The following is a 60,521-nucleotide window of genomic DNA, read 5'->3' as shown; positions in this document are numbered from 1 at the left end:
AACAATTACAAAAATACAAAGAATAGTAAATGTGGAATGTGTAGAAGTTTGGGAAGAATAAATAACATTTGTGTTTATAGTTATTGAGCTCTGCACTGGTAGCATAATCCATTTCTCCATGGAATCACTCTATGTTTATACCATTTTTACTCGGGAAATGTTGATCCATAAAAATCTTCGACTGAACCAAGTAGATGGAATTTGATAAAATATATATATATATATATATATATATATATATATATATATATATATATATATATATATATATATATATATATATATATATATATATATATATATATATATATATATATAAACAGCGTGAGTTTTTTGTTGGGTAATTTGAACAAAAGTCACTATATTTTTAATTTTTTTTTTTTTTTGTTTGACACTTTATTTTATGTTGCAATTTAAACACTGCTTTTTTTATTTTTACAATCTATATCATGATAACTTGGTTGTCACTGTTGATATGGCATGAGAAACTCACATGGCATGTTGATATATATATATATATATATATATATATATATATATATATATATATATATATATATATATATATATATATATATATATATATATATATATATATATTCTTTTTTGGAAGCAGCAAATAACTTATATAAAACCATAAACCAGCATTAGCAAGATGCTAAGCCATATGGTACAGAGTACAACAAAAAACAAAACAGAAAATAAAATCCATGTTACCAAAATGTGTAAAAATTACATAGGAGAACGACTCCATTCTGCCCAACTTATAGAGCTCAAACCCATGTGTTTGCACCATTCATAAGTTTTTGTTGGAGACATCGTAATTTTCTTGAAAATTTTATCATTCCTCACTAGCCAAATGTTCCATAGTATCGCATAGAATATCATTATCAATGTTTGTTTTTTCTTGGGACAGTTCCTCCAAGAGTCGGCAAAATCCAAGAGCTCCTGTACTGTTTTGAATTGGATAAATTATATTCCACACCACCTAAAAATCCAGTAATATACGTTTTTGGAAAACTCACAGTCCACCGGTACATGATTAGTAGATTCCACATGTATCCCACAAAGCTGACAATTGGAGGATTGGACGATAATACCCCTGTGCCTTAGATTTTCTGTGACCGGTAATCTTTCCATTGCAGCCCTCCAAACAAAGCATTTAACTTTCAGTGGGATAAGTTTTGACCAGCATATCTTGTATCCATGCACTTGATTTTGCTTAGAATCCACCAACCTTCTCATGATACTCAACCAAGTAAGTTTCATTTGGGTTAAGATTGAACCAAAAACCAATATTTAAGGGAGAACGAAATTCAATTGAACCAAATAAAAGGTAGAAATTGTGTAGCTCAATCACCGACACATCATCCGTTGGCAAGTATTTCCATTGTTTCCCAGTCTCTCCATGAGCGTACACCTTTTGACTTTTTCCAGCTTATATAATTGGGGAAACCGATTTTGCAAAGTGATATTCCCACACCAAGTATCCTTCCAAAATAGAATGTTACAATTTGAGCTGGGAATAAGAGAAAACAACCTATTTGTGTCAATGTCAAGCTTGCTTAGATTTTTTATTGCCTTGGAGATGTTGCCCCATACCCCTCTTGCGTCTTTTCTTACTAGGTAATTGGATGCTTGTTTTTTCAGATTATGTATGTTTTCTATGATATCAGTCCATAAACACCCAGCTTCATTTTTCAGTCTCCACCACCACTTTGTTAGTAATGCCAAGTTTTGAGCTTTTAATGTCCCGACACCAAGACCTCCTTCCCTTTTGTCTACCACCACTTTAGACCATTCAACCCAATGTATTTTACATTTCTCACCAGTGCCACCCCATAAGAATCTACGTCTTAATTTTTCAAGATAATCCAGTATACCTTGTGGAGCCTTGAATAGGGATAGGTAGTAAGTTGGTAAACTTCCAAGAACTGATTTTACGAGTGTCAGCCTACCCCCAAAAGACAAAGCATTTGCTTTCCAAGATGAGAGTTTTGACTGAAATTTCTCAACTATAGGCTTCCAGTTTTTTTTAAGTAACATGTTGGCACCGACAAGTACTCCGAGATATGTGAAGGGAAGAGAACTCTTTAAGCAACCAAGAATTCGGGCCATGTTTTGTAATTCAGTGTCTGAGGTGCTTATACCAAACAAGCGAGACTTATGGAAGTTTACTTTTAGACCAGATGATATTTGGAAACACTTGAGAATGTGAGACAAATTTTGTATGCTGCCACGATCCCAATTACCTACAAATATCGCATCGTCTGCATAGAATAGATGGGAAGTTTGACACCCTTAATCAAAGACTTGTCACATGCACCCTTTATGGCAACGTGTAGACCCTCCATGGCTAGTATGAAAAGAAATGGTGAAAGTGGGTCTCCTTGTCTCACCCCCTCGTGATTGGGAATTCGTGTGGGTGCACCGTTTACTAAGATTGACGCTCTTGAACTGGGTAGGCACCCATGAATCCAATTTCGCCATTTACTCCCAAATGACATTTATTAATTTTGTTGGCGGCCCAACATAAGTACACAGCCATGGATATGAATATGAATGACTCTTATAGAAAAAATCTACCAAATCTACAACATCAAACATAGATGAAAAAATAGTGTTTAATTTGGAATAAAAAAAATAATAGAATGTTGTGAAAAAAAATTAAAAAGTTGGTGTTTTTATGTCATTTTTTTCAAGTCTGACATATCAACATCATATAACCGAATAATGTCACATTCGCAGTGGCAATCGAATGAATAGTCAGCATTGCAAAAATCATAAAATAACATGTTTAAATTGCAACAAAAAACGGAGTATCAAAATCAAACAAAAAATAAAAACATAATGCTTTTTGTACAATTTACAATTTTTTGTTTGAAATTATTAGATAAAAATGACGGGCTTTTAAAAAATTCCATTAAGTTTTTCTTAACACGAACTGTCCGTATTACGATTTTAGTCTTTGTAATAAATGGATAACTCTAATGCCTTTATTTTTTTCTATTTTTTATTTATTGTTTTATATTATAAGTTTAAAACACAAAAATATAGCCCACCTACACTGGTGGTTTTATATGGCGTCCTGTAGTAACACCAAAGAGAGCTGGCAAAAATCGACCCAACCTAAATCCAACTTAAAATTAACGAGTTGGGTTGAGATTTTCAACTCACTTAAATAAAATAGGTCAACCCATCTAACTCATTTAGTTAAATAGGTTGGGTTAGATAAATATTATTAACCTATTTTCAACATATCAATCTATTTAACTTTATTATATATTTAATATAATAATTATTTAAATATTATCATGTAGTACTCTAAGTATTGATTTAAAAATCATGTTTTAGAAAAATGAAATTATAATTCTCATCTTTGTTCTTTGTGCAGACAACACTAGTTACTCTCCAAAATCATTTCGAAATTAAACATTTTGATATTATTTGAAATTTATTATATTTGTGAATAACGATTATGCTTTTCGTCATATATTGAAATTTTATTTAAGTTTGGAACTAGTTTGACCGGTGTAATCTTTAGTTAGTTTATTTATTTTTATGATTTCAAATGAATTAACTCAAGTTTAACCCATTTATTTAATATATTGGGTTAAGAAATACATAAAAATGTCAATCCTAGAGTTGGAAAAAAAATCGATCCAACCTGCCAATCTAACCCGAACCCAACCCAACCCAAAAGTAACGGGTTGGGTTGATCAGATTTTCAAGCCGTTTAAGTTAAATGAGTCAACCTGAATAACTCATAACTCATTTAATTAAATAGGTTGGGTTGTGTAAAAATTGTCAATTCGTTTTCAACCTATCAACCCATTTAACTTTAATATATGTTTAATTTAATATTTATTTGAATATTATTATGTATTAATCGAAGTATTAATTTATAAATTAAAATGTTGTATTATTATTTTTGTTTTAAAAAAATGTAATCTTAATTCTCATCTTTTTTCTTATCGCCGAAAATACTAGCCACTCTCCAAAATCCCTTTGAAATTAAATATTTTTTTATATTTTTGATCAATAAATTTGTAAATTGTGATTATGCTTTCGTTATATTTTGAAAGCTTATTTATGTTTGAAACTTATTTATATATTATAACCTTTAGTTAATGTATTTAATTTTTTATTTTAAATAAGTTGATCAAGTTTAACTCATTTATTTAATACGTTGGATCGAGAACTACATAAATGGGTCAACCCAATGACAACTCATTTATCTATAAGGTTGGGTTGGGTTGAAAATATCAACCCATTTAAATAAACAGGTTTGGTTGGGTTGATATTTTCAATCCAATTAATAAATGGGTTGAACCTGAATCCAACTAAGGTCGACCCATTGTCAGCTCTAGTCAACTCGATGACAACCCATTTATTTGAAAGGTTGGGTTGTGTTGAAAATATCAACTCATTTAAATAAATATGTTGGATTGGGTTGAAATCTTCAACCCAATTAATAAATTGGTTGAACCCGAACCCAATCCAAATTCACTCATTCGGTTATACCAGCGAGTATAACTTCCATGTACGCTGTAGACGTACTATTTCATTGTCTCCCTTACTCCCTCCCGCCCCTCTCTTTATGGTCTCTCAATGCTCTTCAATGACACATCACATCTCATTAAACTCACCAGTTAAACTCTCCGATGCTCTTGATTTACTTACGTTCTTATTGGATTTTTGTATCAGCCGTGACCACTAACAATCCTCTCGGCATTCCATCAGATATTAATTAGGTCTCTTACATCTAATCCAACACTTGATATCATGATTCCTTTTACAATAAGCATGAGTTTCTGTTGATTTTTTAACTCTACACCTTATGACATGTAAGTTTATTATAATCTCATTTATAACAAAAGCAAAAGTAATACACTTAGCACATTATTTAACAATAACAAGACACAACAATCCAAATGCACATATCATCCATCAAAATAATCCGGATCCTTGGGCTTGGGTACCGGGGTCCGAATACAATCATGAGTTTCAGATCCCATTCTTTTATTCCTCCTTTGTTCACTACCAACACCATTCTCATAATTATAATTCTCCTTCACCTTCAACATACCAATCAACTTTCTCCTTCTATACCTTTTCCAAGCCGACTGTATAAAACAAGCTGCCCAAGTCCTCCACTGATGCGAATGAACCCTAAACGTATGCCTCAGCTTCTTATTATGCATCTTCCGAAACCGCTTCGCGACAAATTTCAAATCCTTAGAGGAAAGCGCGTACGCTTCAACCTCAGCTACTGACGTGACTGTACGCGTGGACAACGGAAGCGCGCCCATTGTCCGCGGGTCCAACGCCCACGTCAGCAGCTCCTCACCACAAAAATCCCCCGGCCCAATCCGGCACTCATTCCAAAAACCCGCCCGCCCGCCATCCGTAGTATAGGAATCAAGATTCCCATGCATGATGAATAGCATTTCGTTTGTGGGGTCGCCTTCGCGTAACAAACAAGTGCCAGGTGTGCATGTGACAGGTGTCAACCGTTCGCAGATTGCATCCACCGTGCGCTCGTCCATTTGGTCAAAGAGTGGAACGCGTCTGACTAATTCGATACAGATGTGTTGTTTGATGTCTCGTTTGATGTCTAATGGAAGTTCGTCTAGAATCGCTTCTTCATCGACTTTCCCGTGTTTGATCCATTTGTGAAGATCGTGCTTTCGGATACGCTCACGCATCGCGTGTGGTAATTGTCTGTGGTTCATCCATAACTCTGTGTCCATTTGTTGGATTCTGTATTCTTCTAATCTTTCAGTTCTTGATTCAAGATATGTCTCCATGGTGCCAATAACCATGGCAAGAAGTAGTAATCCTGTGAGGGATATGAGTATGCAAAAGTGTGTTTCTGCCAGAAATGTACTTGCCTGAACTTCTTCAGCTCGAGAGCTGAAGAACAAACATGAGAGAGAAAGTTAACGCTTCAGATAGAGAAAACTAGGGTTTGTATTTTGTAAATTGTAATTACCTTAGTGCTCGGAGGCCCCACCAGAGACAATAAGAGTATTTTGTGAAGAAATCTAGTGATGCAACTCCGTAATTTACAGCATCGAAGATCATTCCGTATTCGTATGACTCTGTGTCGCGTCCACATATATTTGAGATGTTGCTTGATTGATACCATGATGCTCGACCTGGATCATCAAGGTAACGACAGTTGAAAAACTTCTCCCCGCATCCTGGTTCTTCAAGATCACACACCTCTTTCCAGCATATTCCTTGTCTTTCGATTGATAGAAGGTAATAACAGGCTCCGAACACCTTCAAAATGTCACAAGATTTTCATCAAACACTTGGTGTGCATGGTGTTATTGTTCAGTTCTGAAGAAAAGGAGAAGGATATATACATGAGCTGCCAACATGAAGAGGATGATATTGTAAACAGCTCCAGCGACTGTCGATTCAGCAACAACGCCGGTTACTTGTTGTATATGAGATGAAAGTTTGAATACAAGATAGAGTCTGATAAAGAATTGGAACATGATGAAGTATAATACGCTGGTCTTCGTGCTCAGCATTTCAGAATTATCAAAAATCGGGAGCCATGTCAGGACCTGAAACAGTTTTTAATTAACTCCGATAAGCGTGAAGTGAAAAAGTAATGTGATGATGGATAAGAACGACAAGTGTCACCTGTGGAATAGGAAGAGATGCCAGGAAATCAAGAGTGAAATCTCTCTTGAGATACCTCTGAGAGATTTTGAAAGGGTCGAGAACAAGCTCTCCTCTTCCAAGTAAACGAGTTGAAGGTGCATCGTAAGCTGTTCTGAATCGAACGTAAATCTGAATCAAGTAGAAAACGTCTACAATCGATCGAATGATTGTGAGAGTTAGTTTCAGAGAAGTATCTTCGCCCATGCACATCTCGTCGTCGTTCACTTCAGGCAAGTAGAAGAAAAGAGGATCAATAGCGATCGAAATTAGGGCTGCAACTAAGAAATATCTGTTCCATTGCTTCACATGATCTCCTCGAGGATCAAATATACGTCCTTCGATTTTTTTGTAGTCCTCTGAGAACACTCTGGTAAGTCTTCCACTTATAACACGCCGGTTTTTCGTCGCCGGTGGAGATTGTTCAATCTCAAATCTGTGAAATTGAACAACGATCAATCACATTAACAAATAAAACATTAAACAAACAGGCATTCACAAACCTTGAAGGTTTTGTTGACTCGTTTTCCATTTTGCTCCGGGCGACTAAACGACTGATCGATTCTGCTAACTAAACTTTATCTGCGACGTTAACTATATTTTCACATGAGTAAATGAAACTCCAACTTGATCATTCATAGCTTAATTTCATGATTAAGCAGAAATTAGAGGTAAAGGATGCATAAATTACATCGTTGAGATTTTTAAAAGACGAGTGTCAGCATTTTATAGAAGACCATTTTGGAAGATAGTGAACTTATGAAGATCCATAACGTTGTCTTCTAATTGCATTTATTATTTATAAACCTCCTGCAAATCTTTATTCTTTTCTTTATCGTTTTCCTTTTTCTAAGACTAGAAGTACTTAACAATTCTTTATGTTTTGGCGCCATTATATAACATAAAATTCTTAAAAACAAGCTACAAACTACAAATAGAAGCAAATTGATTGAAAAAAACACCACAAACAAAATTCAATATCCCTACTTCATCTCCATTGATTACAAAAATCGAAAAACTTTCTAAAACCATACTCTCAAACATCAAAATGCAAGAAAGAAATTGCAACAAGATTAAATTAGTACTGAGGTCTCTGTTTAGCTTCAGCAACAGTCACTCGGATATTTCTACCATCAACACTCTGCACAACAAAATCAAAACAAGATTCAGAACAAACAAAATTTTAACCAAAATCAAAGATTATGAAAAAACAATACTTACAGCACCATCCAATGATTCAATAGCACTATTAACCTCATCAGCAGAACCGAAAGTCACAAAACCAAAACCCTTTGATCTTCCGCTATCCCTATCATAAACAACCCTAGCTTCCATAACATTTCCTTGTTCTTGAAACAAAGTTTCAAGAGCCAAATTGTCCACACTCCATGCAAGATTTCCAACATAAACTTTATTTGTGTTGTCCAGATTTCTCCCTCCACCATATCCACCACCACCACGGCCACCATCACGGCCTCCATCTCTTGACCCTCTGAAAGGAGACTCGTCTCTACTTGGTGGTGGCCCTGAGTTTACCCTAAGTTGTCTCCCCTCAAGTTCCTGAAATTTCAATACATTCTTACTATGATTACAGGAAAAAACAGGTTGCAAATTGTCTAAATTCATAGAAGAATGTGAATCTATGGAACTTACATAACCATTGAACTGTCGAGTAGCTGCCTCAACTTCTTTAACGGAGGACATGGTCACAAACCCGAAACCCCTGCTTCTTCCGGTGATTTTGTCATATACAACCTATATACATTAATCAGATTTAGAGAAAAAAAAAAACGAACAGATCTGAAGTTTCGAATTAGGTTTAAAGGAGTAGATTATACCTCAACCATTTCAACATTCCCAGCTCGTTGAAACAGTCCAGCGAGAGCTGCACTATCAACATTCCACGGCAAGTTTCCGACATAAACTTTAAGGTCGGGGGAATAATTCGTCCGCTGGTCTTCATCTCCGTCACTTGATAAATCCTCATCCAGACCGTAGGGTGAGGCTACAGCAAAATTTCGGACGAATTTGGACGATGGAGTGGCTTCAAAGAGCTTAATCGAAGTAGGTATGGAGAAAAGCTTGGGAAAAGGATTAATGGAGGATGGAAAGTTGCAGAGAGCAGAAGGAGAACTGGTTTTAGAGATTGAGGATAAGGTTGTTAGCGAGAGAAGTTGAAAGGAAAGAGTAGAGGAAGCCATTGTTAACTTACCTGTAAGGTTTAACGGAGGTTTTAGGAAATTCGAAGGGGATAAGAAGGAGGAGGAGAAGGAGATAAGAGATATTTTCAGTAGCAAGGTGACGATTTATATAGGTTAGTTTGGTTACGGCCTTACGGGTGTATCATGTATGTGCATGGGTTGACCCGACCCGAGAATATCTTATCTCAATATCTCATCGATCTATGATTGGCTATTTGGTTTGCCAATTGACTCAATTCACGAGCATCATCACGCAATGCCAACAGTTCTAGATTCTGGACATGATCTTCAACCTCCTGTAATACATTCCTCTGAGTTTCAGACATTTTTTCAGCTTCAAAATCATCTTTCAATCGAGATAAACACGAATAAACATCGACGTTTTTCCCAAATCTTTTCCGTTTCATCTCTTTAACCAAATTCAACCCATCGTCTATTCTGTTGACTGTAACATACCCTTTAATCATGGTGACATAGGTAACCAAATCCGGCTCGATGTTTCTTCCAGTCATCTCTACAACAAGCTTCTGTATATCCTCCATTTTTCCAACCACAGTGTACCCATTAATCATCGTGTTATAAGTAATCAAGCTAGGTTCAACATTTCGTGCCTTCATCTCCTTCAAAAGCTTCTCTGAATCCTCCATTTTCCCAACTTTAGCATACCCGTTGATCACTGAATTATAAGTAACCAATGAGGGCTCCATCTTTCGTTCCTTCATCTCCATTAAGAGCTTCTCTACCTCTTCCATTTTCTTCGCCTGAACATACCCATTAATCATCGTGTTATAAACAGCAATATCAGGCAAATAATTTTGACTTTTCATATCTTCGAAGAAACAATTTGCAGTCTCCATTCTTGATGAACGACAGAAACCCGATATCATGAGTGTGTAAGTGTGTTTAGATGGAACTACACCTTCGGACAACATTTTATCGAAAAACTTCTCAGCCATGGTGTACTTCTTTTCACTTATGATCACCTCTAACATAGAATTATACGACTTGATCGTCCTGGGCACACCCAAATCTTCCATTTTCGAGAATATTTTCACACAATTCTTTACGATGTCCCATTTTCGATTAACTTTTGAGTAACCATGAATTAGAAGAACAAACGGATCTTCATCATAATCAATGCCCTTTTTAGACATACCCAGCAGAATCCGCTTAGCGTCCTCAAGCCTTCGATCTGTACACAAAATCTCAATCATTTTGTAATGTGTTTCTCTGTCGTGCTTAAACCCAGATCCCTCCACCCACTGGAAAAATTCCAAAGCACGACTAGGGTACCGATTCAGCACACTGGAAACGAGATTATGATCAAGCAGGGGAACTAGATTCCGAATCGAGGTCTGTAAACGGGTCGACCATTCGTCATCTTCCATCATTATGCAAATTGCATCCCTAACCTTGTCTGGGTTGGGACTGTGCTCACCTGGGATTCGTAATTTTCCATTTTCGATTGCCCCGACTTGTGATCCAGAGGTTGCAATGTACGTTTTCGGGTTTGGGGTTTCTTCATATGGGGGTTTATCTACAGCAGATGAATAGAAACGATGGAGGGGTTTGGAGATTCTATGGAAGTAGTATTTTAGGAGTTGTGGTTTTGACAGAGGGATACAGAGAGAAGCCATTTTCGGTGATTTTGCTCAAGACAGTGGGACTGGGAAGGTTTAGGGTTTTTGTACCGAGTTCCAACTATGTAACGAGTTTACTCAACCACGAGAGTGTTGACTCCCTTACATGGGTTTTTTTTAAAGAGATTTATCTTTTGAAAATTAAGTTTTTTTAAATAAATATTTTAGGGCTGTTTGGTAAGAAAAGTGAAAGAGTTTTGTTGTTTGATAACTTTTCCAAAAAAATAATTGAATATGGAAATTGATAATTATTGTTTTACACACTATTTCATTTCCAAAAGTTTTCTAAAATATATAAACACACATCGTACAAAAAAGCTTGCTTACGAAGAAGAATTAAAAAACACCATTGATGACGAAATTCCAAACAACAAACGATTAATAAATGGCCTCTAATATCACGTCATCAACTCTGTTGACGACGATGCCTAATTTCAATTAAAAAATGTTTTGTTTTCTGTTTCTAGACTTAAACATGCATTGTAAAAAAAATCCAAATTTAAATTACAAAATACTATATGTAAAACTCGTGAATCTTCACAACTACTTGTCCAAGGATAACTTGGATCTTCGCAATCTCTTCTCATGATCGTTAGCTCGGCAGGACAACAACATGACCTGGAGCCTTGAACCCTCGGGGATATATATTGTGGCCTCTCTTAGGAGATTCATTGATGAAACAATATTGCCAAAAACACCAGCTGGTGCTTGGCAATGGAATAACCTGGTCCCTGGAAAAGTGAATATCCTAGCATGGCGAGTTTGTTATAGACGGCTACCTACCAGAGTGAATCTAAACAACATTGGTATCAGATCTTTGACTAACTGCCCATTATGTAACATTGATGAGGAATCAGAATCACATCTATTAACTGAATGCTCAATCTCACAAGAAGTTTGGCGTATGGTGCAGAAATGGTGGTATATGTTCCTACTATCTTTCGGTTCACTTAATGAAATGCTTCAGTGCAGGAACTTAGCACCGGGCAGTGATAACCTCGATCAAATTCAGGAAGCAGTTGTGTTGATATACATTTGGGTGATCTGGAAGTTCATAAATGATAGAATCCACTCGAACACATTCAAATCATTTAAAATTCTAGCAAATGAAGTACAAATACTAAGCAATTTGTGGATCAACTCAAGAAGCAAACATAAAAATTTTAGATGGGCAGAGTGGTGTTGTGATCCGATAACTGAATGCAAAAGGTGAGAAAAAAAAAAAGGGGGGGGGGGAGGTTTGGGTGTGAGTTCATTGGTTTCTTATTGGTGAATTTGGGGTCCTTGGTGATGTGCCTAATTACAACCAGCGTGCGTTTGGTGTGAGTCTCTTTCATAGGGTAGACATACGTTAGGAATCAGTTGTGAGTAGGTTCTTTTCGTTGTGTTTCCTTTCGTGTGAAAATTGGGACGTGGGATGGGGGACATCATAATAAACTCTTGGTGTGCGTTTTTCTCCTTTTTTTCTGGTGTTGCATCTTTATTTTGCAGGTGTTGAAGAATATTGGAGCTTGAAGTCAATTAAAGTTAACACACGCGTCGCTGATTGAAGCCTCCCAAAGTCGGCATTGATCTTGCTTTTATTACAGACACAAGCTAAGCTGGAATTTATGGTTTCTGGATATTATGGACGAATTTACCCCTGTCTAAAAATGGCTAATTTGGAGAGCTCTACACTACATTGTGACTGCGAAATTGATGAAGCTGATGGTCTAATCTGAATTGGTGGAGTTGTTTTATCAATCAATCAATATATTACCCCAGATGGGCAAAGATGTAGAATGAAGATTGAAATGGATTGACTATGAGGAAGTACAAAGTTACTATTGACATTTGGAGCTATAATCGTAAAAAAAAGATATTAGTCTTTAGGTTCTTCAGCCTTACAATCTGATGTGTTTCCCATTTGGTTTGGTGCCTTGGACTGATGCCTTACAATTGTTTAGTTTATCTTGGACCTTATAACTATTTTATTCTCACCTCATTTTGTACTACTTCCAGCTATGCGTTGGATTCTAATTTATATCTATATATATTGGCGTTTCAAAAAAAAAAAAAAAAAAAAAAAAAAAACTCGAATTGATTATATATATATATATATATATATATATATATATATATATATATATATATATATATATATATATATATATATTAAAATGTAAATAATATGTATTTTTTTAAGAAATAAGGAATGAAAATTTGAAATAAGAAACATATTAATTGCAATTTAGTATATTATTTATTATATTTGATAGCTTACATATATAAGTATAAATATTAGTATTATGTGGCTTTTGAATTTTAAAAATTAAAAAAAAAAAAAACAGAAATTGACATTTGATATTATTTATTTAAAAAATATCACAAAATGACAAATGTCAAAACTCATTAGTAATTAACATGTAAAATTATCTTCTTTGATTATAGTAATAAATAGATAAAATAAAATTCAATGTTTTTAGGTTTCAAACAAATCCTAACCAATTTCTATATGTTTGGATTACTTTATTATCAAACCGGTTTGGATCCGATCCAGTTTTGACTTTATGCAACCAATCCAATCCGGTTTTAAAACTGATCAGGATCTGGAAATTATCATGTGTGTGCACTCTAGCGAGAGGTGAAGAAGCATTTGCATCTCATGCGCATGGGCTTAAAATGATATCGAACGTCGGATTATGGCATTTGTATCTCATGCGTATGAGACAATAATGGCCGGGCTCTAGGACTGTTGCATTTGCATCTCATGGTTATGGTCTAAAAGGCCCAAGAAGAGATTTGTTGGTTGATAATATTCGCAAACTCGCCATTATTAGGTTGTGGATTAATAAATTAAAATGTTTTTGACATTTTAAGATCATTATATAATCTTTCTTCATTATTTGATCAAGTTAAGAAATTAAATAAATTTTCAAAAGATAATAAAATGGTTCAAGCGTCTTTTGATTAAAGTTTTGCTTAAAAATGCAATTTTTAATTTCTTTAGGTTTTTTTAATAAAGTCTTATAGAATAATATTTTAGATATTTGTTAGTTATGGAATTTATTTAGTGTAATGGTTTGAATTGATTGTAGTTTTCATAAAATTAAATATTACCCTCATTAAATTTCATAGAGTTCACTGGATTTTAATATTATTTTTGTACATTCTATACAAATTTGACCATCCTCATTAATTCGGTACAATGACATAAAATGGGTAAATACGTAAAACAAGAAAAATGATTCTTTGTTAGGGAATCAAGATACATGATAGAAGATTTAGACTATTTGAATGAGTAGCGAGGTAAGGGTTAGTCAGTACGAGTGTGATCCAGACGGTGCACGATATAGTTAACAATCCAAGATTGATCGTTCCAAAGAACCTAAAAATTTTATGGGCTATGCAATATTAATGTAGTCATTAGTCTATTTTTAAACAAAATAAGAAAAATTACAGGAAATTAGAATGAGCCAAATTTAAAGGTCCAAATTTGATACATTACTAGAAGCATGAAGAAGCAATATCATATGTATATAATAAGCGGTGTTCATAAAGAAGGTTGAAAGTCCAACCAAAATGGAAGAAATCGAATCAATGAATTGTAAAATAACGACCTATGAAGCAATCAAAATGATAAACAGATTAGTCGATTATGTCATCTTAGTTCCTAAATCTTAACGGTTAGAATCTCATTGCATATATAATCATATTAACCATTTTTGTCACTGAAACATCCCTAAAGAGAATTTTTTCAAAATTGAAATTTTCAAAGAAATAAGTCATTAATATCATCAGAAATATTGAATGATTTGACTAGTTTATGTATGAATAAAGATATATAAGACAATATTGATAGTGATACCATTTTTTTTCAAAACGGCAAAGAAAATCGGCCTCTTCAGATATGAACTCATGATCGACCGGATAGAAGGCAAGCGACAAACCAATGAATCAATTTTTTTATTTTGATAATATTATTAATAATTGTGTATCTGAAAAAGCCAAATATTTTTTTCTTTAAATTAATATATTTTTTGTAAATTGTTTCACTATACTTGTGTCTTTAAGGGTTCTTTTATTTTCTTTTGACCAAAGCCCAAAAATATGTATGGATCGACCATAAGTCTTATAGGCAACAAATTTTCAATATGCTAAGAATGTTGTATTAATTTAATGGGATCCGTAATTTATCTAATTGGTCAGTAGGACAGATCAAGAGGAATTGGTTTTTTTATATGGATTTACATGTGATTTACATGCAATTTGTTAAAAGAGATGTTATGCATGTTTTGTTAAAAGCAATGTTATGCATGTTTTAGAGAAGTTATGATTGTTACCGTATGACAAACAAAAATGTTGTAATGCTTCACAATCATGAAACATGTTGAATCGATTGCCGTCTTAATTTGTGAGAATATATGTACGCCGATCGGTTAATTCTTTGGGTTGTGATCCAACATTACTAAGCGAGCTAATAATGAGGGGCAAGGTTAACTATAAGGAAGGTGGGTCCTACTTCCTAGGACCCAACATTTTTTTTATTTATCAAAAATTTTATAGAAAGTTTTTAGGACCTATCTTAAAAAATAATAACCAGGACCTATCATACCTACAAAATATTTGAATTAGTATAGAAAAATTTTATGTACAAAAATATACTTGTCACTATCGACGATCAATAAGAAAATATATTTAAGACATTGTGTAGATAGTACTTTAGGTCATGATTCACACAGTATCTAGTTATGGGATTTCATTAAGTTTTTTATTTATGATTAGCTTTATATGATTTTCGGTTTATGAAAATATATGTTATATTTATATTTATTTATTATGAGTGGAAGATAATAAATTTATCACCTATAAATATATTATTTATTTATAACTTAGAAAGTGTTTTGTGTGAATTCATAAGTTGACATAGAATATTAATAATACAATAATTTTTTTGTTTCTTACATGCTAGATTCAACAAGATCAATTTGATAGATATTTTTCTACGCATTACTTTGTGAGATTGCTTAAATTTGAAATGTGTTCTTTAATATTCAAGTGTATAGTTTATATTCTACCTTTGAACTATTGTAATTTATTTATTTAGTTCAGATAATTTGTAACTATTCATATACTCGATTGAACCTATTTTACAGCTCTAACATCTAATTAATAGGGATGACCGGCTCGTCTTCAATCAGTAGATATGAAAAAGAACGATCTAAACGAATTGTTCTTAATGTGCACTTGTTTGTGTTGTGATACCATTTTCAACTATTTTGGTTTCTTGATTTCCGGATCACTATATTTCAAAAATATTCATTATAATCATAGAAAATGAAACAAAATCATTTGAGTTTTTGAAATACAACATTATTCTAAAGGTTTACAATAACAACTGTGTTTAAAAATTATAACCAATACATTTATCAAATATTATACTAATAAGTCAAACCAAATTTCACTCAAACTAAAATATATATAAAAAAGAAAAAAGAAAAAAAGAAAAAAAGAAAAGCTCCCAACGTTTGACCACATACATGCATATGAATGATTTTGCAGTCTTCCATGAAGTAAGGAAGAAACTACCAAATGTTTGGTGTCGGCTTAATAACAAATGATAGATTGTTTGTAGACACAACATGCAATGAACCAAACACTTGTTTACATTACCCCAAATATCACAATCTAGTAAATCGAATAAACCATTATGATTTAGAGATTTGAGCCAAAATATATATAAATATTATTGTTTTATCATAGCTATTAGTCTTATCCACATAGTTTACGAAAAGGTTTGATAATTTTATTAAGGACCCTTTTATTAAATAGGAAAGCTAAGAACAAGTTGTGATGCTAGATTTATAGAAAACGACCTTGTTTTTAGTGTTTGGTGTTGGGCATTGGGTTATTGTGGATGTAACCTACGGATCCACAGTAGCGGGAGGTATATAGAGGCTTTAGGGGGGTCATGGTCTAGCTTTTTCTCTGTGATTATTATTCACTATATATAAGCTTTGTTTGAAAGCGACACCACGATATATAAATGAAAAGTGAAAACTAAAGCTTTCTTTGGGGAGTTAAATGACAATAGTACCGTTTTCCTTCCATATCCATTTTAGTTATTTCCTTCTCCTTTTTAGATTTATAATAAAAAAAAATTACAGAGAATAATAGTTTATGTTATATCATTTTTCATTATTTATCTATCTTATTTATTTATTTTAAATTTAAATGTTATATTCTGATATTTTATATGGAGACCGTTACTTTAAAATAAAAGACCATATATATTATCCAAAACAAATAAGGTTGAAAGTGTTTTATCATTTTTAGATTCTAGATTTCATTATTCAAAAAGAGATAAGAGTAAAAATATTGCTATTATAGTGATGTTGGTTAAGTAACTAAAAAACTAGTTGATAACTAAAAACTTATTTGATAATCCATAAAAATAACATTTTGGTGTTGATAAGCTAATAGTTAGAATATATATATATATATATATATATATATATATATATATATATATATATATATATATATATATAGAGAGAGAGAGAGAGAGAGAGAGAGAGAGAGAGATTTAGATTCATTTGAGACAATGTTAATTTTGTGAGACCGTCTGACCGTAAGACGCAATCTAAAAATAAAAGAAAAAATCCGAAAATTGTTTTTTTAATTATTATTTTCATCATTTTATTTACTTAAAAAATTACCGTTTTTTTTTAAATATGTGAAATATTATAATAAAATATTACACTGTAAATATCCTAATGTTATTTTTAGAATGTTAAAATATTTTAATATTCTATTAGAATTTGTCAGATATGTAAAATATTCTAATATTTTTACTAAAATATTTTAATATTCTACTAGAATATTTCATAGATATTTCAAAAAAAATGGAAATTTTTTATTTTATTATTTTTTTAAAAAAATTGGAAAATATAAATGACGAAAATAATATTTAAAAATTTTTCGAAAATTTTCAATTATTTTGTATTTTAAAAATATTTTTTTTATCTACAAAATAAGTGGTTAGGACTTAGGATTGCGTCTTCCCGTCTTACAAAATATAATGGTCTCACATTAACCTAACTATATATATATATATATATATATATATATATATATATATATATATATATATATATATATATATATATATATATATATATGACCATGTAGTACAAGTTTCATTAAATTAAAATTGAAATAAGTCCAATCTTTTGTTTTAATTAACAAAATCAAAATTAACCACAATCTGTTTCTAACAGCCTTATTTATAAGGGTAAACTATATGGATTGGGTCAACCCACGCGTAGTGCCTACGTGGCAAGGCTACCTACGCGTGAACATCTCCCCAGGTGTGCGTAGGTGCCTTGTGGCGTGGGGCTGGCTACGGGTGAAGACGACGAACGTGATTGGTGCAGCATTTTCGACCATTCCTTTTTGCCTTTCTTTAACCGTTACAAACATCAAAAAAATCAAATCAAACTTGACACATATATAAATACATACACAACATATAAACAAACACACTTCCATTCACATCACAAACATATTTGTATTCCATTTTTCAAACACAATTTCAACCATAGATATGAATAACTTTGCGGATTCGATTTCTTCTTCTTCATCTGATGATGATGGTAGCTCTGATGAAGATGACTTGGTGTTGCACATGTTGTTGTCTGCGACACGCAAAAGGGTGCAACAAAGAGGCGAAAGTTCAAAAATCGAGAAGAGGCATACAATTTCCATAGTTTGGGATCGTATGGCGGCACACGAGTTTTTGGTATGTGATTACTTTGCCCCTGATAGTTTGTACGACCTATCAAAATTTGAAGACCGACTCCGTATTAGTAGAAATTTATATTTACGTATAGTTAGAGATTTGGAAAACAATTATGAGTTTTTCCAATTGAGATGGGATGCAAGAGGTAAACGTGGTTTTAGTACAATACAAAAATTCACAGCAGCCCTTAGACAATTGGCTTACGGCATAGCCGCAAACGCGTCAGATGAGTATCTGAAAATGTCTGAGAGGACTGGGCGAGAATGTACTTATCTTTTTTATGAGTATGTCATAGAGCTTTATGGTGACATATACTTGCGACATCCAACTAGAAATGATATCGAACAGTTGTATGTCGCTCATGAAGCTAAGCATGGCTTACCAGGTGTAACATCCCGAATTCCCAGGTATTATTTTATTCTTGTATTTTTGGTGATTTGTGAGGAGACTCGGCGAGTTGGAGCCCAAACTCGCCGAGTATGATCGCGGTTATGGACGCGGGTTCGCGTCTGGACTCGGCGAGTCCAAAAGTGGACTCGACGAGTCCACGTTATTTAATGAAACCCTAATTCCTCGGGTTTGGAGCCTATTTAAGGGCACTTATAGCCTCCCATTGCGGCTACCAGTCCCTTGAGAGAACCCTAAGAGAGCTAAATCGCTTTGAGAGAGAAGAAGTCACTTTTGGATCTTTGTATCCTTTGTTTAGCAAGAAGAGGGTGACAAGAGCAAGGAGGAGGTGAGATTCAAGCAGATCCAGAGTCCAGAGGCTTCATTTTGAGGTAATAGTTCGAACCTCCTTCAGTTTTAGGGTTGATCTTTAGAGTTAGGGTTTTCTAACCCCTTTGGAGATTGATTATGTGGAGCAAATGGTTCCTCTTCGAGTTTGTGCCTTGGATCTGGACTCAAAGAGGTCCAAAGACCTTAACCCTTGGAGCTTTTTGGGTTAGTATGGGGTTATTAGACTTAGGTTGTCATTTTTGGGACCAAATCTCCTTTTGATGCCTTGTTGTGGTTATACAAGCATCAAGTTTCAAACTTTACATGACATTCATGGTTGGGAAGGCCAGATCTATGGTTTGGGGAAACAGATCTGACCTCAGGAGGTCAATAGAGTTTGTGCATGGCATGAACTCGCCAAGTTGTTCTTGAGACTCAGCGAGTAGGGTTTGGGTTTCACATAAATTGTTCAGTGAGTAGACTCGTCGGGTTGGGGGATGACCCAGTGAGTCAGAGAGAGTCAGGGGGGCTGAGTCAAGCCGGAACTCGCCGAGTTGTTCTTGAGACTCGGCGAGTTGAGTCGTGGTGGCCCCGCGATTCATGCCAGGTGGAACTTGTCGAGTTAGGGAAGTACTCGACGTGTCAAGAGAGGATCCAAGGGAGTCAGTGAACACGTATAGACTCGTCGAGTCACTCTAGTGCACTCGCCGAGTCCGGTCAAAGTTGACCGTTGACCATTGACCAGAGTTGGCCAGTGTTGACTTGATAGGGTTAGTCAACCTTACTGGTGAAAGTGTTAATTAGAGTTATATTGTGTTATAGGAGGACTATAGCTTGGGGGATCGAGCACGAGTGATTTCAGGGATTTGCGAGTTATCGAGATACGCGAGGTGAGTCTTCTCACTATACTTTACCTTGAGTAGATAATCAGAATTATGTGACAGAGTATTTGTATGCTATATGTATGTTCTGTGTTGTACTGCATTATTTCTATGTGATTTATGTTGTGCATGTTTATAGAGTTGGAACCGGAAGGTTCACAGAGTTAGAACCAGAGGGTTCACAGAGTAGGGTCCAAGGACCCACAGAGTTATAGCCTCGAGTGGCTAATATGTGCTATGTGTGGTATTTTGGGGAACTCACTAAGCTTTGTGCTTACAGTGTTTGGTGTTATTTGTTTCAGGTACTAGTGATGACCGTGGGAAGGCGCCGGCTTGATCAGTACACACAAGGGATTTTTATGTTATGAGATCTTGGGATTTTTATATGTCATGGATTGAGTTTCAAACATTGATGTTTTTATGAATATTAAATGAATTATGCTTTTATAAAATGCGAAAAATTGTTTTGAAATTTACGGTGTTACAAGTTGGTATCAGAGCCTTGGTTTGAGGGATTCGAGTACACCTTCGGGCGTATTTGAACTCAAACTGAGGATTTGAGAAGTATTTTCAAAAGGAGTAAAAGAATTTTGGAAAAACACAGAGCAGAGTTGTGTGTACGATCAGTCCGCGCCCGAACGGTGATTTCCCAAGATACCCTCATGTTATGTGTTATGATATTGATATGATGTATTCTCATGCTAGAGTAGGCTAGGTATTCCTATTAGGACTAGAGTGGCTTGATTTGTGATGCCTTAGCCTAGGGAGAGGTGAGCTGTTATGAGATGTTTGAGAGTGAGTAAGTAGCAGCGAGGAGCTTATGAGAGATCTGTTAAAGAGTGGATTATGCATAATAGAGTACTTGGAACTTGGGATCCGAAGAGGAGGACTTGGGGTGTATTCTGATACGGTGCGGACAATACTATTGGGCCCGTACTACTGAAAGCACCGGGGCGGTGTACAGCCCAAGTAAGAATCTTTGGAATGCTAAGGATCAAGGAGGGATGAGTTGTCGAGTGTGGGTATGCTCGAATGGATTCTAATTTATCGTATGTTGTATTTCAGAGGTAGATCATGGTGAGGACACGTCTTATGCCTGAGAGCAGTGGGGCCAGTGATGAGGAGATCCGCCGGATCATCCATGAGGAGGTGGCTGCGGCCATCAGGACAGAGATACCAGAGATGTTCGGGTCTATTAAGACCACGTTGATTGAGACTTTTGACGAGCATTATGCTGCTCTTTCTGAGGCCGCTGTTGCAGCGGCCACCGCAGCTATTGCTGCCGCGAGGCCACAGGGTGGTGATGCGTTGCTGTTCCGAGAGTTCAGCAACACAAAACCGCCGGAGTTTGATGGGACCCAGGCCCCGGTGGTGGCTATGAGATGGATTTCAGACATAGAGGGGTGTTTCTTCACTTGCTCATCTCCAGAGCATTTGAGAGTTCGGTTCGCGCTGAACCAGCTTCGCTTGGGAGCGAAGGACTGGTGGAAGTTTGTGACGGCGCACCTTACGCCTGCTGCGCTTGCGGTAGTGACCTGGGAAAGGTTCACTGCCATGTTCCGAGGTGAGTACGTTCCCCAGGTGGAGAGGGAGCGTTTGGCCCAGGAGTTTCTGACCCTCAAGCAGGGTACTGAGTCTGTTACGGTGATTACCAGGATGTTCCACGAGAGGGCGATGTTCTGCCCTGAGCACGTGTCCACTGAGTAGGCACGCATGAGCCGATATTTGAGTATCTTGAGGCGAGACATTTGGGAGTTCGTGGCGAACTCCTCGTACCGGACATTTGTCGAGCTTCAGGCAAATGCCCGGAAGAGGGAGATTGAGCTAGAGACTCAGGCTAGGGAAGAGGCGGAGTCTCAGGGGAGGGATCGGCGACCGACACAGTCCCAGCCGGCAGCCAAGCGGGCCAAGCCCGCTGATCCCAAATCAGGGAGCCAGAAGGGCCGTACTTTTGGGAAGTACGACAAGGGTCATGATGGAGTTTGTAGAGATGGATCTTGCTACAAGTGTGGCAAGGAGGGGCATATGACCAAGGACTGCCCCAAGGGGTTTACAGTGTGTTTCCACTGCAACCAGACCGGACACCGGAAGGCAGAGTGTCCGCAGTTGCGGGGATCAGCTCAGGGAGCACCTCAGGGATCTGCCCCTACCGCCATCAGAGCTACCGAGAGTCGGCCAGTGAAGGCCGAGGCGCCGAGGGCACGAGGGAGAGCCTTTCAGTTGACCGCGGAGGAGGTCCGCACAGCGCCCGATGTCGTGGCTGTTATGTATTCTTTCGTGTATTTATTTTGATGTTGAGATATTATGCTTATATTATGTTATGCGTAGGTACTTTTCTTGTGAATTATGTACCTGCCTTGGTGTTATTTGAATCGGGTGCGAGTCGGTCTTTTGTATCTTTGGCTTTTAGTCAGCATATCAGTGTTAGTCATGAGGCGTTGAGTCGGCCTCTGAGAGTTTCCATAGCTGACGAGAGGGTGATATATGCCACGGAGGTTATCCGTGGGTGCGTATTCGAGATTTTCGGTGTTGAGTTCCCGATTGATTTGGTTCCTATTGCGATGGGTGATGTCTGTGTCATTGTGGGAATGGAATGGTTGAGCAGATTCGGTGCAGTTATCGACTGCGAGCGGCAGCTGGTAACCATACGAGATCCTAGTGGGGGAGTTCTTACGGTGTACGGCGAGGGTACACGTTCTGGGTCAACGTTTTGTTCGGCCGCTAGGGTGAGGCAGTGTCTACAGCAGGGCTGTAAGGGCTTTGTGGCGTATGTGATGGATACGCGGGTTGATTCAGAGAGTCCGAGGTCAGTTGAGGAAGTTTCGATAGTGCGTGAGTTCCCGGATGTATTTCCAGAGGAGTTACCGGGTGTGCCTCCCGTGAGGCAAATGGAGTTCAGTATCGATTTGGTTATGGGGGCCGCGCCTATCGCCAAGGTGTCTTATCGCCTTGCACCTCTAGAGATGCAAGAGTTATCCTCGCAGCTTCAAGAGCTGCTGGGAAAGAGGTTTATTCGGCCGAGCAGCTCATCGTGGGGAGCGCCTATCCTTTTTGTCAAGAAGAAGGATGGTTCACATCGGATGTGCATTGATTACCAGGAGTTGAACAAGCTGACGGTCAAGAACCGTTACCCGTTGCCGAGGATCGACGATTTGTTCGACCAGTTACAGGGAGCATCTTGGTTCTCCAAGATCGATTTGAGATCTGGATATCATCAGGTGAGGGTGCGAGATGAGGACATCCGGAAGACAACGTTCAGGACGTGTTATGGGCATTACGAGTTTGTGGTGATTCCTTTCGGGCTCACCAATGCCCCGGCAGTGTTCATGGATCTCATGAACCGAGTGTACAGGCCGATGTTGGATCGGTCGGTGATTGTATTCATCGACGACATTTTGTTATATTCGAGATCTAGAAAGCAGCATGAGGAGCATTTGAGGGAGATCCTCGGAGTTCTGAGATCGGAGAGGCTTTATGCCAAATTCTCCAAGTGTGATTTTTGGTTGCAAGAGGTCCAGTTCCTAGGGTATCTCGTTAATCAGAAAGGGATATTGGTCGACCTGGCCAAAGTTGAGGCAGTGATGAGTTGGGAGGTGCCGAGGTCACCCTCCGAGATCAGGAGTTTCTTAGGGTTGGCAGGTTATTATCGGAGATTTATCAAGGATTTCTCCAAGATCGCAGTGCCACTCACCAGGTTGACCCGAAAGGGTGTCGCTTTTTCATGGGGCCCCGAGCAGCAGGCCTCCTTTGAGACGCTTCGCCAAAGGTTATGCGAAGCCCCGGTGTTAGCCCTCCCGGAGGGGGTGGAGGACTTTGTGATATACTGTGATGCATCGATCTTGGGGTTGGGAGCGGTGCTGATGCAGAGAGGGCATGTGATTGCATACGCATCGAGGCAGCTGAAGCCTCATGAGAAGAGGTATCCCACCCATGATCTAGAGTTGGGGGCAGTGGTTTTCGCCCTCAAAATTTGGCATCACTATCTGTATGGGGTTCGGTGTACGATATACACGGACCATAAGAGCCTGAAGTATTTGATGGATCAGCCCAACCTAAATATGCGGTAGTGGAGGTGGTTGGATGTAGTCAAGGATTATGATTGTGAGATCCTGTACCATCCGGGCAAGGCGAATGTGGTAGCCGACGCCCTGAGTCGCAGGGCGGAGAGCGCCCCATTACGAGATGTATGTTTGCGATTAACCGTGATGTCTCCGGTGTTGGACACCATTCGTGGAGCACAGGCTGAGGCTGTGAGATCGGAGAACCAGAAGAGAGAGCGAGTTGTTGGGTTGGTATCGGAGTTCGTTACCGATGGTCGGGGGCTTATGACGTTTCAGGGGCGTATATGGGTACCGTTTGTGGGAGGGACGCGTACCATTTTGATGGAAGAGGCTCATCTGTCGAAATTCTCGATCCATCCTGGGGCCACTAAGATGTATTTGGACATGAGGAGAGAATATTGGTGGCCCTGTATAAAGAGAGATGTTGTGTGGTTTGTTGAGAGGTGCTTAACCTGCCGTGGGGTTAAGGTCGAGCACCAGAGACCGCATGCTAAGTTGCAGCCGTTGGAGGTTCTCGAATGGAAGTGGGAATAGATTACCATGGATTTTATCACCAAATTGCCAAGGACTGCTAGGGGAGTCGATGCAATTTGGGTGATTGTGGACAGGTTGACAAAGAGCGCCCACTTCCTTGCTATTAGTGAGAGCTCCAACGCAGAGAAGCTAGCAGAGATATACGTGAGGGAAGTGGTATCTCAGCATGGGGTGTCGATCTCGATTGTCTCAGACCGGGATGTACGTTTCACTTCCAGATTCTAGAAGAAGTTTCATGAGGAGGTGGGTACTAGACTGCATTTTAGTACCGCATATCACCCCCAGACAGACGAACAGAGTGAGCGGACGATTCAGACGCTCGAGGACATGCTCCGGGCATGTGTGTTGGATTTCGGGGGGGAGTTGGGATACATATTTTCCCTTGGCAGAGTTTTCCTACAACAACAGCCATCATTCGAGCATTGGTATGCCACCCTTTGAGATGTTGTATGGGAGGAGGTGTCGGACCCCTATTTGCTGGGGAAAGGTCGGACAGCGTGTTATGGGTAGTACAGAGATCGTGCTTCAGACGACAGAGCAGATCCAACAGGTCAGAAAAAGGTTGTTGACCGCTCAGAGTCGTCAGAAGAGTTATGTGGACAGACGCCGGTCCGAGCTTGAGTTTCAGGTCGGCGACTTTGTGCTCCTGAGGGTCTCCCCTTGGAAAGGAGTGATTCGATTCAAGAAGAGGGGCAAGTTGGACCCCCGATATATTGGTCCATTCCGGGTGGTCGCGAGGGTAGGAAGGGTAGCCTATCGTTTGGAGTTGCCAGCAGAGTTGGGTTAGATTCACGACACTTTCCACGTGTCGCAATTGCGGAAGTGTATAGCCGATGAGTCGACAGTGGTTCCATTAGAGGATATTCAGGTGGATGCGAGCCTGAATTATGCTGAGAGACCGGTGGCAATCAGAGCTCGGAAAATCAAGGTTTTGAGGAACAAGGAGGTACCCTTGGTTTTGGTTCAGTGGCAACATCGGAAGGGGTCCGAGATGACTTGGGAGCCGGAGCATGAGATGCGGGAGCAGCATCCGGAGTTATTTGCAGAGCGAGACTTTGAGGGCGAAGCCTAGTTCTAGTGGGGGAGAATTGTAACATCCCGGATTCCCAGGTATTATTTTATTCTTGTATTTTTGGTGATTTGTGAGGAGACTCGGCGAGTTGGAGCCCAAACTCGCCGAGTATGATCGCGGATGTGACTTCCCCAAAATCTTGGCCAGAAAAGACCGATTTTCATTTATGCTTTTAAATATTTTCATAGTAAATCCTTTTGATTTGAAAGATTTGCGGAATTTGTTCCCAAAAACAAAACATGATAAAACAATGTTTACCAAAGCATTTCATAAAAGAAATATATTTTCATTATAATCAAAACTCGGGGTGTCATGTTCCGATACAGACCAATAAGCATAAACGATAACATTACAAGTCATTCAACAAATATAAACATATGCAGACTTGTAAACAAAACAACTTGATGGTTCATCCATCTCATGCCCTTGCGCCACTTCCTGTAATACAAATAAAACTGAGTGGGTCAGGCTTGGGAGCCTGGTGAGCATATAGGGTTTTCAACCCACAATAAATATCATATTTAATTTTCACCAACCAACAATAACCCAATTACCCATTCCTGTTATTCTCACTTTAATGTCCCTAAAACAACTAACATAAGGGACCTAGTCTAAGAATATTTCATCGGGGCGACAACACATGCTTCGGGGGTACCTCAGCAATATAAGTCAAATAAGGCAACTATGAGGGGGATGGAGTGCAGCGAATGAACACCCAAGTTCATTAACACCTACAGGTGGCGAACCTGCTAATGTTTCCACAAGACTATCTAGAAAAGTATGTGGTCGTCATCTAAATTCCGCTAGATGACTAGATCAACCAACAACGAGGCCTCTCATCTGTTTATTACACACCAACTATCTACTCATGTTCTACCCAACATATTAGTAGATAAAAATATACATTTGTATACATAGTTTAAAAACCTGTATAGCATGCTTTAATCAACACATATTTCACATAACAGAAGAGGCACACACACACACATAACACATATCTCATAGAGAATAAATCATATCTATGAGTTAGAAGAAAGTGAATACACATTCACACATATAAACACAAAATTATACACATAATACGTATTCCGTATAAAATACTTCATAATTATGGGTTTAGAAGAAAGTAACTACACACTCACACATATAAACCACAATTTACTTAATACACTCAAACCGCACTTGTATTATTATCGTGTTTATGAAAGGTAGTATACACTCACCTGATCAGAATATGATCGGACAGCACTACAACTTGCAGAAGTAGTAATCCTTAGCAGATCTGTAAGATCTCTTCAAAAATCGAACTTCTCGCGGGCAGAGCTTCGGCTCGGAAACCGCACTTCTCGGGATCTTCGGGATCTCGGGACTTGCCTCGGGGCTAGAGTATGATACCGGGGCTTCGGGATATTTCTGGCACGCAAAACGATGCAAAACGGGAGAGAGAAGAGAGAAAATGAGCAAAAGACTCGGCTGCCTTCGGATCCTATTTATAGGAGGCTGGAGCCTCGGAGTACGCGGGGCGTACTGGTCCGAATACGTCACTGGTTACGTATCCGAAGACTCGAGTGCGAATGTCGACATCCCTCGGAGTACGCGGGGCGTACTTCGGATCAGACCGGTGACTACTCTTCGGATAAGGCTTCCGAATTTCCATTTAAATATAAATACAAATTATTTAATAAACTTCGGAAATTCATATCTTCTTCATACGAACTCCGTTTTCGACGTTCTTTATATCCACGGAAAGGTGAGACCATGCTCTACAACTTTCGTTTAGACTTTGTTGGCTAATTTTGAATTTATTTTTATTATTTTTAATAGGCCGCGACAGAAAAACTTCGTTATAAATTCATAACTTCTTCGTTTGACGTCCGTTCTCGCCTAACTTTTTATCGCTTCGATACCAACAATGAGATCTTCGATTCTCATTTAGATTGCCTCGGCTGAAAACCCCTCGATCTCAAATCGAGTAAAACAGGTTGCATACTGCTAAGCCGAAACTTCGATAAATCATAACTTCCTCATACGAAGTCAGATTTGGGCGTTCTATATATATTCGGAAACCTCGTTTCAACTACTACAACATAAATCAAAGATATTAAGTTTATTTTACACTTAAATTTTGACGCTTATTTTTATTCTTAATTAATCAAATCACATAATTAAGCAATTAAGCACAAAACACATAATACTCAAATAATAAAATCTTATTATTTCAAAACGGGTTACAAAGGTTAACCTAGACTATTACATTGCTAAAAATGGCAAGCCCGGAAACACAGACGTTACAGCGGTTATGGGCGCGGGTTCGCGTCTGGACTCGGCGAGTCCACGCTATTTAATGAAACTCTAATTCCCCGGGTTTAGAGCCTATTTAAGGGCACTTATAGCCTCCCATTGCGGCTACCAGTCCCTTGAGAGAACCCTAAGAGAGCTAAATCACTTTGAGAGAGAAGAAGTCACTTTTGGATCTTTGTATCCTTTGTTTAGCAAGAAGAGGGTGACAAGAGCAAGGAGGAGGTGAGATTCAAGCAGATCCAGAGTCCAGAGGCTTCATTTTGAGGTAATAGTTCGAACCTCCTTTAGTTTTAGGGTTGATCTTTAGAGTTAGGGTTTTCTAACCCCTTTCGAGTTTGTGCCTTGGATCTGGACTCAAAGAGGTCCAGAGACCTTAACCCTTGGAGCTTTTTGGGTTAGTATGGGGTTATTGGACTTAGGTTGTCATTTTTGGGACCAAATATCCTTTTGATGCCTTGTTGTGGTTATACAAGCATCAAGTTTCGAACTTTACGTGACATTCATGGTTGGGAAGGCCAGATCTATGGTTTGGGGAAACAGATCTGACCTCAAGAGGTCAATAGAGTTTGTGCATGGCATGAACTCGCCGAGTTGTTCTTGAGACTCGGCGAGTAGGGTTTGGGTTTTACGTAAATTGTTTAGCGAGTAGACTCGCCAGGTTGGGGGATGACCCAGTGAGTCAAAGAGAGTCATGGGGGCTGAGTCAAGCCGGAACTCGCCGAGTTGTTTTTGAGACTCGGCGAGTTGAGTCGTGGTGGCCCCGCGATTCATGCCAGGTGGAACTCATCGAGTTAGGGAAGTACTTGACGTGTCAAGAGAGGATCCAAGGGAGTCAGTGAACACGTATAGACTCGTCGAGTCGCTCTAGTGCACTCGCCGAGTCCGGTCAAAGTTGACCGTTGACCATTGACCAGAGTTGGCCAGTGTTGAATTGATAGGGTTAGTCAACCTTAGTGGTGAAAGTGTTAATTAGAGATATATTATGTTATAGGAGGACTATAGCTCGGGGGATCGAGCACGAGTGATTTCAGGGATTTACGAGTTATCGAGATACGCGAGGTGAGTCTTCTCACAATACTTTACCTTGAGTAGGTAATCAGAATTATGTGACAGAGTATTTGTATGCTATATGTATGTTATGTGTTGTATTGCATTATTTCTTTGTGATTTATGTTGTGCATGTTTATAGAGTTGGAACCGGAAGGTTCACAGAGTTAGAACCAGAGGGTTCACAGAGTAGGGTCCATGGACCCACAGAGTTATAGCCTCGAGTGGCTAATATGTGCTATGTGTGGTATTTTGGGGAACTCACTAAGCTTTGTGCTTACAGTGTTTGGTGTTATTTGTTTCAGGTACTAGTGATGACCGTGGGAAGGCGCCGGCTTGATCAGTACACACACGTGATTTTTATGTTATGAGATCTTGGGATTTTTATATGTCATGGATTGAGTTTCAAACATTGATGTTTTTATGAATATTAAATGAATTATGCTTATATAAAATGCGAAAAATCGTTTTGAAATTTACGGTGTTACAGCAGGAATGCTTGGTAGCATTGATTGTACACATGGGGAGTGGGAAAATTGTCCCAATGCATGGCGAGGTCAATTCACACGAGGTGATCATGGTGTGCCGACTTTTATATTAGAGGTCGTTTCTTTACATGACCTATGGTTTTGGCATGCATTCTTTGGTATGGCGGGGTCAAACAATGACCTGAATGTGCTTGGAGCCTCTCCGATATTTAATGATATTTTGCAGGGGAAAGCCCCAAACATGCCTTTCGTTGTGAATAAACATCAATATAATTATTGGTATTACCTTGGTGATAGGATATATCCAGAGTACGCTACGTTTGTCAAGTCGTACTCATTTCCGACCGTTGAAAAACGAAAATTGTTCAAGTTAGCACAAGAATCGGCAAGGAAAGATGTGGAACGGGCGTTTGGGGTCCTCAAACAAAAGTGGCACGTTATAAAACATTTGATACGGTCATGGGATAGGGCGAAATTGACGAAGGTGTTGACTGCTTGTGTTATTTTACATAACCATGATAATTGAAGAAGATGGCATAACTATCATACATCATGCACACTTATAAAGCTAACATTTTTCCTTGAACCTCATGCATTTGAAACCCCATAAAAAATTGCAAACATCTCATGCATTTGAAACCTCCTATTTTAATGAATACCACTCAAAAGTCTCTTAATAATGATTAACAATTCAAAGGTTTTATAACTTATATAATATATTTAATAAACAATTAATGGATACTCTACTTTAAAAAGGTCAATCTTTTTTAGTAGACATACCAATACAAATCACATACAAAATTCACAAAAAAAACAAGTTTAAAGTTTTTTGTATTGGTTTGAGGGCTTTGAACAATTTTTCTAACCATGTTATTATGTTGAAATTTTTTAATTTGTAAGTTTGTTATATATTAATTCTTTTTTGTATTTTCTTGATTTAAGTATTCTTTTAAGAATATCATTGTATGTTATGGTTGAAAATTTAATTTAAATTAGATTAGATTCATGCTATCGATCATATGTTATGGAAGGTGATATATATAATATTTAATTAACTATTGTATACATGTTTGTATGTTCATGTTGTTTCAAAACAATAATTAATTAAAAATCATGAATATGTCATATTATCTATATTATCCATGTAAGCCTTTTTTGAAATGCAAATTGTCTATCTTATCACTTTATATTTTAGTATATGTTTAACATTTTAATTATAATAATAAGTGTTTTTTAAAAGTTTGTTTCACTTATTAATAATAACAAGTGGATTTAAAATTAATAAACAATAATTATAAATAATAAAATCAAATTACATGGATATGTCATATTATCCATGCAAAGTCTTTTTTGAAATGCAAATTGTTTATCTTATCACTTTATTATTTAATGTATGTTTCACATTTTAATAATAATATTAAATGGTTCTTACAAATCTTCTTTAACTTATTATTATTAATAAGTGATTTAAAATTAATGAATAATAATTTTAAATGATAATACCATAAAATTATAAATTACATTTAGCAATAAATAAATTGTATTTTAAATGAACTTCATTATTGAAAATAGAAAATGATCGTATAAGTAAAAATAAATTAATCAATAATAATAATTGTTAAAAATAATACTAAATAGATAATTATATTAATGAGGAATGTGGATTGATGTTAATGAATATTATTGTTCAAACTAATATATATATATATATATATATATATATAAATTTGTGTAAAAATATTATCTCAAAATTAATGTCAATAACATAACCATTTTAAACATATACCTTTCAATATTTGCACAATATATTTTTAATCTTCGTTGCGTAACGCACGAGAATTCGTCTACTTTGTATGTATAATCTGGAAGATATTCTTAACCCACCTGTAGTAATACAAGTCGGCAACCCTGCATACTTCATACGACTTTTAGAAATACAAAATAGTGAAACACATCACAATTTACGTTATGATTTGACTTAGCATATATGACAAATGCAATTCCAACAACACGGTGGCGTTGACGACAACGGAGATGACGAAAAGGAGGACGACAAGTAATATTTTCTATTTTTTTTAGTAATTTAGGTTTTAAATGATTATGTTTTTTTAAGTATTGTAGATTTTAAATTTCTGGTTTTTAAATTAATGTAAAATGTTTTTAATTAATATTTATGTTTAATAATTATTTTCTATATTAATCTAATATTGTCAAAAAATATTTAAAAAAAATGATGTGGAATGATGACCATTTCCAAAGATTAGTGGGTTTGTAATGAAGGTGATGTGACGCTGATGTAATATAAATAATTCACTTAAAACCAAAATAGGCATTAGAAGAAAGGGATAATGACTTGAAAGGGTAACGAACTTTCGACTTTTGTCACATTTAGTCACTAAACTTTTTTTCGTTATCTATTTGCCATTAAACTATTGAAACTGTTCACATTTTACCCTTATGACCGGCTGTTGCCGGTCATAAGGGTAAAATGTGAACAATTTCAATAATTCAATGGCAAATAGATAACGAAAAAAAGTTTAATGACTAAATATGAACAAAATCGAAAGTTCGTTTCCCTCTAAAAAGTTCAATGACTAAATGTGAACAAACTTTCTCTTGTATTATGTTTTAGCAAATTATTTATTTTTGTTAAATTGTAGCAACATTTGTTGATGAAGAAATCTATGAAATAAAAAAAAAAAAAAAAAAACAGAACCCTGAAAATATATTTAAAAAAAAACAAAAAACCAAAACCGAAATAAAAAACCAATGGTTTGACATTTTCCAAAATAAAAAATCAAAATTTCCAATCTGATTTTGGTTTTACAAAAAAATGAACCATTCTCACTGATGTGAATTATGACCATTAGTTTGACATGCGAAATTTGTGACATCCCATGAATATGTAGTTACAACATCGTCTGAACTCGTAATTCATAGTAAAGGGTTAGAGTATCATCGCATGAATACGTAGTTACAACATCGCTTGAACTCGTAATTCATCACCTACAGGTTATGGGCCTGCTGGTGTTTCCACTGAGTTGTCTAGAATAGTCCGTGGTCGCCATCTATACTCTGATAGATGACTACATCGCCACATTGTTGGTTAAGGTTATGGTATCTCCTTTCATCCTACATCACATATTCATCATCATCGATTTACCTAATTATCATCACCTTTCTATCATCTCCTATCTCTCATCATTTTATTTCATCACACACCAACTATTTCATCTACCCATGTTTCATCCGCAACATATTTGTAGATATAAAATAAATATACCGTTTAAATCTTTTAAGACATGTATAAAATCGTTCATCCAGCATAGACAACAAGTATTCAAATAATATGCACACATAGCACGTAATTTATATAAAATACTTCATATCTATGTGTAGGATGAAAATAACTATATATACCATAAAAATATCATAAATGCTTCCTAACTTCGAACCCCAAGGTTTACTCTACTAAAGCTTCATATTCTTGGCTCTCTGGACCTAGAAGGGTCCAGATCTATCACACCAAAAAGCTCAAGATAGCTCTTCCTTTCACTCTACACACTCAAGCTCGCTAGGGTTCTCACTTATGGGAAAGGTAGTCGCAATTGAAGGTCATAAGTGCCTTTAAATATGGCTCGAGCCCAAAGATTTAGGGTTTCTGCCAACAACACGGACTCATCGAGTCGCCTCACCGACTCGTCGAGGCCATTCATTAATCCGAGTCATCAGTCGCGACCTTACTCGACGAGTTGAGGCGTCAACTCGTCGAGTCTCTCTTCTTAACTCAAAAGAAAAATACTTAAATTATGATACCTGGAAATCCGGATGTTACATTTTGTTTTTTTATTTCATAGATTTCCTCATCAACAAATGTTGCTACAATTAAACAAAAATAAATAATTTGCTAAAACACAATACAATAGGAAGTTTGTTCACATTTAGTCATTGAACTTTTTAGAGGGAAACGAACTTTCGATTTTGTTCATATTTAGTCACTAAACTTTTTTTCGTTATCTATTTGCCACTAAACTATTGAAACTGTTCATATTTTACCCTTATGACCGGCAATAGCCGGTCATAAGGGTAAAATATGAACAGTTTCAATAGTTCAATGGCAAATAGATAACGAAAAAAAGTTTAGTGACTAAATGTGACAAAAGTCGAAAGTTTGTTACCCTTTCAAGTCATTATCCCTAGAAGAAATAACGAGTCTACTTTCCTGTGGAGTGGAGTGTGCGCCAATCACAACAAATGTTAATCATTTCGTATACAAAATTATTACAAATAACGCCCAAATTATAAAGCACAACAAAGAAATTCAAATTTTATTTAAGTCGATTTTTCTTCATCAAAAACTTTAACTGTAGCTTAAATGTACAGTTTAAGAAATTCAAATTTTATTTAATTCATAAAATTTTCTAATTTCTCTATGTAAATATAAATAGTTAAAGCTATGTTTGATGCATCTATGTTAATTTATCTTCTAAGTTTATTTCAATCAAATTCTTGAGACTGCAAACATATGTTTATCGTAATTTATAAATAACATATAATCAAATTTTTTAACAAACTATTAGATATATATTTAATTGATCTTATATATTAAACTTTAAATTTTCATCTAACATCATCATACAACCAATGTATGTTTGGCAAAATTAAATAGAAGTTGTTAATATATAACTATTAAAAGTTATAAGTTAGTTGTTATTTGATAGTTGGAAGCTATTACAAATTATAGGTTAGTTGTTACCCGATAGTTGGAAACTATTATGATGTATATTCGGCAAAACTATATATAAGTAATAATTTTAAAAGTAATCCTATAATTTTTTTTATAATAGGTATGAACATTATGTTAAATGTTATGAGATACCTTTTATATTATAATTTTTTTAAATAGAAAATTAAAAACTTTTACTACCCAAAAAAATCTTTTTTTTTTCAAGTTGTCTTTTAAACTAAAAGCTTTAACTTGGTTTCATCTCCCTAGCACTCTATTCCTTCCCTCCTGGTATGCCTTTTAAAAGTGGTGTTGTCTATTTGTTGTGATCATTTTTTCTAATGTTCCTTCGTTTAATTTATAACGATGATAAATAATTAAATTTAAGTTTAAACGTTTTACAAAGGATTTATAGTCTTGGAATTAAGAAAAATAAACAAGGTGATTCAGGTTTTTAGAAACAAGAGGATGTTTTTTATATATTTTAAGTCTAAAAGCCTTTCAGCTTTAAAAATTTTAATTTACGAAAAAAATTAAACATAACGTAGATAAATATCAATTTATTTTGTTATAGATGATGATTGATAACTGTATCTATTTATTGACACAAATCAACATTCATTTTCGCTTCAATCTTGTGTATTATTTTCCCAAAACTACGAGGATACTGGGAAATAATTTGGTTTGAATTAAATTGCTGTCGTTAAATGTTGCATGCATATTACATTAAAATATAAATTTGGCTGATATTAAACATGATATTTTCAAATTAAAAAACAACTTAAATGATTAAATCTACGAATAACAAATAATATTAAGAAGGAACCAATGAAAGTCTTATGGTAAATATTTTGAAACGCCCTCGAATCGAAGCAAATCAGGAATAAATTAAGGGAAAACAAATAACGGTACATTTAACTGCTAAAGATAAAATAATATTAATTTTCTGTTCTCAATGTTAGTTATGTTATCAAACAGAATTTTTAAATACTTGGTAAAAGGAATAATATCTACAAGATCTCTTAATAATATTTCTAAATTGTGTTTCTATTATTTTTTGCATTGAATGTACATTGAACATTGCATGTTTTAGTTAGGGTTAATTCGATCATTAATTTGGCTAGACATGTTACATCAACTATATTATATTTATTTACATGTATAAAAATACTCTCTCTCTCCCTCTCTCTCTCTCTCTCTCTCTCTATATATATATATATATATATATATATATATATATATATATATATATATATATATAGGTAAAGTGAATATACCTAACAACCTTATATAAACTTAGGTACCTAACCTCATCAAACTACGTCATTTTGCATTAAATTTTTATTGCAATCATCCAAGGTTCTTAAACTTCATCCCTAAACTTGATTTACTTCAAAAAAAATTGGAAATTCATCATTATATTTCTCCTACATCCTTTCATTTGTAGCGGTTGGATATGAAGCCCATCATGTGATATTCGATAGAAAGACGTGATGTAAAAGAAAGATATTGGTGAAAGCCCAAAGATTTTGGAAGTAATCAAGTTATGGGGTTGAAGTTTAAGAACCTTAGGCAATTACAATGTAAATATGATACAAACCGATGTAGTATTATGGAGTTAGGTACCTAAGCTTATATAAGGTTGTTAGGTATATTCACTTTACCCTATATATATATATATATATATATATATATATATATATATATATATATATATATATATATATATATATATATAGGGTTGAGATCGGTTGACAACTCATATTTTCCCAAGAACCCGAAAACTAAAAGTGGAGCGTTAGATCAAAAGTAATTCATTAAGGACATGATCATCATCTTACCAATCTCATTTAATGTTTAATTTTTTGTGTTATTTAATATATTAATGTAAATGTCTATAAATTTACATCATAAATCAAATTTTCATATTTTTTTAAATATAGTATCTTTCGTTTTTTTTAAATGCAGATTTTTTATTTTTTTTAGAAAACATGAATTTTTGAAAAAAAATTGAAAATAATATTTTTTTTAAAAAAGCTGCAAATTTAAAAAAAAAAAAAAAAAAAAAAAAAAAAAAAAAAAAAACTGCAATTTTTCTAATGAAAACTGCATTTTTTTTAAAAAAAAATGCAAGTTTTTTAAAGAAAGTTACATTTTTTTCAAAAAAAAAAAAAAAAAAACTGCATTTAAAAAAAAAATTACATTTAAAAAAAACTGCATTTTTTTAAAAAAGTAAAATTTTAGGTGCATATATGCATATTTTTTCAAATGCATATATGTATATTTCTTATACTACAATATTCGTAAGTAAATCCCAAAAAATCTCATTTTTATTAATTAATCTATAAACATAATAGTACAAGTATTTTATTCGATACAAAATAAAATATAAAAAATAAAAAATGCTACAAATTTCAAAGGGTTTTCATGTCTTTGTGTCAATATTTCCTTACTTTCTTCAATTTATCATTTTTCACATCTTCAATATTCACCACAATTTCTTCCAAAGCTACAAGAAAATTAAAAAATGATTGATGCAAAAACACTCACAAAAATACATATGTGATTTTCATGTGATTAACATATGAATCACATGCGATTCACATATGAATCACATGCGATTCACATATGAGTCACATATGATTTACATGTGAATCGCATATGATTTACATGTGAATCATATGTGATTTACGTGTGAATCACATGTGATTCATATGTGAATCACATGTGATTCATATGTGAATCACATGTGATTCATATGTGAATCACATGTAAATGTGATTTACATGTGAATCATATGTGACCAACTTGTGATTTACATGTGAATAATAGGTTATTCATATGTGAATTACATGTGAATCACATGCGATTCATATGTAATTTATGGATCAAGACATCAAGTATCCATGCAAGTTTTGATTTAGAAAAAATAGACCAAACCGAAATATCTTGATTATAGCCATATATGGCTTCTTGTTTGGTCCTTTAGTATAAGGAACTAACAACATAAGATTCTCCTGCACATTGATACTTACATGAATAATTTATTCATGGTGCACAGATTTAACATCAAAAATATCTATAAAATTACTATCTGACAGAATTATTGAACATATAAATAGATTATAGTGTGTAGATCTCAAATGAATCTAGCAAAGACTCACTAATTGGTACCTGACAAGACAGGAAAGCAAATGAACAGAAAAAAATAACTATAACAATCCTAGTTTATTTATGTTCAATGCACAAGTAACATTTCAAGAGAGAGATATAACTTAATTACAGGTATTATTATAAGTCCATAATTATCATCATAATTGTTAAACTAAATTTTTTCTTGTAAACGATGGACCTAAAGTTCATCTATTCTTCCAAGTAAGCCTGAAGGTTCCTCATGTACTCCCTTTTAAAGCCTTTTGAACATAACATAATTTTGTCATTTTGCAAAAAGATAATGCCATTTTTTTTTTAAATTGGCTAAACATAAGTAGTTGTTTGAAATGTAAAAAAATTAGGTGCAAAAAAGTTGTTTAAGATGTTTGGATTTTAGGAAAATCACATGACTTTAAGTCCCTTTAAAGTCACGACATCACGCTGTTGAATAAGAACTAAGATTTTTGCCAAACACACGAATCTAACATCAACCATAATATAATTGTTTTTATAAGAATTAGTTTTATCATTCAAAAAGGGGTTGCGGCACAACTTGTTGTTCGTTTACCTGTTACGTCTATATAAAACTTTCTTCTTTATTTAATATATAAAATTGCAATTCGTAAAAAAAATTAATTAATTAATTAATTAATAATAACGATAAAATTTTAATACAAATAATATTAAAAGATGTTATAAGAAATAATATTCTATAAACTATTTATAAATTTTTAAAAGCTTCATTATACACAACATTAGAAGTTTTATTTGTAAGTCTATCATCCTTATCTAAAAAGAATATCGAAACTTGAGGACCAAATATGAAATGGACATTCAGAAGTAAGTGGTCATTAACTTTGCAATGTGTTTTAGATATATAAGCAACATTAATTATATGTAGCTTACAAAAAAAATATTTATGTTGTATCGTTAGATATATAATTATAAAAAAATTATATAAATAAATACACAAACATGATAGAAATAAGTTAAAAATAATACATGATTTCCAAACAAAATGGATTATCACAAATGGAAACAAAATCAAAACCACTTTTAAAGTTATTGGTCAACATTATTTTCGATAAATTTTGTTTTGAATTTGAAATTTCTAAATCTTTATATATAAATAAATATTAAAAGATGGAAATTCAAATAATGCCTGGATTCTAAAATGTGTATTAGATTAACCAGTTTCAAGCTAATGTGTATTCATACAATGTAGTAACGATGAATAGTTTTCAATTACTTTCTCTTAAAATGTTTTCATTTAGAAGAAACATGTAATGCATCGAGACACTAATAAGTTGATATTGTGTAATAGGTTAAAATAGTGGTTTATTTATAAAATTTAATGCTAAACATTCATTTAGCGATTTTCATCTCTGATGTGTTACTGAGTGTCACAAAAATGAATGTGGCTTGATTTATTAGGTTTATAGTTAAAGCTTAACTTTTTATTAAAAAAACCTTATATATTTTCCTTATTTTTGAATTGGTCCTTTTTCCAGGTTTGATGGTAATTTTTCGGTTTTTTAGATAAAACAAAAGAAAAAAAATGTAAAAGATTTTTCAGAAAAAAAAAAGGTTTCATTCGTAAATTCTAATATATAGTGTCCTTTATATAATTAACCTTAAGTTAGAAAAGACCAATATATAGGGTCTTTTAAATAATTAATCCTAAATTAAAAAGACCAATATATAAGGTCTAATTAAAAGGATAACATAATCAAATGCAATTTTCTTGTTTCAGTCTATCACCCAAACACAAAATGGAAAACCTTATTATTCTTTAAAATCATCCTAAAAATATGAATCCAAGATCAAGGCCAGCTCAAAACACATTTTGTTAGTTGCCTCTAATAGTCCATGAAATTTACCCAAACCCCTAAATGCTAAATGTAATTCAAAATTATTAAAATCAATAGTAATGATTTTATAATATCATCGTATTAATTTAAAGAACTTCTTTTTCTTGGTAGGACTAATGAATAAGTTAATGATATTTCAGTTATTTATGTTGAGACAAATTGTGCCATAGATAATAATAGAACTAAATATCTAATACTTAATGTAAATAAGCAATACCCTAACATTTAAACTATATTAAAAAAAGATTATCTTTAGTGGGGATAAACCGTGGTTTAAAGTAGTAAGTCATGCACACTAACATTTAAGTTAAAGTAAAAAGAGAATATCGGGTTATCGGCACAGAGTGTTTGAGAGCTTCTAGCTTCTAGCGTTTGACAAAATGTTTCGTTTTAACAGAAAGTCTCGTTTGACACTACAAGCTTCTAGCATTTAATTTAAACAGAATGCTCTAAATCCAAATGTTACTTCATGTATCGTTTAACAAAACGCTACCAGCTAAAAATTATCGGTTACCTGCTACCAACTATTTTTACCGAACACGCCCTATCTACAGTGAGGTTACAACATCACCATTTATGTAATTATTAAAAAAGGAGTTTCATTCAATTTGAATAAAGTTTATACCTTGCCAAGGTTGAACCCAGGTTCTCCGATAAACACCACAAGTTACCATCCGAGCTACATTACCTTTATTATTTGTGTAGCACCTGGTTCCTGGTATGTAAAATTTATCTAAGTATTTTACATTTTAGCCTTGGACTCGTCGAGTTGTAGGCCCGACTCGCCGAGTAGAGACGGGTTTGGGGGCACGTTTAAGTTGGCGACTCGGCGAGTCCACATTCAGGACTCAGCGAGTCCCCGCTGTCTGATGAAACCCAAAATTTCAAGGGTTTGCACCCTATTTAAACCAACCTTATGCGCCCCAACCTCGCCCCCTTCACCCTCAGAGCTCCCAACATCGTTCAAACCCTTATTCCTTGTGAGATGGAAGTACTTTGGTGTATTTCTTGAAGATTTTGAGAAGAAAGAAGAGTAGATCAAGAAGAGAAGAAGGAGGCCAGGCATCCTTGTGCTATCTCAGTGATTTCCTTGAGGTATAACTCGGTTTCCCTCTGTTGTCATGCTTATAGTCCCTTATAGCTCCATGAAAGTCCTTCTTGAGCCTTTCCCCAAGCTTGAATGTGTATTAGGGCTTGTAATAAGTTGCTTAGCCTCTAGATCTAGGCATGATTGAGCTCCAGGAGCTTGGATCTACTGCCTTTATGGAGCCATATTGCATGAAAACCCTAGATCTACCCTTTTAGTGCATTTTGAGCCCGAATACCTTCTTTGGTGATTATTTACACGTAAAGTTGGAAACTTTACGTGTTATTCATGCCCTAGAAACCCAGATCTATGAATGACATGAGTTGGATTCAAGCAAAATCGAGTATATAGTATTTGCATGTGACAGACTCGGCGAGTCGTTTATCGGACTCGGCGAGTCGAGTCGCGAGTCCCCGAGTTTTCCCCCTTTTTCGTGTTTGCGGGGTGGAGTAGTGAGTCATGGGGGTGTGACTCAGTGAGTCGGAAGCCAGACTCACCCATGAAGGAACTCGGCAAGTCAATGCCCTGACTCGGCGAGTTCAAGGCAATCTTCTTGCCTCAAGAACAGACTTGGCGAGTTGTTCATACAACTCGGCGAGTCTCAGCGTAGCATGTTCTTCGGATGAAGATGAACTCGGCGAGTTGTTCATACAACTCGGCGAGTAGGATGAAGGACTTTTGGCCTTTGTTTTAGAAGGAAAACTCGTCGAGTCAATGCCTAACTCGACGAGTAGAGACGGGTTTATGGTTAGAAAAAGGGATAGGAACTCGGCGAGTTGGCAAGTCAACTCGGCGAGTCGGGTCAACTGGCAATTGACTTTGACTTTGACTCTGACTCTTGGCTTGGTTAGGGGTAAATGGTCATTTTACCCTAAGGTCTATTAGCAGTATTTGACTGAGTGTTTTGTGGGGATTATAGCTGGAGGATTTCCGGGGCAGCAGCAATAGTAGACAGCCAGTTCCCACGTAGATCAGCAACTACTTTGAGGTGAGTTACCTTCCAGTAGCGGTGGGTCTACGGCCACAATGCCGACCCACCAGTAGGAGTTGTATGATAGATGATTGTCTCTGTGATACTCATCTAAGGTTGCTACTACCTGTAATATGTTTATGTGCTAGTATGATATGATGCTATGTGCTAGTGACAGTAGGGGGAGATAGTCCCCAGGTTACCGGTCGTAAGGACCGAAGGGGTAGGTCGGGCACCCAGATATGCCCGGTAGTATCCGGTCGTAAGGACCGAAGGGGTAGGTCGGGTACCCAGACATGCCCGGCAGTATCCGGTCGTAAGGACCGAAGGGGAGACCAGCACCCAAATATGCTAGTCAGTATCCGGTCGAGAGGACCAGGGGTAGGTCGGGCACCCAGATATGCCCGGCAGTATATGTATGTTATGTGATTATATGGTATGTGGTATAGTGGAGGAACTCACTAAGCTTCGTGCTTACAGTTTTCAATTTTGGTTTCATGTACCTCTTCTTCGAAGGGGAAGGAGCTGGCGCGGTAACGATACATCACACACGTGCTTTGTATTCCGCATTATGAGATCTTCCTAGGGATTTGTACTCTGACACTTTTATGTTTTATAAAAATGTTTTCCAGACATGCAATATCTTTTGTGAAATGATATGATTGTTGAACGTTTTATTCCTAATGTTTTCCTAAGTACATGTTTTAAAAATGAAAATTTTGGCTTGTATTTTTAGGATGTTACAATTTGATTTGAAAAAGTTTTATATGTGATTTTGTAGCCAAAAAGAAAAAAAAAACATATTTTTAGACCACACATGTCCTTGTCTCATGACTGTGGTTTTAGCATTTGCTTCCTAATCACCCATGTTTGCATCAATTTTTTTTTCTTAAAATCAACTCCGATAAAGCATTAGATAAAGAAACTATAGAAACAAAATCAATTTCATATTCATTGATCATGAATGTCATCATTCCCATGAATCAAAAAGTTGTAAAGTAAAGGGCTGAATATAAGAAATAACAATATACTTCATATATTTGCTTATTATTATAACACCCCACTTTCATTTGATATTTTTACAACATTTTGTTTCTTTAAGAGTATGTGGGTCTGAATTTCCACAACATCCACTTCTGCATGATTTTGTTATTCAAAGTTCCAGGTTAGTTAATTCATTGTGCAATCTAAATGCATAGAAAGATTCACAATTCCAAAACAATTAATATTACAACATGGTTAATGCCTTACTTGCAATTATGAATCATGAGTTTGCCACTCTTCTTCAAGGATTAGCACTTCAGGTGACCTGCAAGCCAATATATGAGACCATAGATTATCTGGAAGTCATATACATATTGTAGATCATATAAGTGAGAAAGCGGTTGATTAGATCAATGTACTTTCATTTATCTGTTTAGCATATAACATCCTGCTTTCATTTCATTTCTTCTTATTACAATATTGAAAAATATATCCAATTATAGTAATATCACCCAGAAGATTTTGGGATTGATTATATCATAATACGAAAAGCATAGAGAAATCTTACTGATTTCAAGTGATGTCCTTTTGAATTCCAAGATTGACCACAACCTTCAGCTCGATAAAACAGGTAACCGACACAATGAAGTATTTTCAATAACTCAAGAATGTAAATAACTGAACGTGGAACACATTTGGGGAGAAACTACATTAAACCATGTGTTTTATTTTAGAATTACACAAAAGAAAAAAGAAAAATAATAAGGATGTATTTTGACTTTTGAGGTCAAAGATATTGATGTACCAACTTGAAAAATCAATATCAGATTCTTATACATTTTTTAGAAAATTTCTGGAAAAGAACTATTTGTAGTTTATAACTTAAAAACAACAACATTGACACTTACTTCATGAAAAATTCCATGTAAATTTAAGCTTTTAAGTACCGAGTTTGACCTCAAAAGTCAATGTTGTCAATAAGTAGCATCATGAGATGCAAAATTTCAAAGGTTTTTACAGTTTGCACTTACTTTTATGTGAAGAGTACCATATTTCGTTTCCATTCTCACGAAGCCCTGCAATGAGAAAAATTATAAGTAAAGTCAACATATTTCATTGATCACATGAAACCGCTTCTAACAAGATTCATAAGTAATAAAAATTGGGTTGTGTAATTGCAAATCCAAGTTGAAAATATATATGGCATCAAGGAAAGCAATGTCGTTTTTAACTTCAAAAGTGATATGAATTCTTCAACTTTTTGCAAAAAAATTGATAACCAAGTCAAACATGTATAAATGCAATATGAGGATATATTTTGGTAGCAAAAAACCTTTTAAAGAATTTCAAACCTGAAAAATCATAGATTGGACCTCTAAAGTCAAAAGTAAAATATCCAACGTTTTCATTTTGTATCAAAAGAACCATGGAAATCAATGATTAGGCAATTGACAGATTCACCCTTTTTGGAGCACATTTTATACATTAGCCAGTGTTATCCTACACTAAGAGAATACCAATGTGTTACAATACCTTGTCTTTTCTAAACGTAAGGCCAGAAGTCGAGATGGTATTTTCTCCTACTGCTCCTTGCCTATCAGGAGCCATAAGATCCTTCTATTTCTACTTTCTTCACCCAACAATGTATGTACAAAGTGTATTAATTACTTTTAGAAAGCACAAATATGTGTTTGTGTGTGTGTGTGTATATATATATATATATATATATATATATATATATATATATATATATATATATATATTGTTAGTCTATATATTATTAGCCCGCTTGTTTATGGGCCCTTTTGTCTTAAGCCCATTAGGGTTTCTGTCTAGCTAGTATTTATATCCGCTTTATTCCTTGTAGTCTTCATGCTCTTCTCTGAGAACCCTTGTAATTTCTCTTTGTTATAATCATATGACAATGTTATCATGGTATCAGAGCAGAGGTTTGATACGTTGTTAGAAGTCTTTGTAGCAGTCATTTGTGGCGTAGATCGAACTTTTCTAAGGTTACTGTAGCATGTTGTTTTCGTTCATTGTCACTGTTATTCGTTTTTTTGATGTGTTGATTCGTTGCTACTGTTGGGTCGTTGATGTTGTTGGTTCGTAATTGTTGTTGATTCATTATTCAAGTGATTGCTTCTGCTGATTTGTTACTCCTTTCATTCTCAGATTGTTATATTGTCATTGTGGTTATTCATTCACTATCAACATAACTGTATAGGATGATTCCCTTCAGTCAATCAGTACTCGTTTGGATGGAAAGAATTATATGTATTGGAGTTACGTTATGAAGAACTTCCTTCGTGGGAAGAATATGTGGGGCTATGTTACTAGGACTAAAGCCAAACCCTCAGTGCCTCAAATTGAGAATTTTGATATGTTGCTTAATGCTTGGGAGACTGGTAACTCCAAGGATATTACTTGGATCAATAACTCTGTTACTCAGTCCATTGGTATGCAGTTGGCTAAGTATGACACAACAAAGGAAGTTTGGAATCACTTGGAGACACTGTATACTCAGTCCAATTTTGCTAAACAATACCAGTTGGAATATGATATTCGTGCCCTTCAACAGAGTGACCAGAGAATTCAAGATTTCTATGCGTCTATGTCTGATCTTTGGGATCAATTGGCTCTTACTAAATCTAAAGAGTTACAAGATTTTAAGCCTTACATTCCTAGGAGGGAAGAACAACGCTTGGTTCAGTTCTTGGATGGCCTTGCGTTCTGATTTTGAAGGTCTTCGTGGAACAATTCTTCATTGCTCTCATCTTCCTTCAGTTGATTCAGTTGTCCATGAGTTAATTGCAGAAGAGACTCATATCAAGTCCCATGCAGATAAAGGGTTTAAAGCAACCTCAACTCCTACTCCCGCTCCTGCTGTGCTTGCTGTCTCCTCCAGTCAGTCTCGACAAACTTCAAGAGTCGGTTATGATGAGTGTGCATTCAGTGTCCATTGTTAGTTAACAAGGGTAACTCTGGTCAACCTCAGTCAGGGCAACAAAATAGGTCTGGTCAGCAGAAGTTTCAGTCGCGTTCATCTGGTACTCCTCCATGGACCCCTCGGTCTCCACAGTTTGTTGTTGTTGCTATTCCACCAGTTGACACAGAATCTGTTGGACATATGTCACCATCTGCATTGGATCCCAAGGTGTTTGAGAGCTTTAGACAATATTTGGCTTCTAATCCCACTGCCATGTCTGCATCTATGTCTCATTCTGGTCCTTCTTCATCTGACACTTCAGGTATTCCCTCATCTTTGTGGATTTTAGATTCTAGTGCAACCCATCATATGACTCCTCATTTGTCATAATTTACTTCTTTGTCGCAAGTGTCATCTATTTCTGTTAAGTCTGATAGTGATACATCTATGCTAGTTTAGGTTGTTGGGTCTGTCTCTGTTTCTCATATCACTCTTCCTGATGTTTATTACATTCCCAAACTTACTTTGAACCTTGCCTCAATCAGTCATTTATGCAAGTCTGGTAACTGGGTATTCTTTTTTTATTATGTCTGTGTTATACAGGATCAACACACCCAGAAGGTGATTGGGATCGGCCGTAGGGTGGGGGAACTATATGTCTTGGAGGTCCTCAAAGTATCTACTATTGTTGCTTCCAGCACTGATTTATCTTCTTTTCGTTTGAGTCCTTTATCACCTGAGTTTTATCTTTGGCATTCTCGTTTGGGACATGTGTCTGTATCACGTTTGAATTTCTTAGCATCTAGTGGTGTTTTGGGTCATTTAAACTCTTGTGATATTTCTGATTGTAGTGGTTGCAAACTAGCAAAATTTTCTGGTTTACCCTTCAATAAAAGTATGTCTTGTTCTACTGCTCCTTTTGATATTATTCATTCTGATGTGTGGGGTCCTGCACCAGTATCCACAAAGGGTGGGTCAACCTATTATGTATCTTTTATAGATGATTATACTCGATATACATGGGTTTATCTTATGAAACGCAGATCTGATTTCTTTGATATTTACAACAATTTTAGAGCTCTTGTTAAAACTCAACATTCGGCTGTGATTAAGTGCTTCAGGTGTGACTTAGGGGTGAATATAACTCTAATGATTTCCCTCAATTACTTGCTTATGATGGTACCATACACCAGTCTTCGTGTACTGACACACCTCAGCAAAACGGTGTGGCAGAACGAAAACATCGTCATATTGTTGAGACTGCCCGCTCATTGCTCCTGTCTGTGCAGGTCCCTAGTGCCTTTTGGGGAGAAGCAGTCCTAACTGCTGTGTATGTGATTAATCGTATCCCTACTTCATTGAATTCAGGAATATCTCCTTTTGAGAAGTTATATGTTCATTTACCAGACTACTATTCCTTACGAGTTTTTGGATGTACTTGTTTTGTTCTTCGTCCTCATGTTGAAAGGAACAAGTTGGGGCCGAAATTTGCTATTTGTGTATTTTTGGGGTATGGTATTGGTCAGAAAGGATACCGTTGCTACGATCCTGTGAGTCAGAAGTTATATGTTTCCCGACACGTTATTTTTTTGGAACATATTCCTTTCTACTCGATTCCTGCTACAACCCACAATGTAACAAAGTCTGATCTTCTGCGTATTGATCCTTTTAATGAAGATATAGAGGCTCAAGACTCATCTACGCCACATGATCCCTCAACACATGAAACACCCGCTTCTTTAGAGGGTGCCTCGACTCCACCAGTTCTTGAGCTTGATCCTCCGATTATTGAAGTTGAGGATCCACCTCCACCACCACCCCCCAGGAGATCTTCTCGTCTTGTCAAGTCCACCAAGCTACCAGATTTTTCTTACTCTACATATTCAGGACCATTTGCTTCATTTATAGCAAGCATCCATCATCTGTATGAACCTGAATCATATAGAGAAGTTGTTTCAGATCCTCTTTGGCTGAATGCTATGGCTAAAGAACTCATTGCTCTTCATCAGACTCATACATAGGACTTGGTTTCTCTTCCTCCTGGGAAACATACGATAGGTTGTCGTTGGGTGTACAAGATAAAAACAAAAGTTGATGGTTCTATTGAACGATATAAGGCTAGACTTGTAGCAAAAGGGTATTCCCAACAATATGGTTTTGACTACGAGGAGACATTTGCCCCAATTGCAAAGATGACGACAGTTCGTACTATGATTGCAGTTGCATCCGTTCGATAGTGGAAGATCTTTAATGAAGAGGTTTATATGACCCCTCCTCCAGGAATTCATCACCGCCGGTCGAGGTTTGTCGGCTTTGCAAAGCTTTGTATGGGTTCAAGGAAGCCCCTCATGCTTGATTTGCGAAATTCTCCACAGTGATTACCTCTCTTGGATTTGTCCAGACTCCAGAGTAATCACGATTCTGCTCTGTTTGTTAGATGCTCGGGTGCAGGACATATTCTTCTGTCCTTATATGTGGATGACATGATTATTACAGGTGATGAACATGGTGGTATTGAGTTTTCGAAGCATGATCTAGCTCGTCGATTTGCTATGAAGGATTTGGGCTTGTTGCGTTATTTCTTGGGTATTGAGGTCGCTCAGTCTAAGAAAGGGTACCTTCTTTCCCAGACTAAATATATATATATATATATATATATATATATATATATATATATATATATATATATATATATATATATATATCTGACTTGTTTACACGGGCGGAACTTTCTGGCAATCGGACTGTTGATACCCCTCTTGAAACCAATGCATAATACTCTCCTACTGATGGTGTTCCTTTGTCTGATCTGAATCTTTGTCGCATTGTGGTGGGAAGTTTGGTTTATCTCACAGTCGTCCAGATATTGCTCATGCTGTTCATGTTGTCAGTCAGTTTGTTACTGCACCTACCTTTGTTCATTGGGGAGTTGTTCTTCGTATTATGAGATATCTTCGTGACACTTAGTTTCAGACTCTCTTGTTTCCCTCAGCGTCTTCTCTTGAGTTACGTACCTATAATGATGCTGATTGGGATGGTGATCGTCATGATCGTAAGCCTACCACTGGATTTTGTGTATTTCTTGGAGAGTCTCTTATTTCATGGAAGAGCAAGAAACAAGATGTTGTCTCTAGATCTTCCACGGAGGCTGAATATCGTGTTATGGCTGTAAGTACATGCGAGATTATCTGGTTACGGTGGCTGCTTGCGGATATGAGAGTTTATATTTTTTCACTTACTCCCTTGCATTGTGATAATAAAAGTGCGATACAAATTGCGAAGAATTTTGTTTTTCATGAGCGGACGAAGCACATTGAGATTGATTGTCATTTTACTCGTCATCACCTGCAGCTTGGGACCATTTCGCTTCAATTTGTTTCATCAACCTTGCAGCTTGCGGATATTTTTACGAAGGCTTTATCGACTTCTCGGTTTCAGTTCCTATGTGACAAACTCTCAATGCTTATTGTTGCGGTATTGTGAGTTTGAGGGGGGATGTTAGTCTATATATTATTAGCCCGCTTGTTTATGGGCCCTTTTGTCTTTAGCCCATTAGGGTTTCTGTCTAACTAGTATTTATATCCGCTTTATTCCTTGTAGTCTTTATGCTTTTCTCTGAGAACCCTTATAATTTCTCTTTGTTATAATCATATGACAATGTTATTATATATATATATATATATATATATATATATATATATATATATATATATATATATATATATATATATATATATATATATTCAAATGTTATTTGCCAAATCCGAAGATAATTCTGAAATTCTTTATTTAAAGATTATCGGTCTAAAAACGGTATAAACGGGTTTATGCACAGTGTTAAAGTCACTTAAATATATATGATTTTGATTTTCTAGCCATTTTTTTGTTTTTTTGTTTTTTTTTTTGTCTCTTTTTGAATTTTTATTGGAGTAAACAGATAATTTTATTTCTTCTATCTTTATAAAAATTAAAAATTGGAAGTGAGTCTAGCCTGAAGACTAGTTTTTGCTTGGACCACCAATTATTGTACCTCGGCTATAAAACCCCAGAACTAGTTAAGATGCGGTTTTGGTAAAATGCTAGTACATTTTATTAAGGTTCCATATGAGATAGAGGTAGACCCATCTATGTTAATCATTGGGTATGAAAATGTTCATGTTTTAAATCAAAAAGGAATATATATTAACCTATTATTTGACTTTCGACTTTAAAATGGGGTCGAATTTGCTAATGTCGACATCAATTTGACATATGGTTGATCAATTAAGTGTCAAATCTAATTAGAATGTATCCAGAAATAGCATCCGAAATCCTAAGGAAGTTAACAATTTGGGCAAGTAATGTAAAACTTAAGGTAACATTATTTACGTGATATTGTAGAAAAACAATGAGTTGAAGATTTATCGATTGAACTATGAATAGACAATACCAAGACGTACTATACTTCAATTTAGCATTCGCTCACAATATGTGAACAAAAATAAACGTTTATAAGGTTTTATTTAAATTCCAAAGTAACTATAAAAACATCATTGCTTATATATTTACAACTTAATATATATCAACATGATATATATGTTTGATCGTTTTGGAGTATATAATTAATAACTGGCTTTTTAGAGGGTGTTTGGATAAATGCATTTTTAGCTTAATTAGCTTATTGCTTATTGCTTATTGTGGTGGGAATAAACATTTTTTTAAAATGTGTTTGGATTAGTTTATTGCGGTGGGAATAAACAATAAGCAATAAACATTTGAAGTGTTCGGTAAACAAAACAGCTTATATGAGTAAAATGACTAATAAGCAATAAGCAATAAGCAATAAGCATTACCCCCTTGCTTATTAAAATCAGCTTATTTAGCTTATTCCCACCGCAATAAGCTAATTTTTTAAGCATCCTATCCAAACACTTAAATTAGCTTATTGTAGTGAAAATAAACAATAAGCAATAAGCTGTCATTTTTTTCCCTATCCAAACACCCTCTTAGATTTTATCTTTAAAATAATAATAAAAAATCTATGATAACTTTATCAAGATAGTAAATATATGTATATAGAAGATGAATAGACTATTTCATATATACATACAAGATCCAAATTAAATTTGAAAGTAACTTCATATACATGCTACATTGTTATTTCTTGATGGCATCGCATGTCTGTCCAAGTAATTTATAAAATCAAATGGAACCCTCGAAAAATCCATGTGTAGTCTATTTGTGGTCTCCACCCCCTCACTTCTTTGTCCCGTTAGAAACGAGAACACCTTTAAATGGCTAAAGGGTCCACGTTCCATTCTCATGTATATCCAATATTAATTGAATAAGGAATTTCACTCAAATGGATAAACTTGTTCTATCTTTAGAATACATTAAAACTCCTTTTTAACAACTGTATTTATAATTGTATTTAAACCGACAATTATATGAAAAGGAACCCGTATTTGTATCATATAAAAGAAAGTAATTATAACTAAATAATTGAGACTACCATGGATACAATGTATTCAAGTATTCTTTATTCATGTATGAGTGTATGATTTGATGTTTTAACACGAATACTCACATAAGATAGGAACTACATAAATGTTTTCAAAACGAAATAATCAATCAAGTGTATTTTACTAGTCAAAATGAAAATAAGATAAGTCCATAATGGCCCTCCGCTGTCCGACTCCCCCTCCGCCGCTACAAACCTTCATGAAGAAGTTTATTCCCTATCTCATGCAACTCTTTTAGGCTTATCCCTCTTTTGTATTTCTTATAATTTTTTTGAATTAATTTTGTAAGTATTGTCTATTGTCATAAACAATAAAAGCAACAAAAAAAATAACAACCTTTGCAACAAAGTCCTTCAACTATTACTGCATGAAGAAGAAAGAAATGAAATGAATTATGAAATTCTCATTAACTCGCTAAGTGTTTACAAAGAGTATATAAGAACATACTAACTACCACACTACATGAACCAAACTAATCTGAGGGAAAGCTAACTTATATCTAAACGACATCGTTTAGTTAAATAGTGAAGTGTTGGTGTTTTAGTGTAATCAACTTATTATTAATATTGAGATATGATGTGTTCTATTTACTCACTGAGACGGGAGGTACAGTGTGCATATTCGGGGTGATAAATATGAACTCAGAAATACGAGGGTCTACGGGCAGTGCCCTTAGTGGGGTCCAAGGGACAGAGTCCCTGGCGATGGAGCCCGACCATGAACTTCCCACCAAAAATAAGTTGTGTCATCATGATGATGTTAGATTCGGTTATGTCTAAATAACCATATATATAACCATCATTTTTGCGCCAAAACTACATGTAACCACCATTAACTACCTTTTCCTCCGGTATAAGAACATTTTGCATGTTCCAGAAAAACGGTTACATTCTTTACACTCAAAATTTGGTCATCAGATTCTTTCTATCTCATCAAACACGAAACAACAATGTATTTTTTCTATGTTTCAGATTTGGAAATGGTCTGACTTCCAAATTATATCTCTTGGTTATCCAAATCGGATTTCGTGATACCCCATGCATAAGGGTCGAATTCATAAATTTTGGAAAGTGACTACAATCACGATCCTAGAAATTATCCAACTTACATTGATATTCTCAAGACCCCAAAATCTAACATGAAATATCCCAACATCCCCCCTCAAGATAGATTCTTAAAAATGTTTTTAAGATCCATCTTGGATATAATAGGTTGAAGCTTTAAAAGGGGGTAAAACGTTTGGTAAAAATGTCAGCCAATTGATTTGTGGTATGAATGGGCATGAGTTTGATAGTTTTATCCATAAAATTTTCTTGTATGAAGTGACAATCCATGTCGATATGTTTTGTTCTCTCATGAAAAAATGGATTATTTGCTAGTTGAATGGCCAAATCATTATCACAAAAGATCAAAGTAGGAGTAGAAATTTGAAATCCAAAATCTCTTAACAAATGTTTTAACCGAATGATTTTAGAAGTAACAAATCCCAAAACCCTGTAATTTTCCTTTGTTAAATTTCTAGAAACCGTACATTACATTTTAGATTCCCATGATATCAATGAATCACCAAGGAAAACATAGATGCCTATAACTGATCTTCATGGATCCAAACATCCAGTCTAATGTGAATCACTAAAAGCACTTAATTGAAGAGAGGATTTAACTGAAAAAAAGAGACCTTATCCTGGATTTTGTTTTAAAAAGAGAAGTAAATGATTACAACTTGTTGGTGTGTCTTTATTTGTACTTGGCTTAGTCTATGAACATAATATGTAGTATCTAGTCTAGTTATGGTTAGATATAACAATCTACTAACAAGCCTACAATATTGAGATACATCTTACAAAGCTTCACCTTCAAAATTAGAAAACTTTTGTCTTGGATCCATTTGATAAGAAATAAGATTAGCTGCAAATATACTTGCATCTTGTAACAAATCAATAATATATTGTCTTTAAGAAATGACAAGGTCATCTGAATTTCATGCAATTTCCATTCCAATAAACCCTTCAAATTTCCAAGATCCTTTAATCTGAATTCATTACTTATGTTGAATCAAGAAAGTGACCCTCTTAAACCTCTCAGTCCGAAGTTTACTTCTCTACCGCAACCTCAAGTGAAGAAGTCATCCACAACAACCTCATCCGTAACAAAGACTAGTTATTTTGTTTCTTAACTTATCTGTTTACATTGTATTATCCAGTGTGCCTTGTATGGACACTTTATCCGAAATCTAATCTTTGTTTATTCTCCATGTAATTTCTCGAGACTCTATAAATAGAGATCTCTTCTTCTGAATGAAAACACATCTCTTATCTCTCTTAATATATGAATCTCTTTATCCTTACCTTTTTCTATCTTCAAAGATCTTTTCTGAACTTACACTCATATATTAAGATCGAACTCTCAAACTCTCCTTCGGAGCAAGTCCTTGTGACTTCATTCACTTTAAGCTGATCATGTAAACTGACTTGGTTTGATTGCAATCCTTGTTAAGAATCAACTTAGTGTTTACTTGATATATAACTTGTTGTCATTTATATTTCCTTACCTTTCTGCATTTAAATATTTTGCAACTAACTATCTAACAACTCTAACTTCTTATTATTGTTGAGCTTTATGATCCTTTGAGATTAAATTTATTCTGAAATCTATAACTTGTTCTAACGTTTATTCAAGTGTGTTTCTGAAAAGTTTTTCTCTCAACAATTGGTATCAGAGCCAAAGTGGTTACTTTTTGAACAAAAACTATGATTTTGAAAAGCCTTCTATACCACTAAAGCTCGTTTTTCTCAAAATTTCAAAGCAAAAAATCAAAGGAAATATGGCACAAGAATTATCACTATATGTTTCCAACAGTGTTTGTAGTTCTAATCGAGCTCCAATACTTGTTGCAAATGAGTATCATCACTAGTCCCAAATGATGGAGAGGTATCTGAAAAGACTTGGAAGAGATGTATGGAGATCCGTGGAAGAAGGACCTCATGTTCCCATTCTTACTATAGTTCAAGCCGATGGTGCTCAAGCTAGACTAGGAGGAGGTCAAGCTGCAATGAACTGTCCCAAAAAAGATGATCTTGATAAAATGGAAAGTGATGAAGTTGCTTTCTATGAAATCTCATGCGGACTTGCTCCTGACAACTTTGACATTATCATCAATTTCAAGTCAGCCAAAGAAATATGGGATGTCCTCAAAAACTTGTATGAAGGTTCTGAGCAAGCTCAAGATAAGAAGCTCACCACCGCACTCAACGAGTTCAACAACTTCAAAGCTCATGCTGGAGAAAGTCTCGAAGGCTCCTTCAAAAGATTCAACCTGCTTGTCACAAAGTTATCAAATGCTGGCACCATCTGAAGTAATCATGAAACAAACCTTCAGTTTCTCAATGGTTTGGGTAAACACTGGACAACGGAAAAAATGATAGTCCAAGGTGATAGAAAGATTCACTCCTTATCCCTTTTCAAGCTATATGGTGCGCTTCAGGCACAAGAATCAACTGTGTTAAAAGAATGTGCAGACTTCGGAGGTCCACTCGCTCTCATAGCTCAAACCCCTTAGAACAAAAACATCCAACCTTACTCTTCCTCGTATGACAATCCACCGCAGTCATACGAAGCTGATTCAGAATATGAGGATAAAGAAGAATTTCAAAATGTTATTGCCTTAGTTATCCAATAGTTCAACAGGCTACCACCCTCATCTTTTCGCAAAAATCAACAGTTCACTAAAACTCCCTTTAACCATAACTTCAATCCACAGACCAATCACTCTCGATATCCCAAAAATTCTCACCAGTCTCCGCAATCTCATAACACTCATCAATCCAAGGAGACACCGCAGCCTGCCAAGCCAACTGATTTCGGTACCTCAACCGAAGAAAAAAAATGATGTTGTCATTTGTCACAAATGTAACAAAGAAAATCACTTTGCAAAAGATTGTAACGCCAATGTGGTGAAGGACAGAACATTCTATCTTAGAATGGCTCAAGAGATGGAAGAAAAGGAGAAGGCAAGGGCTTACGTGGCCCAAGTTAAGAGGGATCATCAAGTTTGGTCTTTAGGAGATGATGATGAAGATTTCAATAACATCAAGGGCAAAGGAAAAATTTGCATGATGGCAACATCTGATAAGGATGTGTCAACCAAGCTCGAGAAAAACTACTGCTACATGGAAAAAGATGGAACTATGAGCATCGTTGAATAGGTAAAACTCATGATCCATTCTAATAATTACAACATGCATGATTGTCAACCATTTTTAGACAACCTTAATGACACTTTTGCTTCCGTCCTTTCAGACTATAACAAGGCCTTAGACGAGAAGAACATAGCGTCCCAAGAAATGTTTCATGTAAGAGGACGACTAGAAGACAAGAGACTCAAAGTTGCCATGTTAGAAAGAGACTTAGTGTTTGAAAAGGATGCCAGAATGTTATGTGAAACTCAATTAGGAATAGCATTAAATCAAAGGGATCTAGCCCAGAAGGAAAATGTACATTTGAATCTATTTAATCGAAAAATTGTTTAATGAAAGTGAAGCCATTGAAAATGTTGTGAATAATGGGATTATAGATAATACATACAATTGGGGTTGGTCCAATGGGTATTCCACCATAAAGGATTCATCACCCTGATTTAACAAAGACTGTCCATATGTCCCTCTTGATCGAGAGTTTCATTTCCCAGTCATTGGCAAAACGTTCCCCGAAGACATTAGAGCCCACTTTGGTAGACTTCATAACCTGAGCGATAATTGTGTCATCGAGGAAATTCTTCTTGAATCCTCGGATCATCCATGTGATCAAGTACCCATCACCGGCACAATTTATCCCAACACTCAGGCTTCTTCGGTTGTTAATGAAGAAATTCTTATGGAAGGACCGGATGGAACCATAAGCTCAGACCGCAGTCCTACTCACTGCAATCTTGGACCACAGTCTACTCAACTACCTTCCATAAAGTGTCCCACTAAGGAACCATCATTGACTTACTCTGCGGTAGTCCAGTCTTCTTTACCACAGACCGCAATCAAGAGCATAGTGACCATTCAACCCATGTTTCATGAGTTACCCATAGAAAATTTTGAATATGGTCAATGTTCACAAAGTCCAAAGTCTTCTATTCAGAAGACTCGATTCCACCATTTCAAACACAATCAAAGCTTTCAAAGAAATCACAGTTGAAAACTACTGACTGCGGTTCTCCAAAAACTCATGCAAAACTAGCTTTCAAAGATGAATTTAGATCTCGTGATAAAAAGTGAGAAAAACTTTTTCAAAAAGAAAAACCAACCAAAGTTTAACTATGATGACCTTTTCAACCCCGTAGAGACTGCTCATCTCTCTGAAATTCTTGTGTCTCCGGTAGCTCAACAACAACATGATGAAGTCTCTGGCCCAAATCTATCCGAAGATGTGTCACTCAACACTTCCATATCGCTGGTTGAGGGGGAAAGTTCAACTCCGGTTCAAGTGACAATCATCGAGGTTCCAGTACTCGAAGAAACAACTCCGATTTCTACCCACAGAGTCTAAATCCCATCAACTGTCTCCTCAGACTCTGACGATGAAGAAATAGAGAACATCGACACAAGAATTGATTCAAGGATTATCAATCATTCATCAATCCAGGGGTAACCATCTCAGGTTCAAGGGGAACTCTCATCTGCAATCCAGGGGGAACCTCACTCAAATGTTGTTCAAACTCCTTCAGTCCAGGACACTTCTGCGGACTGTTCACAAGTCGAGGGGGAACTGCCTTCCCCAACTGACGAGTTTCATGATATTGAAGACATTCCCTCCACCGCAGCCGCTGATCATCTACAAACTCGTATGTATGTCTGGATGAAGAACCACCCACCAGGACAAATCATTGGTAACCCATCTGTAGGTGTACAAACTCGATCTTCTAGTGATCTAACAGATCACTGTCACTACGCGGCCTTCATGTCCGCAGTCGAGCCTCGATCCATCAAGGAAGCTCTTCTTGAGCCAGGCTGGATCACTGCCATGCAAGACGAACTAACCGAGTTTGAAAGAAACAAAGTGTGGCAACTAGTACCGAAGCCAAAATGTCACACTGTTGTTAGAACAAGAAGGGTATACAAAAACAAACTTGATGAATCCGGTGCGGTCGCGCGAAACAAAGAAAGATTAGCTGCTAAGGGGTATAGTCAACTGGAAGGTGTTGACTATGATGAAACTTATCCCCCTGTAGCCAGGATGGAAGTCGTACGCATTTTCTTAGCGTATGCGGCACACAAAAATATTAAAGTACATCAAATGGATGTAAAAAGTTACTTCCTGAATGGTGAATTTAAAGAAGTGATTTACTTACAACAACCTCCAGGCTTCGAAAGTCAAGATTTCCCAGATTATTATTACAAGCTTGAAAAAAACAGTTTATGGTCTTAAACAAGCACCGAGGGCATGATATGAGACTCTCTCCGAGTTTCTTGTCATGTCGGGATACAAAAGAGGTGTGATTGACCCCACATTATTTAGAAAGGAAAATGGTAATCACCTTATGCTTGTACAAATCTATATGGATGATATCATATTTCGGTTAACAGATGAGGATATGGTGGATGAATTTGCAAAGCTCATGACTAACAAGTTCCAAATGAGCATGAATAGAGAGATCAATTTCTTTCTAGGACTCCAAGTGAAATAAGTCCGTCAAAGGATATTCATTCATCAGGAAAAGTATACCTTTGAACTGCTGAAGAAATACACAATGGACAACTGTTCCTCAGCCAAGGCTCCTATGGCCTTCGGATATAAGATTTCTGCTGATCCTTTTGGAGAATCAATGGATCACAGAACTTGTAGAGGAATGATTGGTTCTTTGATGTACCTTACCGTAAGCATACTAGATATTGTCTTCTCAACAAGATTATGTGCCAGGTACCAAGCCGATCCCAAAGTATCGCACTTGACCGCAGTTAAGCAAATCCTCAGATACTTGAAAGGAAGCAAAGTTGTAGGCCTCTGGTATCCTGCAGGAAATGATTTCAGACTTCAAGCTTTTACAGATGTAGATAATGTCGGATGCAGATTGGATAGAAAGATTACTTACGGTGGTTGTCAATTTCTTGGAGGAAGACTGGTCAGCTGGTCATCAAGAAAACAAAATCGTGTATCTTTGTCTACCACAGAAGCTGAGTATGTGGCCGCAGCCAGCTGTTGTTCTCAAGTCTTGTGGATGAAAACTCAACTGATTGACTACGTATACAGAATGTTGCAGATACCAATTTATTGTGATTCAGAGAGTGTCATAGCGGTTTCTCATAATCCAATTCACCACTCAAAGATGAAACACATCGAACTCCGATATCACTTCATCAAAGATCACATTCTCAAAGGTAACATCGAACTGATTTTTGTCAATACTCACGAAGAGATTGTTGATGTGTCTAAAAGGCACTTAATGCAACAAAACTCAACAGTTTTCTACAAATGTTAGGGTTTATGAATCTGGACCCACAATTCTTCTTGAATTGATAGGTACCGCAGACCCCCCCTCCCCTTTGGTCGCCGATGCGGTCCTAGAGTAATATATCTATCATACATGGTTTCAGTATCTTCTATATACCACAACCATATATCATACTTATATTCCTTGGGTCTTTATTGTTTGTTGTTTCCGATCTTTTATCAAGTGTTCTTTTCAGATCTTGCTACCGCAGTAACACTGCCTTCCACCGCTATCATTAAACCATCCGCAGTCACTTTTAATGAATGATCAACAACTTCATAAATTCACTGATAATATTGTGTGCTATTTAATGGTCTCCATTTAATTAAAAATCTTCATTAAATAATAACAAGAAAAACATTCCTTTGTAACATACAACGTTTCAGTCCCCTTTAAAAGGTATCTTTTATGTGTCAGACTTATTTTAGGTTAATGACAAATAAATCTCTTTTCCATAAATGAAATCTTTTAAGAAATCTTCTTCCTTAACCTATCACTTCTCATAGCCCCCAACTATCTAATCCGTTTTAACTTCCTCTTTTTATTCAATGGGTCTTACACCCTCACCACATGTTCTTCAAACGTGCAGTGATGGACCTGACATTCATTAAATGTCTTCTTTTCTTTAAAAAATATAAATATTTTTTTGATTCAATTATATGTGGCTGATAATAGTTAAAACCCAATGGTTTTTACCATTAACAGCTGAATATATGGTAAATCAAATAAACGTTTGAGATCTGGTTCCTTATAAACCCTTTTTCCTTCCCAAAAAAGCTTTACGTTTTCTAAACCCTCAAAGACAATCTCTCTTCCTCACCTTCTTGCACTCTGTTTTCTGCAAGTTCTTAAACTCTTTCAAAAATGGTGAAATCGGGTATCTCAAAGAAGCAATCAAAGGCTTTTGGGTCTGGTAAACCAACTGGTTCCGATTTAACAAACAGGAATCAGTCTCCATCGATTCAACGAAGTTTACTCTGTCAGATTTTGTCTCCAAAACATACAAACAACAATAACGTATTATGTGTGTGTGATTTGGATTAAGCCTATATTAGATTACAACCCGTGGGAATCACGAGTAAAAAATTTATATTATTAATAAGAGTTAAGTTTGTTTAAAACTTTTTGTATTGATTATTTAAAATTAATATATATTTATAAAACATACTATATAATATAAATTTTAGTATATTAAATATATTGAATATTGAATATGAGGATAATTTCATATTTGAAAAAATAATAGGCAAAACTACTAAAACTTATAAACCAATATTTATTCACAATTAATTTTCAGTTAATTCCTTAAATCTTGGAGTTAGTGAGTTAATTTTGGATTAACTAATGATTCCAAAAAATGTCCGTATATAGAGGGATTTATACCAATTCATACCAAATATATGTATATCTATTTTTGTGTCATTTAAAGTTGCAAGAATTTAAAAGGTAGGAACTTTTGTATTTTAAAGGAAGGGAGCACAGTAAAATCATAATGACAGAATTCTACAATGATAGGAGTAACAAGTGGATGAAAGTTTTTTTTTATTAAGAAGGAATATATATATATAAAAGTTCAATAGAGAACCATAATTATGGGTTCTTCAAGGAACCAAATTTTTTTTTTCAATTTCTAGAGCTTATTCTTTATCGAAAAAATATCTAAAAATATTTAAATTCATATATTAACATTGTGAATGTGAAAAATATTTTTCGGATTCACCGTGTGAATCCGGATTCACGTTGTGAATTTTCGAAGATTCACATTGTGAATTTGACGTAAAAAAAACGAATTTTATATTATTGGAAAAAGGATAAAAAGTTATGAATTTCTATATTTTTAGTTTTTTTTTTGATAAAAAATAAGTTCTAAAAATTGAAAAAAAGATTGGTTTCTTGGTTAATTATGGATCTCTATTGAACCTCACACACACACTCTCTCTCTCTCTCTCTCTCTCTCTCTATATATATATATATATATATATATATATATATATATATATATATATATATATATATATATATATATATATTTCCAAGAAAAATATTATAATACATTGTGTAAAAAGTTATATGACGATAAAATAAACATTTTTAAGAAAAAAAATCCAAATACGAATCTACATAGTACGTAGTATGTACGAATGAATACTATTTAATTCATGTATGTTTTAAAATCTGTTGTTAATAAATTATATAAGAAATGGAGCCTTTGTGTTTTGTTATATTTTTCCGCATGAGCCAAAAATGTCGCGAGTCATGACATATGCTTACAAACTGTACGGATGGGGGGGGGGGGGGGGGGGGGGGGCATTTTTACAGAAAAAGAAAGGGAAAATTTGGAAAAAGAAATTAAGAGAGATGGAATGCACGTGAAAGAGTGATGGTACAGGTTAGGTTTCAAAACATTTTCCTAACGACGTCGT

At 35.5% G+C, this 60,521-nt stretch overlaps 4 protein-coding genes across 5 annotated transcripts; 1 reads left to right on the top strand and 3 right to left on the bottom strand.

Moving 5' to 3' along the window:
- Positions 1 to 4,777: 4,777 nt before the first annotated feature.
- Positions 4,778 to 7,464, bottom strand: LOC111916380 (protein CNGC15b). Its single transcript, XM_023912048.3, has 5 exons — positions 7,182 to 7,464; positions 6,661 to 7,114; positions 6,375 to 6,581; positions 5,996 to 6,288; positions 4,778 to 5,916 (listed from the first exon to the last, which is right to left on the bottom strand). Exons 1-5 carry the CDS (start codon positions 7,208 to 7,210, stop codon positions 4,944 to 4,946), a joined length of 1,956 nt encoding a protein of 651 aa, XP_023767816.1. The 5' UTR covers positions 7,211 to 7,464; the 3' UTR covers positions 4,778 to 4,943.
- Positions 7,465 to 7,604: 140 nt separating this feature from the next.
- On the bottom strand, positions 7,605 to 8,987 carry LOC111916383 (29 kDa ribonucleoprotein A, chloroplastic). 2 transcript variants are annotated; one of them, XM_023912051.3, is made up of 4 exons: positions 8,517 to 8,987; positions 8,332 to 8,433; positions 7,900 to 8,238; positions 7,605 to 7,819 (listed from the first exon to the last, which is right to left on the bottom strand). In XM_023912051.3, the coding sequence occupies exons 1-4, from the start codon at positions 8,877 to 8,879 to the stop codon at positions 7,757 to 7,759; spliced, it is 867 nt and encodes a 288-aa protein (XP_023767819.1). In that variant the 5' UTR covers positions 8,880 to 8,987; the 3' UTR covers positions 7,605 to 7,756. The 2 variants fall into 2 exon arrangements, with proteins under 2 accessions (XP_023767819.1, XP_023767818.1); XM_023912050.3 differs by having other exon boundaries at positions 7,900 to 8,433; positions 8,517 to 8,891.
- Positions 8,988 to 9,064: 77 nt separating this feature from the next.
- LOC111916381 (pentatricopeptide repeat-containing protein At2g37230) lies at positions 9,065 to 10,516 on the bottom strand. Its single transcript, XM_023912049.2, has one exon. The coding sequence runs from the start codon at positions 10,514 to 10,516 to the stop codon at positions 9,065 to 9,067; it is 1,452 nt and encodes a 483-aa protein (XP_023767817.1).
- Positions 10,517 to 18,104: 7,588 nt separating this feature from the next.
- LOC122196645 (uncharacterized) lies at positions 18,105 to 47,141 on the top strand. The gene is made up of 7 exons (XM_052769038.1): positions 18,105 to 18,706; positions 44,134 to 44,140; positions 44,419 to 44,898; positions 45,148 to 45,442; positions 45,666 to 45,682; positions 45,724 to 46,299; positions 46,410 to 47,141. Exons 1-7 carry the CDS (start codon positions 18,105 to 18,107, stop codon positions 47,139 to 47,141), a joined length of 2,709 nt encoding a protein of 902 aa, XP_052624998.1.
- Positions 47,142 to 60,521: the final 13,380 nt, after the last annotated feature.

The sequence above is a fragment of the Lactuca sativa genome, chromosome 2 (genome assembly GCF_002870075.4).
Source record: "Lactuca sativa cultivar Salinas chromosome 2, Lsat_Salinas_v11, whole genome shotgun sequence".
Classification (NCBI taxonomy): domain Eukaryota; kingdom Viridiplantae; phylum Streptophyta; class Magnoliopsida; order Asterales; family Asteraceae; genus Lactuca; species Lactuca sativa.
Note: the sequence above shows the minus strand (reverse complement) of the source record. Positions and strands in the feature narration are given on the sequence as shown.

What these genes read in the sequence shown, in the direction of transcription:
- LOC111916380 (XM_023912048.3), bottom strand. Translation starts at nt 7,210, where the DNA reads ATGGAAAACGAGTCAACAAAACCTTCAAG. An exon ending in CATCTCTTCCTATTCCACAG is followed by an intron (nt 6,582 to 6,660) that starts GTGACACTTGTC and finishes AAACTGTTTCAG; the next exon opens with GTCCTGACATGGCTCCCGAT. An exon ending in TCTTCATGTTGGCAGCTCAT is followed by an intron (nt 6,289 to 6,374) that starts GTATATATCCTT and finishes GACATTTTGAAG; the next exon opens with GTGTTCGGAGCCTGTTATTA.
- LOC111916383 (XM_023912050.3), bottom strand. Translation starts at nt 8,879, where the DNA reads ATGGCTTCCTCTACTCTTTCCTTTCAACTTCTCTCGCTAACAACCTTA. An exon ending in GGAATGTTGAAATGGTTGAG is followed by an intron (nt 8,434 to 8,516) that starts GTATAATCTACT and finishes TAATGTATATAG; the next exon opens with GTTGTATATGACAAAATCAC. An exon ending in TTGAATCATTGGATGGTGCT is followed by an intron (nt 7,820 to 7,899) that starts GTAAGTATTGTT and finishes TTTGTTGTGCAG; the next exon opens with AGTGTTGATGGTAGAAATAT.
- LOC111916381 (XM_023912049.2), bottom strand. Translation starts at nt 10,516, where the DNA reads ATGGCTTCTCTCTGTATCCCTCTGTCAAAACCACAACTCCTAAAATAC.
- LOC122196645 (XM_052769038.1), top strand. Translation starts at nt 18,105, where the DNA reads ATGAATAACTTTGCGGATTCGATTTCTTCTTCTTCATCTGATGATGAT. An exon ending in GGAGGGAAGAACAACGCTTG is followed by an intron (nt 44,899 to 45,147) that starts GTTCAGTTCTTG and finishes GTGTGCATTCAG; the next exon opens with TGTCCATTGTTAGTTAACAA. An exon ending in TCAATTACTTGCTTATGATG is followed by an intron (nt 46,300 to 46,409) that starts GTACCATACACC and finishes CTGTCTGTGCAG; the next exon opens with GTCCCTAGTGCCTTTTGGGG.